Source organism: Crocodylus siamensis, chromosome 6 (genome assembly GCF_052110815.1).
Source record: "Crocodylus siamensis isolate JL-2025a chromosome 6, ASM5211081v1, whole genome shotgun sequence".
Classification (NCBI taxonomy): domain Eukaryota; kingdom Metazoa; phylum Chordata; order Crocodylia; family Crocodylidae; genus Crocodylus; species Crocodylus siamensis.
The window spans coordinates 48503119-48574960 of NC_143400.1; the positions used below are offsets into that span (position 1 = coordinate 48503119).

At 43.6% G+C, this 71842-nt stretch overlaps 3 protein-coding genes and 2 pseudogenes across 3 annotated transcripts; 4 read left to right on the forward strand and 1 right to left on the reverse strand.

Annotated features, from left to right (window-relative positions):
- Positions 1–14205: 14205 nt before the first annotated feature.
- Positions 14206–14912, forward strand: LOC149862744 (olfactory receptor 10C1-like; annotated as a pseudogene).
- Positions 14913–25528: 10616 nt separating this feature from the next.
- Positions 25529–31476, forward strand: LOC149862745 (olfactory receptor 10C1-like). Its single transcript, XM_090054084.1, has 3 exons — positions 25529–26451; positions 27932–27976; positions 31347–31476. The coding sequence occupies exons 1-3, from the start codon at positions 25529–25531 to the stop codon at positions 31474–31476; spliced, it is 1098 nt and encodes a 365-aa protein (XP_089910210.1).
- Positions 31477–36515: 5039 nt separating this feature from the next.
- On the forward strand, positions 36516–42964 carry LOC149862746 (olfactory receptor 6M1-like). The gene is made up of 3 exons (XM_090054085.1): positions 36516–37463; positions 40886–40911; positions 42901–42964. Exons 1-3 carry the CDS (start codon positions 36537–36539, stop codon positions 42962–42964), a joined length of 1017 nt encoding a protein of 338 aa, XP_089910211.1. The 5' UTR covers positions 36516–36536.
- A 1871-nt stretch (positions 42965–44835) lies between these two features.
- Positions 44836–45780, reverse strand: LOC149862747 (olfactory receptor 10A7-like). The gene has a single exon (XM_090054086.1). It carries the CDS (start codon positions 45778–45780, stop codon positions 44836–44838), a length of 945 nt encoding a protein of 314 aa, XP_089910212.1.
- Positions 45781–61117: 15337 nt separating this feature from the next.
- On the forward strand, positions 61118–62092 carry LOC149862748 (olfactory receptor 2A1/2A42-like; annotated as a pseudogene).
- The last annotated feature ends 9750 nt before the right edge of the window (positions 62093–71842 follow it).

The window sequence follows — 71842 nt, forward strand, 5'->3', positions numbered from 1 at the left end:
TTTCCATTGCTTGTCTGCGCATGTCAATACTTAGCTCTGTGTTATCCAGCATTACATTCCAATTCAGTTCTGACATGATCCAGCAGAGAAAGGTTGGGGCAAGGAAGAAGCAAGGACTTACTGAAACTTAGTGCTGGCTGGGACTATGGATTACAAATCCCAGAGGCACCTGGAAGTAGGAAGAGGAAGTGATGAGCAACCCTTCAGGGTCCTGCTTCTGTTATTCTGGACTACAAATCCCAGAGACCTCAGGGGCAGCAGGAAGGGGAAGCAAACGCACAGTCCATGCTGGCTACATACCAGAGAGTTGTTCTCTAGCACCTCCTGGCTTCTGGACTGTGTCACTGCAGGCATGTGGCTGCATTTCCTGAATCAAAAGTAAAGGTGTGCCCACTTTTAACATCAGCATTTTATAAGATATCACTACAATGGCATTCAACAGGGGATGCCCATACCCACAGTCCTTCGTATGTGAATGGCTAATCAGTCTTGAGAAGAACCCATGCATTCTTGTCTGCTAGCATAAAAAAGTAGAGTGAAGGCAAGTGGACTATATGAGTTTTGGTCTCTGATTCAAGTCAATTACTGAGTAGGTACAGTTCCTAGCATTGGACCTGTATTTTTAGTGATCCCTTTTACTAAAGAAAGGCTTCCAGTAGTAATACTACTAGTAACACAAGTAAATAAACCCATCATTATTATAATCATCATCAATATGTTACTGCAGTTGGGGTGCTGTGATGGCACTCTTACACAATTTTTTTAAGCATTTATCTTTTTTTTTTAAGTGTGAAGAAGTTCTAATTCCTGTGAGTATACAATGTGTATTTCTTATGCAATTTGGGTATTTGTGTTATGCCAAATTTTGTCCAGTGCCAGTCTGGGGAAAGATTTTGTTCTGTGATCTGAGCTGTGATATGACTCAATTCTTAAGGCAAAGTTGTCTCGCGGAAAATAAACTTTGAGTTTTCTTCAAGGCTTATGGAAAAGAGATACTACATTGCAGGCTTTTTATGGTTCTCTCTCATTGAGGACTGCAATATATATCATAATTAAAGAAATAATATTATTAAAGCACCCAGGGCAGAATCTTATTTTACTTCATATAAGCAAACAGAACTTACCCAGGTATTAACTGCCCTTTTCTTCACTTACACACAGTTTATGATATGTAAGTGTTCACTTAGCTACTAAGCATTCTGAGTAGCCTGCAGTATGTACCTGAGAAAGCCTAAATCTTAAATTTGTAGCTGGGCAAATCCCCATTATTAGTGGGTGCTAATAGGAGGCTGTGATCTTGATTCCAGGTCCTTGGCCTGGAAAACATAGCTGCTCATTTCACCCTGCCACCCAGAGCTGGTCACTCAAGATTATCAAGCCTGTTCTGAAGTTTTCAGCCAGGCCCAGCCCTTGGCCCACTCCCTGGCACCACAGTGACTGTTCGGGGTCATCTATCCTCAACTTCCTCCATACAAAGTTCTGACACAGAAGAGGCCTATTTGTTGCACTTGGTGAACATGTCTTAGGCCTACCATGAACAATTATAAGCCCCCTAAAAAAGGGAAGCCACTGAGAACACAACAACTGACTACTTGGGACAAATGAAAAAGAAAACATAAATGGGAGTGAGGGTTATGGGTTCCAGACAAGGGATCCAGAAGGGGACACCAAGCAGAGTATGCTAGCCAGTACCCACTGCCCTCTAAATGAGTTAAGAGAGCCTGTGGAAGCTGACCAGGGAAACTCTGCCCAGAGATGTGAGCAGACAAGTCACAGGAAGATAGTCCCACATTTGCCCAGATTGCTCCTGGCTAGAGCTTCCTTCCTGGTCTCATAGATGGTCAGCTTGGCCAGAGCATAGAGGAGCTTGACCAGGAGGTCCCAGGGATTGGGACATGGATAGGGAGTGCATAACAAAAAGGTGGGGGGAGAAGTACAAGCAGAACCTCCGCAGGAGTTTCTGGAGGAGATGGAAGAGGAGCTTCAACCTGGCACATTCAAAGTTGGCATATACTAGGGCCTCCCTCTGGTGACAAAAGTGGTAATAGTCAGGGGTGCTCATAAAATGCATCAGATACATACCTATGGTGATGGTTCCATGAAGGAGCCACCAGTTGAGGTCCCTGGTGGCTTGTCAGGCTGGAATTCAGACTTGCCCACTGGGGACCCTTGCTCCTGCCCTTGTCTAGGGTGTCCCACCACTTCAGACATAAGGACAGGAAGATGAGCATGTGCATATAGAGCTGGCAGTGGTGGGCTGTTTGGAGGTGGGCTGGCTTGGTATCCCCCAGCCTGCTAATATGGTGAGATGGGGAATGCCATGGGGCCTGCCAAGGCAGCAGCCCCACTAATAGCTCCAGAGCGCTGGGGGATATGAGTTAGTGGGATTGCCCTTGCCCAGGATCTAGTCAGTATAGATTTCATAGACATTAGGGCTGGAAGTAGGCAGCCTTTACCTCCTGGAGTAAGCCTGGCTTAGAACAGGAACTTTCTGAGTAACATGTCTTAATCTGATCTCAGATCGTTTTGTTGTTTCTTCTGGCTCATGCTCTAACCATTCTCCCTGCTTCATCTCCTGTATTCTTGAACTAGCATGCTCTCTGACTCCCCTCTCTGCTTCCTGAATTTGCGTTGTTCTAGTCTCCGCTCTTGGGCTGACCTGTCTTCCTGACCTGGTTTGCCCCTGCATTCTGCTCACTCCTCCTGACCCTGGTTAGCACCTTGCTTACAGAGTGGCCTCAGACCTGGTTGCCCATGATACAGCATTATAGTTAGGTGCTCAGGAGGAAGGCACTCCTAGATGATAATAATAGACTACTACTTTGGTTATTTGCCCAGGAAACTGAACATTTAGATTGTTAGTTCTTCCTCACACAGAGGAGTTTTTAATTTGGTTTTCTCTGACTTTCTAGTACAGTGCCTTAACCAACAGGATGCAAGTTGGGAACTGTTAAGTGCCCCCCCACTCCCCTCAGCTTTCCTTTTGAAGCTGAGGCACAGTAGTTTGAATTTAATTCATTAGATAAAATTAGTTGAGAGCAATAGGGAAATTTCCATCACATTGGGAAAAGTATGCAGCTAGAACTCAGGACTGCTTCCTTTCTAGACCAGCAGCTAGCTCACCAAATCACACACACTCTAGGTCCTGATGGCCCTTATGGAGCTACATTTTTTTCTCTAGGTTGCCCAGAGAGTCAGCTTGAAGAGGAGGGCTGAACATGCTACCAAACACCCCCCAGCTTGTGACCTGATGTTTAGAAGACAATGCTTCTAACAATGCTTTAATTCATTGTCCACCACCACTAGCATCAGCATCAACATCAGCATCAAAAGTACCCAAACAGAGCTGTCACAAAGCCTTCTTTTTATAAAGGAACTGACAGCAAATAGGAAACATGCAGTGTTGTGTTGTGTTGGACGTATGATGTTATTCATGGTGTGGTGGCTTATCTTGTGTTTTTATGTCTATACATGTATTACAAAAAAAAGGAATACTTAAAAAAAATGTATCTTTGGAAGCTTTAGGATTGAAATCCCCTTTGTCAGACTGAGGAAGTACCTGTGGTTGGTCCTGGATGGAAGAAATAGTAAAGAAGCCAGAGGCTGTCCTGGCATACAATGCATGCATGAAAGCCAGTCAGTGAAAATGGATATAGAGGCATTTAGCAAGGCACTAAGGTGCCTGCTACTTTTGGAGCAGTAATAAAGGAGCCCAGGTGCAGGTTGCTAGGGCAACAATAGGGAGCCAATGACCTACACCTGTTAGCAGTCAGCTGACCAGAAGGGGAAAGGCCTGGTTTCTATATAAATCCCAGGCAGCCAAGGGGGAAGGAGCTCTGTCTGAGTGAGAAAAGAAAAGAGGCCTGAATGCATAAGCAGCTTGATACGGGTGAGGGATAGATGACCCTTGGGGTGGCTCGAGTGATGTTTTAGCCCAGCGGCATGAAATTATGTTATTGCCCAGGGGCTGGTGTTTTGTTTGCAGTTGTAACTGGTGGCTTGGGTGAGGCTATAAGGGGATGGAAGAGGCCTCATAGGGGGTCCATGGCAGCGTTGGGACCCAGGCACAGGAGAGTGCACGGTATTGGATGTGTGCTGACCCTGAACACAAGGGAAGTTGGTGCACTGGGGGTGTGCCAACCCGAGCGTCAGAGAAGGCGCTGCACTGGGGGTGCGCCCACCTGAGTGCCAGGGAGGATGCAGTATTGAGGTGTGCTGACCCTGAGCCCCAGAGAGGGGGCAGTGAGAAGCCCCAGAGAGAACATGAGACTGAAGAACGTTTGTTACACCAGCGAAACTTGGAGCATAGTAAAGAGGTGGCTGGAGCCACCATAGCCCATAAGGCTGGGGTGCAAAGAAACACTCATTACAGAAACAGGGCTAGTGTACAGGAGGAAAACTGGGTCCAGGGAGATGAAGAGGCAGCCTCCCTATTATGTATACTTGACATCAAAGATGTGGCGGGTGAGAATTGAGGGTGCTTTGTAGATTGACTGAACATGGTAAGGGGCATCAAGGGAGATCACAGCGACCCCTAGCATGCCCTCCTGTTACAAGGCATCAGGGGGTGAGGGACAGGCTGGGGTGGGGGTAGGGGGCAAAGGGGGATGTAGCAGCACAAATAAAAATGCAGAGGTGCCTGGGGTGTCAGATGTCTGGCAGGTCACAGCATGCCATAATTCCATTGTGTATATTGAATCCATGAGTTTCTGTACCTACTACCTAAGAGGCTGATGAAGTTCAGTTCATAGGCTCAGCTCTGAAAAGTGGTTTGTACACTCAAACACCTAACCTCACACCAGAACTGAAGACAACTTCCTACAGTTCAAAACACAAAACCTGTCACTTATCTCCAGTACCCCCACAAACTGCACACCAGAATCTATCGAAGATGGCAAAACCCAACTACCTGTGGGGCACATTCCTCATGAAAAAAACATTCTACCTCCAGTCTCTCAGGCCTGATCCTGAGAGGGAACAAATTACAGTGCAAACTACTCTTCAGCTATCCGGCTTCAGATAGCTTCCCTGAGCCCATGCTTCAGTTCAGGCATACGGATCCAAAGTGGATTCCAAAGACTCACAAAGCCCTACCTGGCAGCTATAACTGTAAGGTAATGTCTCCTGATGTCCAGCCTGAATCTTCTGTCTAAAAATTTGTGGATGCTATTCCTAGTAACCCTCAGTGGTGCCTGGGGGAACAGACCCTGACCAATTTCCACTGGTCCCCCCAGTGAGTTTGTTAATGGCCATCAGATCCCCTCTCAGCCTTCTCTTGTGGAGGCTGAATAAATTCAGGCCCTTTAGCCTCTCTTCATAGGGCCTGCCCCACTGCCCCTTGACCATGCGAGTGGCCCTCCTCTGGACCCTTTCAATGCTAGCCACATTCCTCTTGAAGTGCAGTACCCAGAACTGGATGCACTACTCCAACTGTGGCCTGACTAAAGCTGCATAGAGGAGATGGATCACCTCCCTGGACCAGTTTGTGATGCACCTGTAGATGCACAACGAGGTGCTGTTAGCCTTACTGACTGCTTCCTCATATTGATGGCTCATGTTCATCCTGGAGTCAACAATGAATCCAAGATCCCTTTCTGCGACCATGTTGACAAGAAGTGTTCCCCAGCCTATAGGTGTGTTGCTAGTTCCTTCTCCCTAGATGTAGCAGCTTGCATTTGCTTGCTTTGAATTCTATCCTATTCTCATTTGCCTACCTCTGTAACTTGTCTAGATCTAGCTGGATTCTGTCCCTCCACACCAGCATGTCCACCTCGCCCCACATTTTGGTGTCATCAGTGAATTTGGACAGTGTACTTTCCACACCCACATCCAGATCACGGATAAAGATGTTGAACAGTACAGGCCTCAGGACCAAGCCCTGGGGGACTCCACTGCCCACATCCCTCCAGGTTGAAAATGACCTGTCCACCACCACTAGCCAGTGGCCATCTAGTCAGTTTGCTACCCGTCTGACTGTGTAGGCATCAATGCCTCAGTCACCAAGTTTTTTTAAGAGAATGAGGTTGTAGCAAAACCCCCAGTTTTTTTAAATTATTATTTATCTTAAAATACATTCCCTCCCCTTCCCCAACCATTTCTGACTTTTCTCTCCCTCTCTGTTCCCTATAGATACGTACAAGTGAGCTCAAAATTAGGATAAGCTTTAAGCATTTTTATTTTTGTTGGCAAGTTTTTGGTTTTGGATGTCCATTGTTTTATGATCATTAGGTTTGTATTACTTTTTACTCTTGTTTTTTACTGTTGTATATAGTATTGTCATTTTTTTTACTGATTTTTGTTGTTGTTGTTTCATATGGATATTGTATGGTTTAGGCCTGTGTTTGTAAGTGAACCAAAGTAATCTCAAGTTTCCATTGTATATGTCAAGCCTCCAGCTTCTGTCCTCTGCCTGGGCATCCCATGTTGCAACAATATGATTCATTGTACCCCTCCCATGAGAAACAATGGTAGCAGGCCTCTACTGAATGGCCTGTAATGACTGGGCCATCACCTCACATTGATTCATCCAGGAACTAGGGACCTCACCCAGGAACAGAGACAAGACCAGCATTTGAAAAACAAAAGACCCTGCAAAACCAGAAACTCTACCCTTACAGACACCTGAAACTGCACATCCCTGCATGGAGCACACATGCTTGGTACGCCAGGGGCTGACCCTTGCCTGGGCATGCCTCCTGCCACTAGGGTCACACAAGGTCTGCCCCTATAAAGAGGGGCAGTGAAGACAGACCCAGTGGGAACACCATTTCCATTCAGACCAGACCAGCTTCATGTCACCTATCCACCCAAGAGGCCCTGCCGGTGACCCCCTCTGGACAACATCTACTGGACAAAGACCCCTTTTCAGCCTGGATAGGTAGACATTACCTGCATACCTCCCCCTACAATTTGGACTCTCTCTTTCCTCCTGGACTTCACTGGACTTCAGCCCCTGCACCAAGCCTCTTTAACCCCTGCTGCTATTGTGTGTGGGTGGGTGGGTGCAAGGGAACCAATCTGGCATCGTGTCACCATCTCCCCTGCTCAATAAAACCACTGTCATTTGCAACCCCGAGTTGGGTCATGTTTTACTGAATCCCAGTCCCTTCCCTATCTTAAATTCCAGCCTCATTCTCTCTTTCTTTCTCAGCTCCAGTTCCCACCCTCTCTGCTAGTTTCCCCATCTCCTCTCAATTTTGTCTCCCCCTTTCTGCCACCTCTCAGCCTCTCCTTGCTTTTGTGCTCTCCCTGCTGCTTTTCCTGTGACTTTCTGCTGCCTCTCTGTTTTCCGGCTTCCCCCTTTCCCCCACCCCCGCAGCTTCCCAGCTCCTATTAGCTATCCTGCAGTTCTCTCCAGCTTCCAGCACCTACAGCCACTCTCTGCAACTTCTTTAGCTGCCCCAGAGCCATCCTCTGGCTCCCCACAATTAGAGCTCCTCTTTAACCCCCACACTTTCTCTTAATCCCATTTTTCCCCTTCCCCATCTACCACTTCAGCTTCCCCATAGCTCTGGCTCCAGTCCCACACTCTGTGCCAGCATACTTCCCTGTTCTGCAGGTTTTGGATGTTGTCTTTTAATCAATTAAGATCAGTTAACCTAAAGTTACCCCCGAGCCTCAGTTCTTCAGCCCAGGCCCCTGTAGTCTGCCAGTTCTAATCCCAGTCCTGGTAACTTTAACTCCCTACACTTCTATTTTCTTACCTTAACCTTTCTACAGGTATCCCAAGTACACCAAGCACATAAATATATACATATCACAATACCCAACTTAGGAACTCACTTGTGTGTATGTGTAGGTGGGTGGTATGTAAATTAGTGAACACACACACACACATGCACGCACATGTGCGCATGACTGGAAGAGGGCCAACATGGTTCCCATCTTCAAAAAGGGGAGGAAGAAGGACCCAGGAAACTATAGGCCAGTTAGTCTTACCTCGATCCTAGGCAAGCTGTTTGAGAAAATTATGCTGGCACACATCCATGAGGGGACTGCATGTTTAGGGGCAACCAACAAGGGTTCATCAGTGGCAGGTCCTGTCAGACCAACCTGGTGGCCTTCTACAATCAGATTACCAGATCATTAGATGCAGGGGTAGCAGTGGACATAGTCATCCTGGACTTCTGGAAGGCATTCGACACTATCTCTCACCCCATTTTCATTAAGAAATTGGGGGACTGTGGTGTTGATGCCCACACAGTCAATTGGGCCGCCAACTGGCTGGTGGGCTGCACCTAGAGGGTGGTAGTGGATGGGTCCTTCTCAGCTTGGAAGGATGTGGGAAGTGGGGTTCCGCAAGGCTTGGTTCTCAGGCCCACACTGTTCAACATCTTCATCAGTGATTTGGATGTGGGGGTAAAAAGCACCCTGTTCAAATTTGCTGATGACACTAAGATGTGGGGGGACGTGGGCACACTAGAAGGTAGCATCAGGCTACAATCAGACTTAGGTTATAAGGGTGGGCGGATGTGAATAGGATGGGATTCAACACAGACAAATGCAAGGTGATGCACCTGGGGAGGAACAACCGGCACCATACCTACAGGTTGGGGAACTCCCCTCTTGTCAGCACTGAGGTGGAAAAGGATCTTGGAGTCATAATTGACTCCAAGATAAACATGGGCTGGCAGTGTGGGGAGGCAGTCAGGAAGGCCAACCGTACCTTGTCATGCATCCACAGATGCATCTCGAGCAGGTCCAAGGAGGTGATCCTCCCCCTCTATGCAACACTGGTCAGGCTGCAGTTGGAGTACTGTGTCCAGTTCTGGGCACCACACTTCAAGAGGGATGTGGACAGCATGGAGAGGGTCCAGAGGAGGCCCACTCGCATGATCAGGGGACAGCAGGGCAGGCCCTATGAGGAGAGGCTACAGGACCTGAACCTGTTCAGCTTCCAAAAGAGAAGGCTGAGGGGGGATCTAGTGGCCTGTTATAAACTAGTCAGGGGGGATCAGCAGGCATTGGGGGAGTCACTATTCCCCAGTGCACTGCCAGGAGTGACCAGGAATAATGGTCACAAGCTGGCAGAGGGTAGGTTTAGGTTAGATATCAGGAAGCACTACTTCATAGTCAGGGCGGCTAGGGTCTGTAACCAACTTCCAAGAGAAGTGGTGCAGGCTCCTACCCTGGGGGTTTTTAAGAGGAGGTTGGATGAACATCTTGCTGGGGTTGTTTGACCCCAGTATTATTTCCTGCCATGGCAGGGGGTCGGACTAGATGATCTACTCAGGTCCCTTCTGACCCTAGAAACTATGAAACACACACACACACACACACACACACACACACACACACACGATCTATAGATATATAGATACTCTGTGTGTGTGTGGTATATGAATTAGTAATCCGCATATGTGTATTGAATGTGCAGGTGTTGGTAACTGATTCTGTCTAAATTTGGTGTGTATAGTGTGTGCGAACCTAGACTAATTATTTTTAACGTATGTGCCTGAGCTGGTAGTGTGAATGTGTATGCCTAATAGGGGTGTATGCACCTAGTGAGTGTGTGCTTGATTGATTTTTATGTGTGCATGTGCAGTTGTACATCATGCCCTCCTGTCTAACAGCGCAATATTGAGATGCTGAGCGTTGGCCTGACCCTTCAGGGCAACATGGTGAGGAAATGGTCTCAAAGTCCAGGAAGATGACATGCACCCCAACACTCTTTGTCCAGGGACTTTGTGACCTGATCATAAAAAGAAACCAGGTTAGTCAGGCAGGACCTGCCCTCAATGAACCCATGTTGGTTGCCCCTGAGCATTACCTCTCCTGCTGGGCCCTTGCAGATGTGCTCCTTGATAATTTTCTCAAAGGTCTTCCCAAGGAGTGAGGTAAGACTGACTGACTTATAACTGCCGAGGTCCTCCTTTCTACCCTTCTTGTAAATGAGGATCATGGTGGCCCTTTTCCAGTCCTCTGGTACCTGTTCAGAGCCCCACAAGTGCTCATATAGCCATGCCAGGGGCTCCGCTATGACCCCTGCCAATTCCCTGAGCACCCTTGGGTGAAGAGCATCTGGACCTACTGATTTAAACATGTCCAGACCCTCCAAAAGTTCCCTAACTAGGTTATCCCTGACCCTAGGCATGGCAGTGCCTCCCCTGGGTCCATCTGTAGTCCTAGTGAAGGAAATGTCCTGGTCCCTGTTCAGGAATATGGAGGCAAAGAATTCATTAAAGAGGTCATCTTTTTCATTTGCTGCAATCACCAGATTGCCAAGCCTGTCCTGTAGGGGCCCCATGATACCCAGTGCCTTCTTCTTACTCTCTATGTATTTGAAAAAGGACTTTTTGCTATCCCTAATTCTGGTCACCAGCCCTAGCTCCATCTCTGCCTTGGCCTTCCTAACAGCCTCCCTGCAATCATGAGCAACGGAGGTGTAATCCTGCTTGGTGATAGCTCTTTGCTTCCACTGTTTGTATGACTCCTTTTTTGCCCCAGGAATTCCTGAATGCCTTTGCCAAGCCATGTGGTTTTTTTAGCACTCCTGCCCGCCCTGGTGCACATTGGGACTGACTCCCTTTGAGCTCGGAGGGTCGTCTCCTTGAGGAACAACCACCCGTCTTGGACTCCCATCTTATTGAAGCTCCATGAAAGTAGTAGATGCAAGATTAGGCCTCTGGGTTGCTCTGGCTGTAGTGTTAAATAAAAGCTAGACTGTGGATCCTTTACTCATATTATAGAATGAATACTTCCATGGTTAGACCTATTGACTTCAATATAATTATTTTCCTGAGTAATTATTCAGTTGCATGAGCAAGGGGTTCACCAACTGACTCACAGGGAGCAATGACAACTGGGTATCAGCAATGTGTAAATGTAGCTTTCAAAATAACTTGCTTCTGTTCACTGAGCTTTGCAGCCCACAGCCACTCTGATGATGTAATACTACTGCCTGTACTGAAGTTACTTCAGATATTAATTTGGCTTCCAATGTTTACATAAAACTAACTGGATTTTCCCCAATGTCCTCTGAAGTAGTGATGAGCAATAGTTAATTACTATTTTTCTATCTTATGGAAGAATTACTGGCTCCCTAAAACATTTCCACCATTTGCTACTCTGGAGGTTAGTTTAAAAGTGTGCCAGGAATGAAGTCATCAACCAATTTTGCTATAAATAATGAGGCCAGATCCTCAGCATGTGAAAATCAAGAACTCCATTGGCTTCAATGGGCACCGACAGTTTTTACCTGCTGAGAATCTGTCCCAAAAAGTTTTGTTTCTTATGCTCAGTTGGTCTGCAAGGCCTCATTTACTTACTAAAATTTAGCACCGATTTTCCATTTTTTTTTAGCAACCCTTGAAGTCAATTCGTGTTCCCTGTTGCTAGACATTTAATAAAGGGGCCAGATTCATCCTGGGCACAAATTTCCTTGGTTTCAGTGCTGCTACACCAGTTGATACCACTGAATTTTAACAAACCCCTGTGCAACTTGTTAGAGGTTGAAATTCTGCTTTATGGTCATTGCAGAGACTTTTTAATAATGCTCAGTGGGGCCTATTAAAATTAGCAATACACCACTGAGAGTTGATCAGTGGAGCTGAATTCTGAAGGAATAAATCAATTCATATTATAGATTGATATTATTGTAAGTACAAGTGTGTGTGGACAGGAGGTCTGATGATTCCTAATGTGCCTAAATACCAAGAGGTGATGGTCACCTTAAATGTCCCTAGGGTAAACAAATCTGCATCTTTTTTCCAATATATTTGCTGCAGTTAGGAAGCAGATTAAAAAAGCTAAAGTAATTATTGCTGAGGGTGTGTGGCTGAGGTGAATGGCATTTTTGTTGTTTGAAAAGAGTAGGAGAGAGAGATGCAATATTAAGTCTGCACCACAGCTCAGGTGAAATTAATTGCATGGTCTCAGAGTAATTCTAGAGAAAGGAAGTTAGCAGAGAAAAAAAATCTAAGGATTTTGTAGGGATTATGCAACCTGTTCAGAGTTACTCTTAATGAAGTTAGGGGCCTTCTTCCCATAGCAGGCTTAAAAACATCCTCTAAATACAAGATTTCATACTTAACAGTGACTGATGGGATTTAGCTAAGAGGTGAGAAGCTTGATGGACCAGAAATTCTGCCAGCATCCCTCTCAGAAGTTCAAGCCAAGGCCATTTCACCGTAGCCAGTTATACTTGTGATATAATTCACTGTATGTCCATGCATTTTCCATTAAACCTGTGCTTTCATAGACAATCCCAGCCTGCTGTGTTAAAAGATGGGTGGATGTATGGTGCTTTCAATGTAATATCCAGAGATAGGAATAGAATACCATGGGAAAATGCATACAGATATAAATAAGGGACAAACCACTATGAGGCCCTTGTAACATGTTACACTTCAGATATGTTTTATTCGGATCATAGTAAGCATTACAAGAAATTATAAAGTTTCTTGAACAGCCTCACTGTAATGCTAATTACAATCTAAAATGCATCCTAAGCACTAGAGCCACTGAAGACTCCAGTGTCCTAGGGCGGTAGGGGGGACCAACAAGCAGCCATTTGTCATCCAGTTGACATTGCGCTGGAATCTCCCACTTGTATTACCTCTGTGGAGAAGTCCAACATTAGTTTAACATGTGTTAGGCAATATCATCTGGAAATACTCCTTGCCAGAAAGTTCTAACTTTGCTATACTGCAATGTCACTTAGCACATATTTTACTTCTTGAATACTGGGACACTAGGGGCATCTATATATGTGTAGGGAGCTGGCTGCCACACGCTGGAAATCCAGTGCATCAGATCAGACCTGATTAATCAAGTCTACTGGAGAACAGTAATAAACGTGTTCCAGCAGACTCTGGTGTCACACACGTCAGTGTCCCCACACCAAAAAATGATGGTGGGGTTCTTTGAACTAAAGCTTGTCCAATGAGCTTTAGTTCAGAGTGCCCCACCATCATTTTTTCAGCATGGGGGATGCTGATACATGTGATGCTTGGGCACTTTAAATTAGTGAGACTTTCTAATTAAAGTGCCTCTCTGCACCTCCCGGAGCATGTGTAAAAATGCCCTATCATTTTAAGTGTAGTTATCATGCTAAGTGGAATGTGTGACAAGGTGCTGAGGTCTCCTAGTACATAGAAAGCCAGGAGGGTGATGGGGTCAACTCAGGCTATAATTTACAAAGGCCTGGTTATTATGGAGTTTTGTCTATGCTGCAAATAAATTGTATGATATTCCAGTTACTATAATAAAATCCCTGGACCAATTTAGGCCTCTGCTAGGAGTGGCACAATGTTATATATGGTTTGCCTTGTTTTCATAAGTTACTAGTGATTTGGGATGTCGCATTTTTCAGTGGCTCAACTTAACACTCCTAGAAAAGACATGATGCTCATCACTTCTTCTTATGACCTTAAACTCAGGGTGGCATTCCTTTAACCCAGGGCTATCCAATTTCTATGTGGCTGGGGACTGAATACCCTGCACTCTTCACCACCAGAAGCCATAAACCTGGGGCCTGGACCAGGGTGAGCCACAGGCACTCTGAGCTGCATACTAGACAAACACCCCCATGATGCATCATGTGCCATCCCCTCTATCCCACACAGCCTAGAAAAAAGGAGAAACAAAGGACACTTCTACACATGACCTGGGGGTGAGAAGGGGCAGCACTTTGATTAGAGCAGCTTCAAGAGCCACCTCATCTCCTGTATCAGCATCCATGCATTTGAAAATGGTAGTGGGGTCTCTTGAACTAAAGTTTGTTTAACTAGCTTTAGTTCAAGCACCCTGGCCAGAACAGGCAAAAACTGTCACTTCTGTCTGCACCCTAAGTCCTCCCTTTTCCCATGGGAGTGTCTTCCTTTCAGAATTATGGAGGAATACTCCCTCTTGATTTCTCTCCTGTCTGCTTCTCTGCCTATACATGGATTGGTCTCTACCTCTTCTACAGTTGGTATTTTTCCACCACATTACATCTTCTTTAAATTTTTAAATGAAAAAGTAGATCTTCAAATAAGTTATGTTTTTAATATTTATTGTCCTCTAGACAAATCAAAATAATTAAGATATGTTCACCCTCCCCCCATCCCACCTTCTAAAATTCAAGAAATGTTCAATCATATATTTATATACTAGCGGAAATACACATTCTTCACCCAGGTTGTTATTTTTGTCATTGCAGTGTTTGTTTATTTTCAAAGAACATAATACAACATATTTAACATTTGATATTTAATGTGAAGTGACATGTCAAATGACATCCAAATGCATTTGTCCTGTTTGGAGGTTTGCTACACCTTAACCAGCATTCCAAAGATGCTGGAGAACCTGTTGAGGGAGAAAATGGGTGTTTTCATTATGGAATGTGCAATGCAGATGTTTTTCTTCCTTTTCTTCAGTCACAGAGTGCTGCCTCCTGGCTTCAATGGCATTTCACCAATACATGGCAATATGCAACCCTTTGCGTTACACAGGCATTATGACATGAACACTCTGTGCACAATTGCTACTTGGGTCATGGGCTTGTAGATTAGCAATGGGACTAGGACACACAACTTTATATTAAGATTGCCTTTCTGTGGAAGCCACATTGACCACTTTCTTTAATGAGATTCAGGTCATTACAATGGCTGTGTTTCCCATCACAGCCCTTTTCCTGATGATCATTTTTCCCTACGTTTGCATCCTTGCCACTATCCTTAAGATATCCTCAGCTGAAGGCAGGTCTTTTCCACTTGTTCCTCACATCTGATGGTGGTGTTTCTCTTCTATGGCAAAGCTGGCTTCATGTATTTACAACCAAAATCCAGCTACTACTCCACATGTTGACAAACTACTTATTTTATGCCATTGTGACTCCACTGTTAAATCCTATGATCTACAGTTTTTAAAATAGAGAGGTAAAAGGAGCCCTTAAGAAACAATATAAGAAAGTATTTTCCTTATGGCCATAAAGAGAGAGATGGAAGATAAGTATATCCTTAAAATTCTTGTGTGAGGACTGCTGCAAAATGATGATTTTTTTACATTATTCTGGCACCATTCATTTTAGAAGGAATTAACTTGGTTTTACATTAGAGGCAACATAGGCTGAACCAGACCCCCAGTATATATTCTAATCTTAATCACTGAGTCTCTTTGAGCAGATACCTAGGTGTTTTACATTACTGTGGCTTAATTTTAATCAGTGGTGTCCAGTCACCAACTGGAATTGCTGTAGCCCACCTTTCACAACACTGAAGTCAGTGAGCCAGCCTATAACTGGTGTAGAGTTGAAATTACTGAATATGAGTTAGTTACACTTATTTAGTTTAGGCAGTTGGCAAGGAAAACTTAATGCATTTGTATTACCATAGAGATATATTCTACTGAAATCAATATTGTTATGGCATATTTCTCATGATCTCGTCTCATAAAAATCATAACCTTTTGCTATATTTAATGGTTTAATAAAAAATGCATGGGTTCTATGTTTTCCATTGTCTATTATTTTTTGTTAAAGAAAATGGGAACCGTGATGTTTGAAACTTAGCTAATACATTAGGGGTCCTGGGTTATATTATTCAGTTTACTACTGAAGCAAAAAAACCCAAACTTTATTGGAATGTGTATTAATTTGCTATACATTAGGTATAAAAATGCAATTAACTAGTCAAAAATAATTTAAAAATACTGTTTATTTAGTCCTGTAGTCATTAGAATTACATGTGCATCTCTTTTCTAGATTAATAAAACAAAATCTAGCCTTCTTGTGTACCTTGTATATTTGATACTTCACTGAAAGTTATTTCCACACCTGAGTTATTGTTTCTAGCTAAAACTAAAAAAAAATGCCTGTAGGGCTGTGAAATAGGAGCTAGGTTACCAGGAGCAGCTAACAAGCAGCAGAACTCTAAAACAAAGAATAGCTTGATTAGTGGAACCAGTAAAGACCATTAAAAAGGAAATCGTATAATTAACACTTGTGGGGTGAAGAATTTAGAAGGAATCAGGTAGCTTATAATGAGCCATGAAGTCACTTGATTTCATTACTGCTGTCTGAATGTAAATGCTTCTGCCAATGCTAGGCAGTGTCAGGGACTGTAATCATCAGGCAGGGCAGCCTGAGCCAAGTACCTCAATAGCTACACCTGCAGTAAACCTCAACTAGTGAATTCTAGCCCAGTTTAGGAACAGCGAGCATCTTGACTGGGTCATGGGAGTGCTGTCTAACCATTTAGCATCAGCCAGGCCAGCCAACCATTCTACTGTAGCAAGACTCCTAGTGCCTTCACTCTGGTCTTCTCTGGGTTTTACACATGCTCCAGGGGTGCGGGTAGGGAGGGAAAGGCATTTTAATTAGAGCAGTTCCAAGAGTCACTATAGTTAAAATGTCTCTAGCATCTTGTGTATCAGCATGCAACACTTCAAAATGGTGGTAGGAGCTTTAGATAAAGTGTCCCCACTGCCATTTTGAAGTACAGAGATGCTGATACGTGATACATATCATTACCATGCTCCAGCAACCTTGATTAATAGAGTCTGCTCTGATGCATGTAATTACACTGCATAGGAGCAGCCTCTGCACTTGTGTACAGGCCCCCTTGGTTTTGGCTTATTTCTGGAACTGCCTTTGGATTTCCTGTGGGTCTGTTTTCTATCTCCTGACCTGGTTTGGTTCTGCTCTTAAACTTCACCCCCTAGATTATCCCTTGGATTGGTACTTGGCATCTGATCCCTGGATCCTGAACCTGAACTGTGTTATGGATACTTCCCCTGGATTTCCCTCTGGATTTGGTAATATGGCTCCTGTCCTCAGACCCAGCCCTATGCCACTGCTTTCCCTCAGTGGTCTAACCATAACCTCTTCTTATGCATGGATCAAAACAATTTTATCTACAGCAGACATACTTAGCAAAACATAATATCTCTACCAAATTACCCCAGTCCTCAGACTTCCTGACATTATTATAGGTGTTCAGGATTTTCTAACACCAAACTTAACAATGAACCTTATAAAGCAGCTTTGTTAGGAGTCTGTAAAGCCTAACTACACAGGCACCCTTCAGGCTAAGGATCTGGTGGGTACAAAGTCAACTTTTGAAGATGCCTGCTTGGAGAAATGGTTTAGCACAGCCTGCATATTAGTTGTATATGTACTGATAAATACTGGGCACATCTACATGTGTGCTTTAATGTATATGGGCATTTGTATGCACCACAGCATTTGATCCTTATTAATTTACCTTGCCTTAAACATTTTAACCCAGGTTATTATGGTGTGTTGCGTTTGTGTTAACACACCACAGCCTTTCAAATGAATGAAGTCCCATGTGTAATTCCCTGCAATTCCAGCAGGGAAAGCCAAATACCAATCTAGCTTAGATTGCCCTGTCCCTGCTCCCACCAGCCAAGTAAAGCAAAATCCCTAACATTTGGTTAGGGCAGAGGCTGGGGCAGCTACAGGGCAGGAGGGGTGGGGGTTGCCTCTGAGGGCAGCAGGGAACTCCATGGCCAGTGTCTGGGCAGGTTTTTTTTAATTTCCTCCCCTGGTTCTCTTTCAACATGGCTGCAGCTAGGTAGAACTACAGTTCCCAGAATACCAACCAGAGGTCATGTTGCAAATGGACCCCAAATACCATTACGTAGAACTACAGTTCCCAGAACACAAGAGGTATGCTTTGCTCCACTGGTGGGACCAGGAGGAGGGCAATTAGAGGCTGCAGGGGACACAGCAGGTTGGAAGTGAGGTGCACTGGCAGGGTTGGTGGGGGCTGTGGCTTGGGATTAATGGGCAACAGAATGCGCAAAAGCAGTGAACCAGCATGTCTCTGCCCTCCCCACCATCATCCCGCCTCTGGGGAGGGGAAGAAAATCTCTCAGCCTCTCTTGCTCTGAGGAGAACAAAACAGATAGAGCCGGACCTGAGAAAGGTGATAATTGCCCTCTTTGAAATATAAAAACTGCCCTTCCTGCTTTTCTGGTCAGACCTGAAATCCTGTTGCTGCCTTTGTCTAAGGCATTACCACGGCCTCACAGGAGACCTGAGGCTCCTCACCAGCTAAGAACTGCCCAGAGGAGTTGTTCATGTATTGACTCCTCTGTGAAATCTTATGAAATATGGACTTTCATTTCTACCCGGGAGAACGTTTACAATCTTTTCTCTGATGCCTGATGAATGGTGTTTGTGCAATTAAAGTTTTGGGGTTTTTTTGCAGAAATCTTGTTGGTCTAATAAAACATATCACCTCTGTCTATGAGCCCTGATTGCTTTCTACCATACCACAGAGCATTAGACTCAAAACAATGTAACCTGTCAACTAAAGAGCTAATACTTCACAACAGTTGTAAAGTGTTTGAGCAGATTTTGGTTCCATATGTAGAATTCAATCCTTTCACAAGGTGGATTCCATGTACAGTCACAAATATCTGTTAGGTGTGTTATACAACAGATTTCCTCTCTGCATTGAGCTACAAGGTAGGGCCACTACTGTATGATTCAGTCAGCATTAAAGTCTGGAGAATTATTTCTCCAAGACAGGCAGGGACTGTCTGGGCATCAAATCTAGTCTGTTCCTAAAGTAAGTAACAATATCAGATGATCTCCATTATAAATGGATCAAACTGTACCCTAAAAGAAGTTGCATTTTTTACCCTTTCTATTGAAGGGTGAAAACCTCCAGAACCTCACTATTTTGATAGAAACTTTCTTCCAATCCCCAGCTTAACTTTATCTATAGCCAGGTAATACCCACTTCTCATTGCGCCAATATTGGAATGTTGAATACATAGTTGCCTTTTGTACATATGAAGCAAAGCTTTATCTGGTAATATCCTTTACTGGATTAGTCTTATAGTTGTGAGAAATGTTAGGCACTTTCAGGTACAAAATGCTTATCCTGAAGCTTGGGAAAGAGGCAGATAAAATGAATGTAAATACTAGGTAAAACAGTTACTTTAGTTTAGTTGCACTGTGTAAATGAGAATGTGCCCCTGAAAAAGACTGTGCATTAGAATTAACAAATACCTGGCTTATGTCACAATCTATTCATGATAAGAGGAATTTTTAAAAAATGAAATCTTCTAAGTATGCGCCTTACAGATGTTGACACAATGCAACAGGAAGGTATTTTAAATTCACACATGCTATCAGAAACCCTCTAGCAAATGGCCAGGAGTTCTCTCTGTTTATTTTAGTTTAGTTACATGCAGTGTTCTTTTGCCTCATTTCAAATCACTTGAGTTCCCATATAAGAGAGAGAAACTGGCCTTGACAATTCAGCACGAGAGATATCTGTACCCATAGTGACCAGATAAAAATTAAACTAATTTAATGAAGTTGTAAAATTAAATATGCTATGCACGCCATCCTGTGACCAAACAGAACCAGTACCACCCAAGTAAAAATAACCCCCCTTTTTTATGAAACCTGAGCAAACAAAGAAAGCACAAGTGCCAACTCATTAATTATTTATGATTAGTGTATAGTAATTGGTCACCTGCGAAAAGTATAACTTTGAAAGAACTTCTGCCCAAAGCAGAGAGCTGTGTATACACTCAAGAAGAACAGATTATGCACAACGAATGTTATCTCTCCCGCCTACATATCTTTCTGGCGTATCCTTGTTTATCTCTCTATCTCTGTCATAATCTTTCTTATCAAGAGCTCTCGGTAATCTGCAGACTGCAACGGCTTATGTGAATCGCTCGGACTCTGTAACAAGCAACTCTCTTACCCACCCTGTCAATGCTGGGTAACATGGTATCTGCATGCTGTAACTGAATAAATCAACTCCTTTGCCTACGCTGCAGCACATCAGTAGCGTAAGTAAAATAAACTTTCTGTGTAACCAATATGCTGTGTTTAAAACCTCCTGACTCCTGCTCACCGTTATCACCCACCTGCCCGGTCATAAATCCCCCTCCTCGCGCCAAGCCGGTCGTGCCGACCCAGGCTCGCAGGTCGAGGGTGCACCGGCGTTAGGGGCACAACAATTGACATAATTTAATTTTAATGTAAACGGTTATTATTTTCATTGTGAATATTAGTAGTAAAATATCTAGTAGTAGGAATGCTAAAGTATGTAATCTTTTAATTGAAGGTCATAATAATTAAAAATAATATTCTTAATTTAGATATTACCAATGGATTTATGTTGCTTTAGAGAGGATTATAAGCGGGGTTGACATCTCAGAAAGACAGAAAGAAGCCCAATAATTAGCTACACTTTTTGATTCCATACCAGTGATACTTTTTCTATTAAATTACAAATTTCAGTCCAAAGAAAGGAATTTTTTTAATGATTCATGAATTTCACCAACCCTTAATACTTCAACACGAGTATAGTATAACAGGCATACTTTGGTTGTAAAAAAAATCACATTTCTTTTGGGGAAAAGCATTTTGTCCTGCACCTAAGTGCAAGTTTCATAGTTTCATAGTTTCTATGGTTGGAAGGGACCTAAGCAGATCATCTAGTCTGACGCCCTGCCATGGCAGGAAAGAATACTGGGGTCAAATGACCCCAGCAAGATGTTCATCTAACCTCCTCTTAAACACCCCCAGGGTAGGAGCCTGCACCACTTCTCTTGGAAGCTGGTTCCAGACCCTAGCCGCCCTGACTGTGAAGTAGCGCCTCCTGAGATCTAACCTAAACCTACCCTCTGCCAGCTTGTGACCGTTATTCCTGGTCACTCCTGGCGGTGCTCGGGGGAACAGTGACTCCCCCAAAGTTTACACACGTACAAGTTCTGGGTCAGCTTCTGCCAAAATATGAGTGATAAAGTATGCCATCACTTTCTCCCTGGACATCATGTAGTCTCTCTGTGTGGTTATCACAGGCCACTGTGCAGAGACAAAGTGGCCAGGCAGTCCTCCATCCCGTAATGCACCACTTACACCCAAATCCCAGCCACTTTTGAACACAAAGCATTCACTCTAGTATGGTTTATAGAACTCTATTATCTATATTTGAAAGGTCACAAGAGAGCCTTGCTCACCTTTTTATTTCCCTCTATGTGACTTGCCAGTCATTCTGTTTCTATCAGCTATGTGGTCATAGGCAGCATCAGAACCTGGTATTGAACACTATCCATCTAGAAGACTTCCTGACTGGACATCCCAAGCTCAAGCCATGGCTCCACCAACTCTTCTCATAGTTGTCTGAAAGCATACCACTGACCAGAACAAGGACAAAGAAGTGGACCTTATAACCATCTGTTGAGAGGTGGAGAACAAGTGGGTCCTCCATTGCAGTCACCACTACCAGGTGGTCTTTGAACAGATTTCCATGGAAATGGCAGTCCACGGGCATGAGCATGATTGGATGAGCTGTCCTCCACCCTTGTGAGGAAAGGCATGGTGAAATGCCAGTCTATAGTGGGCATAGCTCTCATCTCCCTTGATATGGATGCATACTTGGATGACACTGTCAGTATGGGTCTCACATACTCATAGGCCTCCATGGTGCCCCATGAGACAACCTTGAACAGAGACAGGTCAAGGACTCCTTGCCTCTCCAAGATAATGGGAGAGACATGGAGATGAATTCAAAGTTGTACACTAACTGTTCCCAGGCCTCCAGCCACCTCCCCACCCACAATATCCCAGCTTCTCCTTTTGACAATGTGTACAGGAATGGCCTCCCCATTCCTGTACATTCATCTCAAAACAGCCCATGTCACTCCCAGTAAGACTATCCTCCTTCCAGCCTCATGAACCCAGACAACATAAGGGAAAACATACAAGCTTTTCCCTGCCTCCACTCAGTAAGGTGCTTGCATTCAAACATTTTCCTCTGTTAACCTCTGTGCCACTAGTAGTGAGCAAGAGGATAGAGGGTTGTCAAGGATCTGGAAACACTCCCAGTGCTCATTTCTAAAAAGTGTGGGGTAACCCTTGGCCAAGCCTTATGGAAAGCCATCATCCCTCCCTCCCCCAATTCCATTCTGCTCAGTGAGGATGTGGGTATGTACAGACCATCTCACTTCAGCTAAGAGGTATTAATTCTAATCTCTGAATAGTAAAGGTGCATGAATGCAAGTGCTCATATATGCATGGCTGTTGTAGAAGAAAGTAGTACTACATTAGCTGATAGAAACAATGATTGTTATCCAGTATGTGGACTAATCAGTAAAGAGATATAGATAGATCTATGTAGATCTGAATAGCTATATATATACATCTATATACAGGTTTCTATTGCTTTATACTGTACATAAACACAAGCACAGGTTGGTGGTGAATGTTACCGTAATGGGGATGGCAAAAACAGAAATGCATGTCACAGACAATAAGCGAGGAGCACAGATCTACACAGGAGACTATATTTTGGTGTGTATCACTCCCACAATCTACTGCACAAAGCAGCTAACTATGGGCTTCCACCATATCAGTCACATAAGAGTGAATTTACCTCACATATGATAAATTTTTTGGTATAAAAAGGTTCATCATATAAGAGTGAATTCACACATACATAACCCACATAAAGTGAGGGAAACCTATAGATTGATAAGTCACTTGATCTATCTCTCCATCTAAATAGAGAGATAGATAATGCGTGTGTATATTAGGGCTGTGTGAAGCTTTGGTCCCTGATTCGATTTGGTGGAGATTTGGCCCAATTCAGTGGCTGAATCTCCGAATCCAAATTGAATCAGGGGACCCTTTAATCTCTCAAATTAAATCGGAACCCTCTGAATCAAATCGGAAAGATTTGGACATAGACACAGTTTTAAATGTTTTTTCTACATACCTCAAGGTACCAGGTGGCTCATGAATGCTGCAATGCTAGGACAGATGGAGCATCCCACAGGTGCATGGGGGGCTCCCCAGCATGCTCAGCAGAAGACCTGGAAGTGGACCAGAAGCACTCCTAGTCCACTTTTGGGTCTACCAGGGAGCACGCGGGGGGGGGCCCCAGCCCCTCCCCCAGCTCAGCGACTGGTGCCTCCTGGGCTGGGGGGGCACCCAGGGCCCCCCTGCAGCTGATTGCTGAGCTGGGGGGGAACATGGGGGGTGATGGCTCAACACGCTCCCTGACAGACCCAGAAGTGGAAGTACTTCCAGTCCACTTCCAGGTTCACTGCCAAGCATGCAGAGGCCCTCCCTCCACGCTCCTGTGGAACACCCTATCTGCCCTACCATCACAGCATTCACAAGCTGCACCTGGTACCTCAATGAATGTAGAAAAACATTTAAAGCTATGTCTATGTCCCAATCACTGATTTTCTGAATCAGCATTGAATCTTCAGATTCGGCTGAATTGAATCAAGGTCAGTGATCTGGATCAATTAATCAAATCACTGCCCTTGATTCAGCTGAATCCGAATTGAACACAGCCCCGTTTTGCACACCCCTAGTATGTAGATAGATAGATAGATCGATCTATTGATCTCAGGGCACCACTGAAATTCACCAGCCCATTTACAAAGGGCTAGCCCATAAGTACTCAAACTCCTAAAGCACCTACTAGCCAGATATAAAAAAGGATTAAGGTGCCTGAATTGCACCGTATGCGGTATCTAGGCACTAGATCCAAGTTGGCAATTGCACAGATGTGTGAGTGTGTGTATGTGTGTGTGTATGTGTAGATAGAGATAAAAACATTGCAATTATAGTACATCTGTGAATTATTTATTTTTAGAGAAGCCTAATGGGATTAACGGCATGCAAACATCTAACTTTCAAAAGCACCTTTGAATATCCTAGTCATAAATAGAAATGGAGTGGTTAGGTAAGGTTTTTAGGTACTTAATTTCTATATATGTGGCTAAAAACCCCTAATTTTGCCTAAGTAGGGATATGATGAGTTTAGACCCAAGTACTTTTTTTGGATTGGACCCTTCATTCCCATACTTAAAAGGTCATTATTAACAGATCTAACCTTCTGAATGCAGCATATTTGCACTAATTTACATCTTGTGCAAGTTCAATAGACTGAAGCAGTGAAGTATCTCTGGCTCACAACATAGAAAGATCAGGCAGGCTGACTTCCAAGGGAGCTACAATGATATATGCTGCCTGAGAATCTGGTGGTGAGACTTAGACACAATTTCAAGTTTTATTCCCATAAGAATGAGGCAATATTCTGCTATTGATTTCAGTGCAGGAAAGAAAAGATGCCTTTTGGCTATGATTATTTTTCTGTTATTTGAAAACCTTCTTGTATCAGATCCCTACTGTGACTGCTAGGTAAATAAGTAAAACCATCAACACTATGCTTCCACATATACTTTAATGAACACAGAGGAGAAATTAATGTGGGCTGCTACAGAGCCAGGTGTAAAATGTAAGTAGAATTATCTGTAGTTCTTTGCTTTATTCTAAAGTGACTGTGTCTAATGCCATTTCTTGCTAAATTCACCTCACATCATGAACAAAAATAGGTAATTTTAATGATTTCAGTTGCTTCATGATTTGAGATGGAGGCAGGCATTAACAAAGAAAGTTACTACTATGAAAAAAGTTTATTAATTTTTTTTATGATCAGACTGTGATTAATTTATAGTCATTTAGGTGAGAGAATGATACGGTCTTCCAATCATAGGAAACCCTTTGAAATTCCTTTTACTTTTTTAAGGTCTGCAGAAAAAAAGAGTCCCTTGCTTTTCCCTTTTTTCATATGAAGGACTGGGGGGAAAAAAGGGGAAAAACATGAAAAAAAGACAGGGATCTCTACTCTTCTTAACAAACAACTAGTTGGGGTTGAAGGCACTTATTGGGAAATTGATTTAAATCCCTTGCCTAACTAAATATGGTCTGTGACTTAAAACTGTTTGACAGCTCTCACCTGAATGTCTGAATCATCAAAATATTAACTACCCTGGAAAATATATATTATTCTTTTTTGATCAAATCATCGTTGTGGAGCTGAGCACTTTTTCTAAACAAAAGTTAAAAAGAAAGTATTTCAGCTCTATAAAAAATGATCTTTTCTTCTATAAATTGGAGTTTCTGACAAAGAAAAAAAATGAAAGGACAGGACAGAACAACAAAGGAAAGAAAAGGAGCTCAAAAGATCATGACCAGCTTTTCAGTGATGGGACTTCAGTGAAATGACCAGTATGGTAATGCAGCCGATATTCTCAATGGATGTCAAATGGTAAAATTTCCCTACCCATGCCATAGAGAACCTGAGAAACAGGTGATCAAACAAATTCTGACCATTTTATTCTTAATTTTATTATACATAGATTGAGTTGAAAATGGGTTTTGACTTTTGCTGTAGTATTGTAAATATGTTGACCTACATTTTGATCTTTCAACAGTTTTGCACACTTACGAGCTCACTAGGCCAAATGCTTTTCTAACTGAAATGGGTTTAAAAAACGGTCATGCTTTAATGAAGTCCTGGAAGTACTCCAGTTTAAAGCTGGTGTAATTGGGAGGAACATTAAAATCTTTAACTTAAATTATATTGTTTTAGATTTACGTTGTTGTGAGAGCAGTCCCTAGACAAAATAGTTACAGTCCTGATTTATTTTCATACCAAAAAGTGTATACGCTATGAATAGACAGTTAATAGTTTTGCTTGACTTAATATATATATATAGAACTAATGCATATATTTTCTCTTTAATTTCCAAGATGAAGCATGGTGCAGAAGAGATGCCAGGGAATGATTCTCTTGTGACCATGTTTGTCATAATGGGCTTTTCTACCCGCCCTGACATGAAGCTTTTTATTTTCTTGTTGTTTCTATGCATTTACATCATCACAGTGCTAGGCAACCTCCTCATTCTCTTCATCATAAATGCTGACCCCACCCTTCACACTCCCATGTATTTCTTCCTCAGGAACTTATCATTCCTAGAGATCTGTTACACTTCAGTCACCCTGCCCAAGTTGTTGACCAGCCTCCACTCAAATGATAAGTCCATTTCCTTTGCTGGCTGTGCTGCCCAAATGTATTTCTTTTTGTTTTTTGGTGCAACCGAGTGCTGTCTCTTAGCTGCTATGGCATATGACCGCTACAGTGCCATATGTAACCCACTGCGATACACAGCCATTATGAACAGGAAGGTGTGTATCCAACTGGCTGCTGCATCATGGGTCTGTGGCAACTTGGTAGCTCTTGGACATACCACATTCATGTTCTCACTGACTTTCTGTGGCCCTAATGTGATTAACCACTTCTTTTGTGAGATCCAGCCACTGCTGATGCTGGTGTGTGGAGACACTTATTGGAATGAGATCCAGATCATTGTGGCTGCTGCCTTTGTCATCATGATGCCTTTTATGCTAATTCTGGTGTCCTACATTCGAATCATTTCAACTATCCTTAACATTAGGTCTGCTGAAGGAAGGCATAGAGCTTTCTCCACATGTTCCTCACACCTCACTGTAGTGATGATATTCTATGGAACAGCCATTTTCATCTATATTCGTCCTAAATCTACCTATTCCCTGGATGTGGACAAACTGCTCTCTTTATTCTACTCTGTGATCACACCAATATTAAACCCAATTATATACAGTCTTAGAAACAAGGATGTGAAAAGAGCCCTTAAGAAAATAAAGCTAAAGATGTTTTATTAAAAAATACAGAGAGATTTGCTTTTTTGGATAGTCCTCTGAGGAATAGTTCAGTGTTGTTTTTTTTTAAACGGGGAAAAAATAAAAATGTTATACTCCTTATTGGGTATATCTTAAGATGTATAGGAACATAGGATCAGATGACACAATACAAGAGGGGGCCTCCTGGGCTAGTTAATCCAGTGACTCCTGTCTCTTGGCATTGTGAAAATTAATGTAATAAAATACTAGGGCTGTGCAAAGCTTTGACTTAATATTTGATTTGACAAATATTCGACATATTCAACCTTGAAAAGTGAAAGTTGAGTTGAATAGCAGCTGGTCGAATAGCTGTCGAACTGAATACTGGAAGTCAAATATTAACAGTGCAAGTTGAATAGTAACAGAGGAGGTCGAATATTCGACAAGGGTTGAATATTTGACTTGCTTATACTGGATTCCCTGTGGGGGTGGAAAAAAAAGGAAAGTAAGGGGAGGGAGGGGGAGAGGGGGAAGGAGTGCTTTCATGACTGACATGTGTGGCTGGCCAGTGACCTGTCAGCATTCTCTGAGGTCCCTTCCAATCCCAGTGCTCTGGGGGAGGGCCAGAGAAAATGCATAAAAGGCAGCAGTTTTTCAGCTCCCTGCTTTCTGCCTTGGGGTCAGTTTCTGAGCTGTTGGTGTTCTCCAGCACCTCTGCATCAGACCATGACGGCTGGAAGCCCTGATCTTCAACAAATTCCCTGCTTGCAATGCTAGCAACAGGGATTTCTGAGAACTTGGTGCTTTTATTTTATAGCTACTTTTCATATTAGTTTACGCTTATATTGGATAGGGTTAGTAGTAGCCTAGGATCTACTCTATATATAGGAATTTAGTTTATATATATATATTTTATACATCATTCATTCTTTCCATGACACCAGTGCTTCTCAGTATATTATCTACATGCACAAACACATTTACATAACATCTAGAAATCTAATCTGCGGCGCACAGCACACTTAGAGGTTCCAGTTTACATATGAAGGAACACATTATGAAGTGGGGTGTAAAGGCAGGTGGCCACACTGGCCAGTCTGCACGAAAGGGAGCAAGGGGGGTTGCAAGCAGGAGAGCTGCAGTTTCTCCCCCCACCAAACTCAGACGCAGCCTCTTTTCTCCCACTACAAGGGATGAGGCTGCTACAAGCAGTAAAGAGAGGGGAGCAGCAGAGAGTGCCAACAGAGCCACTGCCGGTATCTAAAATTCTCTCATGTCCAGACACAATAACCACAACCTTTCCCACCATAACTGCAGCTAGCACAGCAGCGCGCTTCACCGCTGTGTCACTGCCTATGCTGAGCCTCCCAGCGCCAGAAGAAGAGCTGGCTCTGGCTCTGGATCTCAGTGCCCTGGCAAGAGAAGTTCTGGGGAAGGAGGGGGAATCCGTTGAGTTTGTGCTCGACACCCCTCAGGTTTTTTTCCTTTCGAGCCACGAGGTCTTTCCCAGAAGGCACTTCAGAAGGTGCCTGTGTACAGGTGAAGGCAAGCGGGTCAGCCGAGTCTGCTCTTTCTCTTGCTGTGCCTCTGACTGCTGAAGAGGGGGAGAGTTCAGCAGCATTCACAGATGCACCCGCACGCCAGAGGGAAAGGCCTAGTACTAGCATGGTCTGGGATCATTATGAGCTGGCAGATGATCCCGCCTTTGCTATCTGCGTGCACTGCCGAGCCAAAATCAGCTGGGGCAAGGGAACAAAGCGCATGACCACCTCGGGAATGCTGAATCATCTCCTCGGGTACCACCCCTTTGTCACAGGAATGTCCTCGCTCGCTCCACAGCCCACATCCCCCACAGCAGAGGCAGGGCACCCTGGAACATCGGGGGCAAAAGGGACCAGTTGCAAATGTAAGCAAGGTCACCCAGACCATTGGGGACATGCTTGCTCTCGATGGCCAGCCCTTCCCCTGTGTTGAGCGGCGAGGGTTCAGGTGGCTCCTGGCACTGCTGGATCCATCCTACCAGGTACCTGCACACACCACCTTCAGCAGGATGGTGGTGCCCTCCCTATACAAAGCATGCAGGGAGCACTTGAGGGAGGAGCTGCACAAGGCAGATCTGCAGGTGATCGTACACTTCACCTCGGACATCTGTGTAACTGTTCTATATTATTAAGCATGTAACTGTTTTATATTATTTCAATTTTATATTATATTTCTTTTCTTTTCTGTGTAACTGCCATGCGGCACTCTCACATTTATGTAACCTTGAGGCCCTTGCTGTTAACCAAAGCAAGCGCCTGGTACCGCTTTTTGCTGCCTTGCAATTTATACTGTTAGTCTAAACAAGTGCCTGGTACTATGCTCTGCTGGCAGTAGGCCACACACCTGTACTGTGTAAATTTTACTTCTTATCTAAAAAGTGTCAGTATTGAAGGAACGAAACTTGTGCAGAAAATCTACCTAGTAACTATTATGTAAAAGGAATTATCCTATCTCTGTATGCTTAGCTTATATCGTAGTTAGTGTCATAGAGGCAGTCCAACGAACATCTATAAAAGAGGTAAAAAAGCAGGAAGCAGCAGAGACGACGACTGGAAAACTCTGTAGGCCTGATCATCCTACAGACCAGTTCCTAGCCTCCCCGCCTGGGCGTACCCCAGCGAAGACAAAGGCCTCGAAAATCCAACAACTGACAACGATTCACCGTGTTACAGTATTGCATTGTATATCCCATTCATGAGCCGTTGACCAGTTCTGGGACTACGGGGCCGGCAGCCGCGCCTAGCATTGGATTAGTTCTGGTGTTGGAGCGCGGAGGCTGGCTCTGGAACCTCGTGAACCAACAGACCCCCTTAGTATCCAGCATACTGTAACTGAAGAAACATTGGAGACTCCACTTCTCAATTGCCTCTCATCGTAGCTTAGACAGCATACCTACGCTCGCTATACTTGTATTTACTGCAGCTTCGTTCCAACCGGCCTCCCCTCTTACTCGTAAGAGGGTGAGGCCAGGTCAGTGAATAAAATCTTTTTGTTTTACCTTATTACTCTGTAATAACTTCTACTACTAACATCCCATTTCAATGAGCCGTTGACCAGTTCTGGGACTTAAGGAGCTGGCAGCCGCACCTAGCTTTGGACTAGTTGCACTGTTGGAATGCAAGGGCTGGCTCTGGAACCTCGTGAACCAACAGACACCCTATAGATTAAGAAACACTAACAACTTACTCTAAGTCGTCTACTTGTGCCAACTCGGCAAACCTCGAGGGCGGCTATAAAGCTACCTCAATCCCGCCCCACAAGCCGTGCGCTCGCACAGCTCCACAAAGCCCGCGGCTCCCCTAAGCGGTGCCAGAACCACTAGCCCGGCATTCCACCACAATCTGGAGCAGCCAGGGTGGAGATCATGCGTACCTCTCCCTCACAGGGCACTGGTGTGGCCAGTCAGGCCGTTGGTGGGCTCTCCTTCACACCAAGGTGATGGATGAGTCCCACACAGCAGCAGAGATAAGGGGGGCCATGAACCGCAAGGTGCAGGGGTGGCTGGCCGTTGGGCAGGCTGAGCTCATCCACGGCTTCATGGTCACTGACAATGGGGCCAATATGGTCAAGGCAGTCTGCGATGCCAGCTTTACTGGTATTTGCTATGTGGCACACAATTTACATCTGATTGTGAGGGATGCCTTGGAGGGGGACAGGGCTGCTGGTGATGGCACCAGCAACACCAGCAGGCTTGTTTCCAGATGCAGGAAGGTGGCAGGCTACTTCCACTGGAGCATCAAGGGGGGCAAAATGCTGTGGGACAAACAAGCAGAGATAAATGTCCCGCAACACAGAATCATCCAGGATGTGGAGGCTCGGTGGGACTCCACATACCTGATGCTCAAGAGGCTGGTGGAGCAACAGAAGGCCATCCATGAGCTGGCTTTGCTTTGGGAGGTTGGGTTCAGCTGCCCCCTGACCAAAGCTGAGTGGGATGCCATGTCCCAGATCTTGCTGGTCCTCAAGCCCTTCCTCAAGGCCACTGAGACCCTCAGTGCTGCTGATGCCCTCTCAGCCAGGTGGTCCCCATAGTGAAGGAGCTCCACAGTCAAATGGAGAGCTTCTTGGGGGCCAATGTTCCTGGCTGGGGCAGGCAGCTTTCACCAGATGTGCAGGCACTGGTGAGGAGGCTGAAGGAGGGCCTTAGGAAAAGGCTTGAGCCCTTGGGGTCCAACACAGTGCATATGCTGGCCGCCATCTGTGACCCAAGGGTGAAGGGCACCATATGTGGCAGCGAGACACTGAGTTAGTGGAGGGAGGTACTTATTAAGAAAGTGACGGAGGCAGAGCAGCGGAGGTGGGGGGCAGTGGAACAGGGGGATCCACTGCCTGAAGCCAGCCTGCCATCCATGAGCCAGTCTTCCCCTCCAACACAGGTGCTGCCACGAGTTTTGTCTGGATCACGAGTTTTGTCTGTCAGCATCCTAAGGTGCAGTTTCCCCCAAAACCCTGCACCTATCACTGTGAAAGTTGGTAGGCTTTGTGGGCTCCTCAGGGGCTACCAAGCCTGCAGTTTTGAGTTCCCTGTGGCTTTCCACACAGAAGTCAAAGAAGGTTTTCTCTCAAGAATTTGGGGTGCCGTTTTTCCAAACCCCCAAACCTATCTTGTTGAAAGTTGGCAGGCTTTGTGGGTTCCTAAGGAGCAACCATTCCTGCAAGTGTGAGCTCCCTGTGATGTTGTACATAGAAGTTACAGATGGTTTGCTCTCAAGAATTTGGGGTGAAGTTTCTCTGCACCCCCTAAATCAATCTTGTTAAAACTTGGCACTCTTTGTGGGCTCCACAGGAGCTACCATCCCTGCAATTTTCATCAAGGTTAGACAAGGAATGCCAAAGTTAAAGCTTGCTTCGACCTTCCCCATTATAGCCTATGGGGAAGTCGAAGCAGCTCCAACATTCGACTGAGCTTCAAGCTGGAGTCCAAGCAGACCCTCTTCGACTCGAAGCACACGGCAAATCGAAGCGGGACCCGGTTTAATATTCGACGTGGCTGTTGAATTGAATATTACCTGCTCTGCACAGCCCTATAAAATACCTTCTGCAAAATTATGAAGCTCTATCTTTAAACTGTTTTCCCTCTTCTCCCACTGCCCCCAAACATACCTGCTCTTATTGGAAGAATGTTTCAGGACCTCATTCTTCTTGTGGTCATAAATCTTTTAGTTTCCAGCCTAAATTTATTCATAGTCAGCTTATATTGATTGGCTGTTGGATCCTGTGGTCACATTCTCATTTTGCACAAACAGAACAAACTAGTGGGTCTTAGTCATCCTTTGATCCATTAATAACCATAGATCTGTCATTCACTGGGGCTCCAGATTACATCAGAAATTATTTTTATTACTCCTGAAGTTCATTAACTTGCATTCTTTATTGTTAAATTCCATTCTGTTCCTATTACCCTAGTATACAAAATTATTCATTTCTTCCAATATGATTTTCCAGTCCTCCCAGGTTTGTGTCATTACTAATACATGCCTCTTTTTCATGACAACACCTTTAATGAAAATAATAAATAAAATTGTTTCCATGACCAATCCCTGAAAAATTTGAGTTGTAAATTCCCTTAGGCTCATAGTTCACCTATCAAGCCAACCTGTTGTGAAAAGGGTACCACTAGTTCAGAGAGAAGTGTCTGCTATTGGACAATACTTGAAAAATATTCTCTTTATTTAATACTAGTTAGTTAAACTAGTCTTCATTTTCTTTTTATCCTATTCAACCATGATTAAGACCCTGAAAAAACTTTACTGCAAAAGGTACATGCAATTTTGCATGTCCAAGTGGAATTTGTTAGTACTGTGGTGCCTTAGGGTGCCTATGTATTTGCATCAAGGCTGCTCCAACACACTGTAACTGGCTCTGGCCCAACCTTTCAGCCTCAGCATCTCAACAGCCTCAGGCCACCTTGGTTGTCCCCAATCCTGGGGTCAGGCTCAGGCTCCAGCCCTTTCGGCCTCAGGAAACCTACTCACCCCCTTTCCCTCCCAGGGCTCAGACTCTGGCCTTTTTGGCCTCAGCCCCCACCCTCCAAGCTCTGGCTCAGGCTACAGCCCTCTTGGCCTCAGGTGCTCTCACTTCCTCCTCGTCCCCGCACTGGGGCTCAGGCTCTAGCCCTCTTGACTGACTCAGTCACTGCCTCTGGGCTCAAAATTCGGCAAGCCGCTTAGGCAGTCCTGTGGCTTCCTATTCACCCCTACAGCCACCCCCAGTCCTCTAGTTTTAAAACTAAATAAAAATGCAAGCTGCTACTTTAAACTCAAACTCTCAAAGTCACTAGGCCACTGCCAAGTCACCTTCCCATTCTGTGTCTCTGTAAGCCCTGGGAGCACCTGCCATGGCCTGCAGTCCCCACTCCCTACATGCCTAACCTGGCAGGAGCTCCTCTCCTTGCAAAGTTCAGAACTTCCCTGCCCCTCTGTCCTAGAGACCCAAGCTTACATACCCTGGGCTCCTCCTCTTCCAGTTACATGCTCTCTTTACCGGCCACAGGTGTGCCCCCTCAGCCTCCTAACTTACTGCTGTTTCTCTAGCTAAACTGTAGTTGTGCTCTTGCTGCCTAGCCATGGCGGTGCCCCATTGTCCTACTGCTAGGAAGCTAGCTCAGAAATAGACACTTGCAGCCTATGGGTTCCTGACTGCCTACTCCCCTGCAGCTAGTCCAGAATCTGGTGTCGCTTCCTTTCCCCCACGCACACCTGGAGACATCCCTGTTGTGGCCTCTCAAAGTAACAGGAGTCCTTGGATCTCTGTTATAATATATATTTTTAATCATTAAGCTATCTTTCATTCATTGCACTCAGGCCAAGCTTTCTTAGGATATGGCCATAACCATGAGAAGTATAGTCATGCCCTCTATCTCTTCATGTGGGAGGTCCCTTAATGGTTCCCTCTTTGCATTTCTCTTAAGTTCTGGGACTTTTGATGGTCAAAAGTGGGAGTTGGGTGTGCATCAATGTAGCGTTACCACATCATCTGGCTGCTGTATATGTTGCTAGGGGCAGGAGCAGGTGCACCATCTTGTTTCACAACCTCTTCAGGTCATTATTGTCACTTTTTGACATCAACAAGAATGGCCTTCACTAAGGTAAGGCAGAACCATTTCAAATGGTAGCAGGACTCAAGATGTTACTTTCTATTTGTCCTCTTTTTGTGCTTCAGCTACAATTTTATGCAGGCTTTTTAGCCTGACATCAGTTCGTAGCATAGCAACTGTTACAGCATGGTGCACTTGCTAGCCCAGAAGGGACTATCTCAAGTAGTAGCCCATTTTCTTTGTAGGGGAGTAGGCAGAGGCTCAGTTATGGTATAGTCCTGAAGTTAATTTTTCTAACAAGGCCACGGAATGCCGTCTGGCAGAGCCTGGAATCCTCAGGTCCCAAATTACAAGTCCGATAAACCAATTTGATATTATGGCAAAATATACTTGACCATGAAGCTGACTCAAATCTAAGCATTTCAAGTCATTATACATACTCCTACTGTACTAATTGGACTCCAGGGACATAAACCAGAGTTAAAATATGCTCCTAAATATTATGGCACACTAGTTTCAGACTCCTGTTGATCAAGATGGTGAGTTTTGGAGGATGGTGATACAAAGCAAAACAGAACAAAATAGCACCAACAGATGAGTCAATATTTCCAGTTTCTGTATTTTAACTTATTTTCTTCTGAATATTCAATGTAAAAAAGGCATACATGTTTTCTTGGAAGGGAGAGCCACATAGAGTGATTCTTCTGTTGCATTGCTACAGAACCCATCCCTGCAAGCTCTAAAGGTAAAAAAAAAAAACCTGAGAATTCCCAAAGTTTAGAAAACGTTGTTGTAATATGAAAAACATTCTATTATTTTAGAAGTCATTAATAGGGATAAAAGGCCAGGAAACACAAATTATATTTGGTTGCCAGTTCCTGTCCATCCTCTACTTTTGATGTTCTTAGATATTTTTTGTTGCTTTGGATTGGCAGTTTTGAAAGAAGAAGAAAGAATGACCAGCATGTCTACTGAGTTCTAATGGACTGGTTTCAGAGTACTTTTGGAGGCCAATACATCAGGATTCACAGAGAAGTATAGAAGTTACATTTTTCTAGTGAAAAAGGAACATTTCTCCCTCATTCCTTTCAATTATGTTTGATCTGTATCCTAGCTCAGGAAAATTATTTTCCTTTATAACTTTTAATTTTCACAAATGAAACTGGTAAAATTTCTCACAGTTAATTAGCACATTTTTTTCCAAAGGAACTGCAGAAGTTTGGATGCCTATTTTTTCCTTAATTTTCAAGAAAAATTATTAATAATCAAAATTTATGTAGTGACGTTAAAAACATTTATCTTACAATTGTACTGAAAAACTAATAAGAGACTGTGTTTAAGATTGTAGATTCATGTGTATATTTGCATAAATATGTATGTGTGATTTTTAAATGTTCATGTGGTGTTTATGTGTTTTTAAGGTTCATGTGTGCCTCTGCCTGTGTGCATCTTTTTATTATAAATTTATATACATAATTTTTAGGACACTGAGTAACTCTGAATTCATATAGCTATTCGTTCCATAGTTTTTTCATGGGAATTTGCCATCAGGAGGGGTGTATGTACATTTGTTGAGTTCCACTGTGCTCCACTTCTTGTATATTTGGACATGTGTTGAGTAACATGTATTCAAACATATGTTGTGTAGTTAACATTGTATTGATATCTATATATGTATATGTGTCTAGGTGTGTGTTAATTTGCTTGAGCTTTTGTATGTTTGTGCAGGTACTGTATAGGTGTTTGTGTCTAATCATTGCAAGTAAGTTAGTATAAACTTTGTGTGTACGGGTTTTGTTTGTGCTTTTTGTCTATGGGTGGGGGAAGTGGTATCTAAGCAATGTTAATCATACCAGGAGACAAAATGATAGTCACTTACTGTATTTTAGTTTAAATAGTAAATAGTCTAATGTATCTTTTTTTCTGCCCTATTTTAGCAATGTTGAAGTTGATAAAATAAATAGGGGTAAAATAGAAATATTTGATTTCATATTAAGGACTTGAATTAGAGGTTAGAATTAGAATTCAGAGAAAGAAGTTTAGATTCTATTGTTGCTGCTCAATCTATCTAAGTTTTACATCGTTCCTAGCCCAAATAGCAGGCATCTCAATCAAAAAAAATCTAATCATGTTCATTCCAGGGATAGGCATAGTTTGCCCTTTCTTGCAGTTATGGCATGGGAGGATTCAGTTCAATTCAACTTGAAGCTCATTTAGATGGTAGTTGGCTATCTGAAGCAGTGTATCTTATTGAGAGACAAGAGCTTTGTCTTTAGTGTAAGTTAAACACCAGTGCGTGGGAATGCATAATGCATCAAATTGTCATTGGATAAAAAAGTGTATACCATTTTAGGAGCAGAAACCAAATATTCAAATATTTGTATACCCAGAAGAAGGAAGCGGTGCTGGTGGTAGTGGTGGGCAGTTATAGTTTTCTTTAAAAAATTAAACCCAGGTCTAAAAGACATTGCAGAAGTGGGCTAGAGATTACAGCACTGTTGCTATGCTGGTGATCTGGGGTTAATTCCTTCCTTTGCTTGGAGGAATTCAAAGCAAAAACTAACACCTCCCAGAAGCATACTCTATCCTAGAAGCATGCCCTATTCCCATTTTTCTTGTTGAAGTTGTGCCAGTATTCAGGGGGAAAGGGGGAAATCAAGGTTCATTGGGTCAACTGGGTCATTGGGAGAGGGGAGGGGAAGAAGCAGCATGACATTGCAGACCAGGGTTTAGCTGAGTCAACTAATAAGGGGACTCCCAAGTTCCAGCCCCTGCATCCAGGATTATTTATTAGTTCTATCTAACAATTATTTTGTAGAAGAGGACTCTTAGCAGGAGCTGAGCTGCAGGATGCCTCCTGTTAGCTCAGTGCACTAATCACTAGGCTACAGCATAATGATAATTTGTTCTCAGTTTCTGTCTTCCTTTTGCCCAAGAAGCAAATGCAACTGTTATACACTCAGAAGTATTTTTTTAAAAATATTATGTTTCTGCTTATTGTTGGTCTCTTTTTTTCTATAGATGATAGAAGGCTCATCTGGAGATCTGAGAAATGATAACTCAGTAACAGAATTCGTTATTGTGGGGTTTCCCAGCACACGAGATGTAGAGGTCTCACTCTTCATCCTTTTCTTATCCATGTACCTCCTCTCCATCACAGGAAATATCATTATAATTATGACTCTTAAAATGGACACACAGCTACATACCCCAATGTACTTCTTTCTGGGAAACCTCTCTTTCCTGGATGTGGGATATACCACAGTCACTGTCCCTAAGCTACTGTCTATCCTCCTTACAGGAGTCAGAACGATACCCTTTGCTGGCTGTTTGTTGCAATCTTATTTCTTTTTCTTCCTTGGTACTGCTGAGTGTTTCCTCCTTGCAGTGATGGCCTATGACCGATACATAGCCATATGTTACCCCCTCAGGTACTCAGTCATCATGAACCAAAAGGTCTGTGTGCTACTGATTATTGGGTCTGGGATAGGTGGTTGCATGGCTCCTTTGGTGGCTGCCGTTCTGGTGATTAGTTTGCCATTTTGTGGCCCCAATATAGTTAACCATTTCTTTTGTGATATCCCACCATTGCTCAAGCTGGCATGTGTGGACACTTCTATAACACAGAAGGTGATATTCCTGCTTTCTGCCCTGGTTATTCTAGGCACGTTCTTGTCTACTGTAGTCTCCTACCTGTATATTGTCATCACCATTTTAAGAATTCCTTCTGCTGAAGGCCGGCATAAAGCCTTCTCCACTTGTGCCTCCCACCTAACTGTGGTTTCACTCTATTATGGGACAGTGATTTTCATGTATGTCAGTCCAACAACACGGTCTTCCTTCAACATGAACAAAATTGTAGCTATTGTGTATAGTGTGGTCACTCCAACATTAAATCCAATGATTTACAGTTTAAGGAATCAGGATATGAAAAAGGCCTTAACAAAAATTCTCCTTAAGAGATGGACTCATGGGAAAGAATTTGAATGGCCCAAGTAATTTCTGAGTTTAGACATGGGGACTCTACATATAAGAGAAAGCATTTAAAATCAGATTGGAAAGTTATCTGGAAAAGTGGGAGTCCTTCAGGGAAACCTTGCATGAAAGTCACATTAGAAGCTAAGGATCTCAAAACAGGAAGTAAAGCTACCTGAGCTAGGAAAGCCAGTTTTGTAAATTCAGCAATGTATCTAACTCATCAGCTTCTGTGTGTAGGCTCACCACAATAAGCTTAGGATGAAAATTTAGAGACAACCAAATTATATTTGCAGACGTAAGATGACAAGATACAGTAATAGCCTTGTTTGTGCAATTCTCTGCTAAGTGATGGTTTTCTTCCCAATGATTATCCCTGGAATTAGCCTGCTGAAAATTCTGTCAAGACACATAACCTGGATTATGTTTCCCTTGACTGAGGAAGTTTCTTAGATATCAGTGAGCCAGGGATGGGTTTGTCCCCCTGTCTGCTTACAATCCCACCATCACACATCAAACTCAGTCAAAAGCCTATCTGAGTTTCTGGGACCTTTGGGCTAGCTGGTTAAGGCATGCTCACAAAGGAGTGATGTGACTAAACTCACATACAATCACTTTTGACTCCACATCTGGAATATTCAGGTATCCATTTGCAGCTTGGTCATTTGGGATCAAACATTATTAGTTCAGAGCAAGGCTGAAATTTGTATCTGCAGAACCCAATCAAGATGCTTTCACCAGTTTGCCACTGCATCCTGGCACACATCAGCTTATTTAAATCCAAAATATTTGAAAATGGCTCTCCCATTCAAATCCCATATAATATCATCCTTCAGATGATGGACCATAATCCTGTATGCAGTTTGGGTATTTTTCTTTTTTATTGTTTTTTATTGGTGCACAAAAAATCAAAATACACATATATAAGTTACATATACATCAATCTGAAACACATAAATGTCTATCACAAATAATAAGTTATAAAGGGGGAAAAAGAAGGAAGGGAAGAATGAGAGATACAGGAGGAAAAGATAAATGTGCATTTAATAAAAAAAAAAGAATTTAGTTACTAAAATATCCTAAAACAAAACCTTTCCAACTTGCTTGAAAGCTTTCAAAGCAGTTACAGCTGTAAAATATGATTTTTACCATGGATTTTTACTCTCTCCACAGAAACCTGATAATCTTTTGGTTGATTTTATCAAAATAGGATTGGGTTGATTATAACCAGTAGATTATGCAATCGCTAATTTAGAAAAGGCAATTCATTCATTTTTCAAATATTAACATACCCCCATAAAGATATTGTTAATGTTTTCCATTTGTTCAGGTCCTATAAAATAATACTGAGAATCTTCTGAAAGTTTTTGGTAGACTATATCATTAATATTCTTGTATATTTCAGTGCCTGAATCAGTTATGTGTTCTGGTTATCAATTAACTGCAATTGCTAAACAGAGCTTTTGTGGTAACTAGTTTCTATATCTACAGTGGGGAGAAAAAACACCATTGCTCCTCTTGCACAGCATGCATTCTAGTAGATATTTAGTTTGTAAAGTCTGAATCCAAACTAGGTTAGGCTCATATCTGATATACACCTAGTGAAAAGATTGCTGCCACAGTACATGAGGAGACAGATGGAAAGACTAGTTGCTATCAACAACCTTACCTAAGAAAGGCAATATGATTTTAAAATACAAAGGGATAAGGGAAAAAACTTCCATATATTTTTGTGAGGATTCAGTGATGCAGCTTCAAGTCAGTTATGATCATTACAGACTGTTATGTTAATTCACAGCTGAGCAAGTACACCCAAGAGTTACATGTTTCATGAACCTTTTTAATAGAGGTAGGAGTAGTGCTAGATTGAAAAGTGTCAGTCAATGAAGTTCAAAAGGAAATGCGAATTTGTTCAGTCATTTTCATAGTTTCATAGTTAGTAGGGTCAGAAGGGACCTGAGCAAATCATCAAGTCCGACCCTCTGCCATGGCAGGAAACAGTACTGAGGTCAAACGACCCCAGCAAGGTGATTGTCAAGCCTTGTCTTAAAGTCCTCCAGGGTAGGAGGCAGCACTACTTCACTTGGAAGTTGGTTCCAGATCCTAGCCAACCTGACAGTGAAGTAGCGCTTCCTGATGTCTAATCTGAATTTACCCTTTGCCAGCTTGTGACCATTATTCCTGGTCACTCCTGGCAGTGCTCGGGGGAACAGGGACTCACCCAATGCCTGCTGATCCCCCCTGACTAGTTTGTAACAGGCCACTAGATCCCCCCTCAGCCTTCTCTTTTGGAGGCTGAACAGGTTCAGGTCCCGTAGCCTCTCCTTGTAGGGCCTGCCCTGCTGCCCCCTGATCATTCGAGTGGCCCGCCTCAGGACCCTCTCCATGCTGTCGACATCCCTCTTGAAGCACGGTGCCCAGAACTGGACGCAGTACTCCAGCTGCGGCCTGATCAGTGCTGCATAGAGGGGGAGTATTACCTCCCTGGACCTGCTTGAGATGCATCTGTGGATGCATGACAAGGTGCAGTTGGCCTTCCTGACCACGTCCCCACACTGCCGGCCCATGTTCACCTTGGCACCAATGATGACTCCAAGATCCTTTTCTGCCTCTGCACTGACACAAAGGGAGTTCCCCAGCCTGTAGGTATGGTGCTAGTTCTTCCTCCCCAGGTGCAGCACCTTGCACATGTCAGTGTTGAAACCCATCCTGTTCTCATCCGCCCAACCTTGTAACCTATCTAGGTCTGATTGTAGCATGTTCCTCCCTTCTAGTGTGCCCACTTCTCCTGACTTCTTAGTGTCATCAGCAAATTTGAACAGGGTGCTTTTTACCCCCTCATCCGAGTCACTGATGAAGATGTTGAACAGTGCGGGCCTGAGGACCGAGCCCTGGGGAACCCCACTGCCCACATCCCTCCAGGTCAAAAATGACCCATCCATTACCACCCTCTGGGTGTGGCCCTCCAGCCAGTTGGCAACCCATTTTAGTTTTGATCACTTTAGTTAAAAGCCAGGAAGGGACCCTGTGGTCCCCACATCTCTGACCTTATGACAGCCTGTGTTGAGGGCCCATCACTGAAGAGGGAATCCAGGAATCCAAGGGCATGTCCACATATGCAGGCATGTGTGCTTGCAGCAGCTCAAATAGAAGTGATGCAAATTTGAGTCGGAGCGTTTGGCCTCAGCACATGGGCCCAGACATGCACTTTGGTGTGCGGCAAATTGTGGCACTTGAGGCAAAATAACTCTGCCTGGCTCCTCCCAGATCTGCAGCCAGAGGGCACTAGAGCTCTGGGCCAGCACCTGTGCTGTCCCCAGCAGTATAAAAAGCTGCCCTGTCCTAGCCCCATCAATACAAAAAGCTGCCCTGGAAAGTAGCTCAGAGCTACTCACTCTCAGGAACTTCTTGGGCCCAGCAAGTTGGTACCTGGGGACACTACCCCTTGTGCCAGCTGGACTGCTGAAGCAGCCCTGAGGGTTACCTGCACCCTTTACCCACTGCAGCAGTCTGGCAGTGGGGGCTGCTGCTTGGCTGTGACCTGCTGTGCACCTGCCAGACCCAGATGGGAACTGCACAGCCAGCCGGGCATCTGCCCCTCTGGGCCACCTGCCATTGGACTGTGGCTGCAGGGTTGGCCTCTGTGTGGCACTACTGCCATGTGTGTCCCTGCCCAACCATCTGGGCAACTATCTCCCCGAAGATGTTCCAGGTATGGTGGCCTCCTTTTTCTCTGAACTGTCAAAGTATTTCCCCCTGGCCCCAAATGGCCAGGAGGTCAGCCACCTCCAGCTGGGTTCAAGGTGCCAGCTCTGAGCAGGCAGGGTTCTGTCACTGGCCTCCCTAACAGGAATTCTGGCGTTCCCTATTTGAAAACTGAAAAATCCCTGATAAAAAAAAATCCCAAAGTCACACTGTTAAGTACCCCAATATCCATGTTCCTCCACAATTAAAAAAAAAGACCACTATGTATAGAGAGAGTGAGAGACAGTCATCACTTGGGCAATATTTTATTGCTTTATCTACAGTGTTAAACTGATTCAGAAGCCTATCAGTGTCTCTATCATCATAATAAAGTGAATTCTAAATATCTATATGTTTTGCTGGCCCCCATAGGGGCTACAACCCCCACAGGGGTTACAGTCCCTTCTCAGGGTCTACAGTCCCTAACAGAGGAAACAGCAGCCCCCCACAGGGGCTACAGCCCCCCCACAGGGGATACATATCCTTCTCAGGTTTGCAGCACCCCCCCAACAAGGGCTATACCCCCCCACAGGGGCCAAATGGCCCCCAGAGGGGCTATGGCTGCTGCAGGGCCTGCCTGCCCTACCCCCATTTGCTTCCCCAGTCCCAGCACCTGCCAGCTCCTGCAGCCTCCCCTGATGGCTGCGCCACCCTGCCCAACCCTGCCACTCCCCCAAACACCGCAATGACTGCCCCACCTAGCCCTAGCCCCTGCTTCCACCCCCACCCCCCAATGGCTGCCCCCCCCCCACACCAGCCTCTGGAAATTTAAAATAAAATAAAACCTCTACTTACCTCAGGAGCAGAGGCTTTGGGGGCTCCAGGGCCTGGAAAAGCCCCCCGAGGCAACACGGGGCACTGGGGGGTACTGGAGTGCAGCAGAGCCCAGGCTGGGGCCACCAGGGCTGTCACCCAGCCCTGCACTGTGTGGGGGGATACTCAGTGACCCCCAAGAGCAGCTGGTATTGCTGGTGAGTGCCGGGGGGAGTTGTTTTTCTTTTCTTGCTGGGGTGGGAGGGCAGTGATGGGGGGGCTCAGCTGGCAGGTGGGGCATGGGGCCAGGTGGGGCAGCCATTGGGGAGCTCTGGGGGCTGACAGGGACTGGGTGGGGCAGGGATTGGGGGGGGCTCAGGGGGATGAGGCCAGGCAAGGCAAGGATTAGGGGGCCTCAGGTGGGAGGCTTGAGGGCAGGGCAGGGGGTGGGAATGGATGGGGGAGGGATTGGGGGTGGCTTGGGGCATGGGGCAGGGATCTGGGGGGCTGGGTCCCCCATGGCCCCCTTCCCCCTCCTCCAGCCCCCCCCCAACTCCTTACTTACTGGCACTGGAGCCTGGGTGAGGGCCACCTGGCTTCAGCACCAGGGCGAGGGCCAACTATAGATACACTCTGGCAGGCAGAACATCTCTGTGGAGGACCCAGCCTCCGGTTGTCTCAGGGCACCTTTGGGGACCATGCCCTGGCCCACATTTTTTTGTCTGCTGTTTTTTTTTGACCCCTAGATATCCAGAAGTCTAATTTTGTCCCAGCACTGCAAATTTGCAGTGCAGGGAACATTTTCTCATTCCTACACATGCCTCTTGCAGAGTCCCAAACAAGTTTGTGATGCTACAAGAGGCACATGTGGATGTGCCCCAAGTGTACAAGACCTGTGCTATCTTCTTCACAGGATTGCCTTAGATTTTGGGAACCTGGAAATAGCCATGTGTGCACTCATTGCGATGTACCCCTAGAAACTATGTGGTTCAGAAAGATATAAACTTTAAGGCAACAGCCTATGTTATCATGTATTATGAATGGACACACACAGCTAACCACTTCAATACTGTCGTAAATAGTGTTAACTAATTTTAGGCTATAGTGTGGCAAACTGTACATCAAAATTCAACTGTCATGTCTGTAGATTTCTACTATGGATTTATATGTCAGGCCTTCCAGTGAAAGACCTTAAACTTTATGGAAAGCTCAGAATCACTCTAGCATAGGAGCATTGAATAAATACATATGTTTGTTTCTGGTGTACAGCACATTCACAAAGAATAGAATTTAGGCACCACCAAATATATTTGCAAAATTGGTCTGAATTTGGGAAATTTTAACTGACAATGAATAAGTTAAGAAATATGAACACTGTAATAACATTTAATTTCAATATGGGAAACCTAAAAATAATTTATTTCAGATATGTGGGATGACTTTGGATGTTCTAAAAATTAAACTCTTTAGATTTTCATGTTGACATAGCATTTGTTTCTTTGTTTATTTGTCTTTCATTATTTGCCCTAGTCTACAGTTCAGTAAAAAGCCCAGTCTATTTGCAGTCACTGGTGGTCTTTTCCTTGTTCACTGAAGCATATTAACATACCGTGAAAATTTCTTCCATCGTGCACAGGACGAAGATGGGTCGTTAACTACACTATGGAAGGCCTCTTCCATAACCCCAGTGTATACCTTCTCTTCACCTCACTTCAGGAAGACATCCTCCTCAAGGCCTCTGAAACAGTCAGAGACTATAATGTTTTCAGACTATTAATATATATTGTGTTCACTATATATTGAAATGAGGCTGCATAGGTAAGAAGGATCTTTGTCTCCAGTCCCTCCTGTCATCTTGATAGATCTTATAAAAATTGGTGATAGCTAAAGAATAATGCTTCCAACTATCAGATGATATGTAAACATTAATTATTTTACCATGAGTCCATCTTTCCTGCTCTGTAAACCTTTGCCAGAAATTAAGCAGAAAAAAATGAAACTATTTCCTCAAAAATTATATCAGCAAGAGGAAGAAAACAGGGAAAAAAATTGCTCAAATTGTATTGAATTAGGGCTCCAGTACTGGGAAGCACCACCAAACCAATAACCCAATAATGCAAACTACAAAACTCTTATTTACTGGTCCCTTAGTCCTCTCTAAATGACATGAGAAAAAACACAAGTCATAGATCAAACATCTGACCTAAGGAAAATCAGTGTGTGAATATATATGATAACAATAGCTAGGACCACCCTATGAAAAAACCCTTAATAAACATTAAATAATGAATTATCACAACAGATCTGTGAGATATGGAATTAAGTATCTTTACTCAAAGGTTGGAGGCCAATAACAGTAAACCAGCTATATCTCCCTCACAATCAATATGTACAATTTTTAGCTGGTTTATATTGGTCATAGCTGTACTGAACCCAGTGGGTTCTAATCCAACCTGAATTATTGATTTTTCCCATCTGTAGATTCAGCTTTCACCTGATTTTCTAATTCTACCTTTTGAATCAGAATCTTATCTGAGCTTAGCTTTGAGTTGCTATAGGATCCTGGAAGCCTGCTTACTTCTAACACCCACAGACTTTAATTCGTGCTTTAAAATACATAGTTGTGGTAACTCCACCTCATAGAAAACTCAAACTGATACCCTATTTAAAATTCATTATAGTGTGTTTGTATAAAGGGCCTGAACCCAACCTTGTGTAAAATAATATTAACTCTGGTGAAGCCAACAGGACCTGTTTTCTTCTCACTTATCCTGGAGTATGGTGTAAACTAGCAAGTGATGATGTAATGGAGTCATACTCATAGCAGCAGTGATTCAAGACCTAATCCTTAGCCCTTCTGGAATGACCTTCCTCTGCAAAATGTTCTTTTCAGGGCCCCTTTCACCTCATTGTTCCTCAGACTGTATATTATGGGATTTAACATAGGGGTGATAACTGTGTAAGACAGTGACACCAGTTTCTTGCTCTCTGGTGAATTGCTGGACTTGGGCCGGAAGTAGTTCAAACTGGCTGTGCCATAGAACAATGTTACCACAGTGAGGTGAGAGGAGCATGTGGAGAAGGCTTTTCTCCTGCCCTCTGCTGATGTCATCCTGAGGATGGTGTTGATGATGTGGATGTAGGACACCAGGATCAGGCAGAAGGGAAACATGATGAAAAAGAGGGTGGACATAAGTGCCTGCATCTCATACATAGAGGTGTCCCCAGTCACTAGTTTCAGCACTGGAGGACCATCACAGAAGAAATGGTTGATTTCATTGGGGCCACAGAAAGGCAAAGTGAACATCCAGGCTGTCTGAAGCATAGAAACAGGTATGCCAGCAATCCAGGACCCAGCAGCCATCCAAAAACAGACCTTCCTGTTCATGATTATACTGTAGCGCAGTGGGTTGCAGATGGCCACAAAGCGGTCATAGGCCATCAAGGAGAGCAAGAAACACTCAGTGCTGCCAAAAAAGAAGAAGAAATACATCTGGCTGCTGCAGCCCACAAAGGAGATGTTTTTGTTTCTAGATAGGAGATTAACAAGCATCTTGGGCACCATAACCAAGGTGAAGCCTGTCTCAATAACTGACAGATTACGGATGAAGAAGTACATGGGGGTGTCAAGGGCAACCTCAACTGTGATAAGAATGACAATAATGATGTTCCCCAACAGAGTTATGGTGTAGATGCTGAGGAATACCAAAAAAAGGGCAACTTGCATCTTTGGGAGGGTGGAGAAGCCAACAAGGATGAAGTCAGTCACTTGGGTACCATTCTCACAAGTCATTGTCTCAGAACAGTTCACCTGAAGTCATAGCACAAGCCCGTATCTATGCATCTATCTGTCTGCCTGTCTATCTAATATGGTTCTGTATTAGGCACCTACCACAAGCTACATGGTTTCAAAACATGAAAGGTCCTGGACTATTTTTAGATCAGAAATCCATTAAGCGAGTAGATGCTGGAAAAATCTATTTACAGCTGTATGGGAAACATTCCCACTGTTGAACCCAGGTTCTCAAATTTTACTTCCTCTGAAACAAAATATTTTAAGGCTTATTATGCTGTGCCAGAAGTAATCAGTCTATCATGAATTCTACTGTGCAATAAAGCAGATGTAATAATCTATAAAACAGATTAGTATGTCTGAGTGTTGTAAGATGTGAGAGTTATAATACACTTAGATGTATGTAATAAGGCACAAAACTTATGTCACAAGTTACAAAATATAATGTAAACTGTATGTGCTAAGAATGCATATCAATAAGCTGGGTTTTCTGTATTAATTTTGATTGAGGTAATTATTAAGGAAAAGTTCCATAGAAGCCATAGGTAGGTAATACCTGCCAATCTTTTTCTCTCTATTCCTGTGCGATACCCAACTCCTTATTTAGTTGCCTCCACGTCTTTTAATAGGATGGCAATCACAACAGTGTATAGATGTACCACTGCAAAACTAAATATACAATATAATTATAGATAAGTATTTAATAAACACATATTATTCCCATTTTGATTATCGATTAATTAAGTTCAAGGGACTGGTTTCTAGTGTCTTAATTATTTCCCTTTGGAAGAGAGACATTCAGGATCTCTTTTGTCCAGTTGTAGAAAAAAGAATGGATGAAATGTTAGCAGAGAGGATTAATTCTTTCCCTTAGTTTAGCAGTGTAGTTGTCATGAAGATACCATCCAAAATCCTGAAGTTTAAAAAACAAAGACAAAAACATATTGCTGATATTAATAGAAGCATAGTTTTATGTAAAATGTAATCTTATCTCCTTTATGCTATTTATATGATTCTTGGTTTGCTTACAACATTACACATATTTATTTGAAAATTTGGCTTTTTTATTTTTTGTTTACATCATTGTAGTTTTTAGAACCCATAATCTACATCAAAGCTCGACAGTTTAAATGTGATACTAGTCTTTCCTCAAAGGGAGAAAAGCCCTGTCTTAAGCATGAAATTTGAAATCTTGACTATCCCTGTAACACTTTCAAGCAAGCTGTTCATATTCTGGATTTTTAGTCTTCTCTGGAGGGCTCTGTTTCTACCGCCTACAAATTATCCATTTGTATTTTAAAGGATGGTCAGTTTCAGAGGCTGTGTATCAGATGCAATGGAGTGGAAATGGGAGTGGGGGAAAAGGTAACAGTAGGGTCCAGGTGAGGAGAAAAAAAGGCAGAAGACATGGCAATAAGCTTATTTGGGTTTAAATTCTCTGTATTCTATGTTTATATTTTATATTTTTCCCTTTGTTATAATTCTTTTGGATAACGGAAGCAAAATTAGGGTGCATCAGTATAAATTAAGTATAGCTTTACTGGAGATAGTGGAGACATACATTAATATAAATTTGTGCCGGAACCCTTGATATGCTTGGTAGTGTAAGATTAAGGTTACCTTCATTGAAGTCATGAGCCTTTATGACACTTCTTCAATTCAACCTCTGTTATAAATACTGGAGATATCAGAAGTATCAGACCACTGAATGAATTTAGTGACACTGCTTGGGAATATTCTCTCTCATTAGTTTACTGAAATCAATAGCGAGACCCCGTGGGATCAAAATCAGACTTCTCCTAACACTGAAATATCTACCCATTGAAGCTGCAGTCCTGTTTCTCCAAAAATGTTTTTGCACTAAAATTTTTTTGGGTAACTTTAAATTAATAAGTGAACTGCTTGTCAACAAATTTAAATAAACATTTTCTAAAGAAGCCTTAGAAATTTCAGTTTCTGACTCAAAGACAGTTGGATATCTGAATCTTTTAGGCTTTCTTGGAAATTTTAGTCTTAGTACCTGCAAACTGTTCAAGCTAGATACATTTGAGTTAAACAAGCAAAATTTCTCCTAGCCATTGTGAATGGGGACACATTAGGATGTTTCCATTACAGATATGTGGCTACATTCTACCCTTATTGGCACTGCAGGTCAATGGTTACAAACATTTTAAACTAATGGCCCACTATCAACTGTGAAAATCTCTCAACATTTACACAAACAAAGTTCAGATCAACTGTATACCACTCACCATAGTCTTGTGGACCAACTGCAACCCATAGTTTGAAAACCCCTTCTGGAATGTAGTTGGATGTACTGAAGTTTCCATGAATTAGTAGCTAAATGTGAGAGAAAGTAGAATTTCACCTAATAAGAGTCGTCATGGGAGACAGTCAAAATAAAGTCCGTGTATAATATTGGTCCTGACTTTTTTCTAATTTATTTTGGCATAGGCCCACTTGATTTCAATATTGACAGTCCAGATTCCTTATTATACAGGGGGAAAAGATCAGCTCATTTGAAGCTAGATCCAAAGTTCACAGTAGTTCATTGAAAAGCTCACTTCAACTACTTTCATCTTTGAAGCTGTACATTTCATACAGTACACAAACTAGGACATTTTATGTTCACTTTCAATAACAGTTCAACAAATATTCTAACAAACAAAAGTGGCACATTTATGTGAATTTTACAGAGTACTGCCAAAATTTAAACAACTTAAATGGCATCTAAACTGGAATAGTCAGAAGAAGGCTAAGAGAGTTAGGCACCGAAACCTTTGTGAATTTCAATTTCATTTAGACACTTCATGCAAATACATAGATGAATGTATGAATAGACAGGGAGACAGAAAGTCACAAGTGTGACCTAATTTTAACACTGATGTTCATCTAAAAAAAAGGTAAACACATTCCTGAGAATGTTATGTGTCTGTCCAAAAACAGTTCCAGTCCTGAAATCTGTCTGTCTGACTTCCTGTATAGTGACCAGAAAGGGCATATTATCTCCATTACTCAAGTACATATCAGGGTGTCAATATACACTAAACTAGTAAAAGAATTCCAAATTTAGATTAAAAAACAGGCAAAGGAATCACCTACATTACTTGATATCTCCAGTTTCCAGCCAATTATAATTAAGAACTTAGTTTTTTATCCTCCCCCCAACTCATACAGAATACATATTTTGTTTTGTGTTTTTTATCCTGATCATTTAAAAGATGCCTCACTTTACCTCTTTGAGGTTTCCCAGTTTAGATACTTGCTATTGGCTACCAAGGCTTCCCTTCCCTTCAAAGTGGCAGATTAGTTCCTAAAAGGACATATTGTGAATCAAGGAGTGAGAGCTGGTTAGACATTCATAAGACTTCATGATATCCATTTGCACTTACCTCTCTAAAAAAGTGTGTCTAACTCCAGAATGACTCCAAAGGAGTTGTCTGCATTTTTAGTTGAAGCCATTGAATAAATTGTGAAGTCCCACCTTGGGACATGGTCCCTGGGCCATACTTCCACTGAGATTATGAGAAGTCTCATTATTTCATTGGTTACTTCAGCAGCAGAATCAACATATAGAGCTGGGCCCCCAATCAATGAAGCATGTAAGTCATTAACTTTCAGTATATTGAGGCCAAATGAATTTCCTAGCTGTTAAACTATTGGGACTGGTATATATTTGTACCATTCTGCCAAGTTAAAAGATCCTGAAAATGATTATAAATATAATTTATCTGCTCCCACTTTGGAGCCCCTTTGCAAAGTCTTATTAGAATAAATGACCTTTAGTGCAACAAAGTAGACTATTTCAGGCATGGATAAACTAAGGTATTAGAGTTCTCCTTGATTCCACAAAGCTGGGGTGATGAAAAAGAAGGCTGGGAATTATGAAAGGCCTAGATGAATAAAACATTTAGGACATAGTACATAGCTATTTTAACAGTACTGAAATGCATTTAGCTGTATTTCCATAAACTTCAGTAAGGCAACATGTTTCTAAAGAGCTGAAATCCTCGGACAGGTAGTGGGTCAGGTTGCAGCCCCTGTCTGTTAGATTTTAAAAAGCTGAAATACTTTTTAGGTTGCTTCTGAAAGGAGAACTGAACAGTAGAGTGGTGTCCCCTGGTTATGTTGAATGACAGCAGTGGCAAAGCAAGTACTTCCAGTCCATTTCTGGGTTTGCTGCCGAACACACGGGCCCTCCTGCACTTCTGTGAGATGCTCCATCGCAGTGTTCATGAGACATGCCTAGTACCTTGAGGTATGTAGAAAAAATATTTAAAGCTGTGTCTGTGGCTAAATCACTGATTCTCCAAATCAACATCGAATATTCAGATCAGGATTTGGCTGAATCGAATCAGAGGCAGTAATCCCAATCAACAAATCAAATCACTGTCCCCAATTCAGGCCAAATCCAAATCAAATATGGCCCATTTTGCACACCTCTAATGCTTACATGCTGTCTTAGGGGTTGATTTCCCCATATCTTCTGATTGGGACCAGCTGAGTCCATGGTTGTGACCTGGCCTTATTACACTAAGCAAGAATAATTGCTTTAAGTTCAAGGTAAGTTTGGGTGTATAAAGAACAATGGGAAAGTGTATGTAATTGGGAGCAGGGGTCCAACAGCAAGGGAGATATTTGGTAAAAAAAAGTTGGCAAAAAAGGAAGAACATTTATGACTCAGCAAGACAGATACTTCCATAGATTTTGGGGTTGAGGCTGGGGCTTGGGTTCCAGCATAGGCTCTTGTTTCCAAGGGGTCAGAAATGTCACCACTACAATAGTAAATAAATATTAATGCCAAGTGCACTCTCTTGTGAACCAGTAGATGCAGGGCTCTTGTGCTCTTGTAGCAAGAGCACCCCTGTAGCTTACCTATTCTGGGAACTTTTAAACAGTCTCTGACTGAGCTGCTGTTGTCACACACATCCTCATGGTCCACTAACCCCAGCTGTTGCACTTAAAGCAACAGCAACTGTGGACTATTTAGAAATTCCTGCATGAAAGGGGATGAACTTGCTACTAGTGCAGGGACTCCACAATGGTGGTGAGAAATTCCAGTGCTGCTTCTTACTTTGCACACAGAGCAGATGTGCCTCCTGTCCACTCTTAGTTACTCTACTGGATCCAGGTATGTTGGTCAATCATAAATCTTCACTGACTTCACCAAAATTTTGTGAAAATGTAGATCTTTGAAAATCAGGTGATAGCATCTTTCAATGCCATCAAAAGTAAGTTTTATACAACCCAGAGATTATCATTCCTACAGAAAATAGCTAGTCCCAAAGGGCATCGAGGCTTAGTTAGGCCTTTGAATTTGGTCTTGAAAGCCTAAGCATCCCTAGCTTAGGCTAGCCTAAGCTAGGGATGCTCACTAGCAGTAAGCATCCCCTAATATGCAATATCTATCTCTTGCTGCTTCCTTTTCAGTTTCACTGAAATCCAAATGCCTGCCAGAAATAGTGGGTCTGAGGAACCAAATTCTGTTTTTCTCCACACCTACTTCAAAGTTGTTGGGGATGGGAGGGGAGTATAGGTAGCCTGTGAAAATGGAGAATGCCCTGCAGAAGGTTGTCTCATAATTATGGTAGGCTGGCCATAGATGCAACCACTCTGAACAAGTCTTTTTAATCAGAATACATGGCAAGAGAAATCCTCTGTAGGATGGGTTGAAAACATTATTTTAACTTTTAACATTTTTGGTGGGAAAACTTGTTTTTTACTTAATTCCAAAGCAAGCCTGTTTCTCAAAAGTATTTTCAGTTTTCCATGAAGAAACAGGTAACCAGAATGATAAAAACACTTGCATAATTAGGAGTTATTGCGCCTCACTAGTTCTTGTGGAAATCTATATTTCACCCACCTTAATTTATTTTAATACAAAAGTTGTATTTTTCCTTTTTTGTTTATTTTTGTATTTTTCTCCCTTATGTAAGAAGTCTTATGAGCTGTATCTTCTCTGGAATCACAGATGTAGGAAAACCACACAATATATTTAGGTAAAGAGTTTCTATGGGTGCTGAAGGGTGGTAGGAATTGTAGTTCCATTTAATTTTGTTGAATAAGAGGTTCTCAAAATATTTCAGACCACGTGTTTTACATCAGCTCCCAAAATCTCAGCTCAGGTGACTTATTCAAGGTAGTATCATATATGGAAACTGGATTTCTTAGCTCCCAATGCTGTTAATTATTTTGTTAGCTGGCTATATTGGTTGCTATGACTTTTACTCTATTCCATGCTACTTTTTTTTTCCTTCTTAGAAAAAGAATCATGGATGGGAATGGAAATGAACAAACAGACTCTTGTGACAGAATTCATCCTCAGGCGCCTCTTGAATGGTCTAGAAATGCAGTTGTTTCTCCTTGGTGTCTTCTCCATCATATATGTTATAACCCTGCTGGGAAACCTGATCATATTTTCCCTTATCTGCCTGGATCCTCTGCCTGGATGTAATTCTTCCTCAACCATCTCTCTCTCTTCGATATATGTTATTCTTTGATCACCATATTCCAGTTGCTGTCCAATTTCCAATCTAACAAAAGGACTACTTCACTGGCTGGATGCACAGTCCAGATGTTCCTGCTTGTGTTCCTAGCAGCCACAGAATACCTCTTCCTGGTAGTCATGGCCTATGACCAATATGTGGCTATCTGTCTCCCACTGAATTACAGAGTGTTTATGAGCCAAAGGACATGTGTCATACTAGCAGTGGTCTCATGGGGTAGTGCCAGTACCATTTAATGTCCTGACATGGAGACTGCCATACTTTGGCTTCAGTGTGATAAACCACTTCTGTGAGATGCCTGCTGTGTTGAGGCTGGCTTGTTCTGATAGACAACTGATTGAACTACTCACGCAAGTGGGGTGTCTCTTTATTCTTTTGGCTTCTATTGCTTTCATTTTTGTTTCCTACATGTACATCCTGGCTACCATTTTTAAGATCAGCTCTTCTGGGGCAGACAGGAAGTCTTCTCCACTGGCTTTTCGCACCTACTAATTGTGGCTTTGTTCTATGGTAGTGCTCTTTTCATGTACATGCAGCCTGGCTCCTTCTGCTCCCCTGAACAGAACAAGGTGATCTCCCTTTTCTACATTATCTTTACCCCCATGTTAAACCTTATCATTTATAGTCTGAGAAACAGAGATGTCAAGATGGCAATAATGGTGCTTACAAATATCAAGTTCCCCCAAATAACTAAGTGTGGGGCTTCCAAAGGCACCTAAGAGACATTACACAAAGTAATATGTGTAAGGATGGAAAAAGTTAATACATTTCTACTTTGGTTATTTTAAAATGTGCAAATCTACCCTGCCTTCTTCTTCATCTTTCTTTTCTCCAATTTTAAGCTTTATGGACTATTCCCTTCTCCTTCCTACTAAGAAAAATTAAACAGAAAATAAATATGAATGAAGGAAAGAGAGAAGACCAAATTTCCAATTTTCTTATGTAAACGTATTTACATTAATAGTTTAATTTAAAAATATTCATATAGGTTTCTCTCACCAACCACTGTTTTGCCAACCATTGTTTTGAGTATCCACACTTAATTTTCTATATACCATTTTGGCTACCACAGTATACAGTTTTGAGTAAACACAGTTTTCCATGGCCATGCATCAGCCTGCCACCTGCCATTTTTCCCATATGCCTTTTATCTTGCCAATCATGGTTTTGACAACCACAAGTACTTTCAGGAACCTAACCCCAGTGGTTGGCGAGGGAAACCTGTATTTGATATTTTGTCAAAAAAAAGAGTGACTTTGAATTGAACAAAATATGACTCTTTTGAAAATATTTATTCAGGGGGAAAATTACCTGGAGAAGAATCAGGTAAAGGGTTATTATTTTGGTCCTACTGGTTGGCTGCAGAGCTTTCCTGATCCGTATTCAGACCACTTGGTAGACGGAGCCTGTTCATGGTGGCCATCCGTAATCTTTGGCAGACAACTGTCTCCTCTTGCTTATGAAGCACACTACCTGGCAAGAAGATGGGCTATCCATTTCCCAGGGCCTGGGGATGGAATTGGTTGGCCAATTCCTGAACTAACTTGTTCTTTAGTTCATTGGACTCTACAGCTATCTGAATGGCTACATCCACAGTTAGGTTCCCTGGTTCCGCACTTTGTGGCAAACCTGCTCTATCCCTGAATGCTTGGCCCACTTATTCAATGTGCTTCTAGGTGCACTGAATCATTTAACAGGTCAGATGTTTGGTCTGTCTCTTTCCTCACATGGCCAGCTCCCCGTCCAGCTCTCCAGTAAGCAAATTTCCCAGTCAACTGATTTCTTATTTGCCCAGGGTGCCACCTCTAGAACAAATAGGTTCTCCAGTTTCCAAGTTCTCTTCTCTTAAAATTTGTATCTGCCCAAATATTGATCTGGTGAATAAGTGAGACTTAAGAAGTGCTATCTTTTCTCTGTTTCTGAACTTTATAAAACTTTCATGCCTCTTTTCTAATTAAAAAATAGAAATAAAAGGGAAAGTAGAAATAAATGAACTAGTGGAAGGAACTCCCACATTTCTATTTTTAAATTAAATAAAGCTTTTAATTTCATTTTGGGGGAAACAAAAATCATACCAAAATTTTATTCAAACATGTAAACTGAAAAGGGGCTTTCTGAATTGAAAAAGTCCTGCTTTTTCTTTCTTTTTCTCAAAAACATTTTGAGAAACAATTGAAACTTGCTTTATTGACCTTTATCATATGAAAAGCAGCATGTTGAGGAATTTTTCCAACAGAGAAAGTATAAGATTAGCCAGTAAAAAATAAAAATATAGACACCTGCTATTTTGGAGAGTACATGCAATATGAAAAATGAGTAAAAAACACTGTAACAGTATACTCTTTCAAGGAGACCTTTCTAACACTCTGTCTTTGTTACTGAGTACCAGATCATCAATTCATTGTATAACAACATATCTGCACTGATCCTATTATCTGCCAAGTGAAGATCCAGCTCCATTGATTTGGTAGCAGTGACAATTGTTGCAATAGGTTATCTTGTTTGCTTACTCAAATAAAGCAGCATCAGTATACACCAGCTGTGCACACCATAAACTTGGGACCTTGTTGATGGATTTGAATGTAGAAGGAACAATTTTTATCACTTGTGGATCTATTTGCTGTTTCACTTCTAAATTTACTTTGATTAGATAGTGTATTTTTCCTTTCAACTTTGTTACAAAAGGTGCTTATGTTTTAGTTTTCTAATGCGTCTTAGTGTTTCCTTATTGTGTTGCATCCTGACACTTGGCAACTGAAATCTCTAAGGAAAATTAGGCGCATATTAAATACTGTTGCCTAATTTATGATGTTTCCTTCAGAGACGGAAAAGGGAACATCCTCATATGGGAGGTTAGTAAGCAGTATTATGTGGGGGCATGCTAGTTGTTTAGGATGAACAGAAAACAGGAAGAAATTAGAGAGTGAATGAAGTAGGAATAGATCAGCTACTCTGGATCATTCCAGTGTGACTTCAGAAAGAAAAGCTTGTAGCTTACCCTGGAATAGCAACACTGATAATGGACAGCCTGGGTACAGGCACTGGGCAGTAGTAAGTTGAAGTAATTAATGATTTGTTTTATTTTGTGTTTGTTCTTTTTCAGTATTATGAACTTTTTTTGTAACCTATTAGAATGAAAAAATCAAATAAAAAATGAATGTCAATCAACATGATGGTGTTTCTCAGCAATTTCAAGCCATCCACTTATATTTGCCAATTTTAAAATTTGTTTTCCTAGTGTGCTAAAATTGAAAATGCTTTTAGCTTCTGTCATTCCTTGGAGTCTTAGAACAGCAGACTTCCTATGCCTGAAGAAGAGCAACTGCACTCAAAAGCTTGCTTAGAACTTTTCCCCAACTACTCAGTTAGTCTAATAAACGATATCACATCTACTCAAAGAACCTTGCCTGCAAAATGGAAAAAGGCATTTTGAATCATAAATTACACTTTTTACCTTTTTGATTTTGTAAATTAAATTCATAACTTTTCTCTATTTTAAATAAAAATAGTTATCAAATAACACCTTTCAGCACATAGTTTGAGTGTTGGAAAATCAATTTCTAAAAAAGAAAATTTATCGTATTTAGTTGTATAGGAAAAATTTTAAAGTTTGTATCTCTGCTGCCTCTTTTCCCTCTATTTTCTCTTTTGATCCTCTTTCTGTGTTCCATACTTGATACTGCTCTTCATTTTCACGTGGCCCTAAAGCAAACAGTTCAGGCCAAGCACTTCTTTGTCCATCTCTTTATGCGTATAATATAAGGGCAATAGTGACTTCACTAAAGCAGTCTGTGAAAAAAGGGCATACCAACTTGTGAGGGATAAAAGTATCAACTGGTTATACTACAAGTTTGGAAAAGCATTGATGATTTCATCATTTTGGGTAGAGATGAAGTTCAGTTAATAGAAAATATTGGGGCGGGGGGAGAAGGGTGGAGGATGCCATGGTTTAGGAATTTTTCCCCAGGTTAGGTTGGAAAGGAAATTCTGTTTCCCCTTTAAAACACTTTTTTTGGCATCATAATTGCATATTTTACACAAAATGTATTTTCCTCTGACATTTAAAAGACTCTTGGGATTAGCGGTGCCTGTTCCTCTCCTCTGGTACACTGAATTAAATCTTCTTTCTGATGTTGATGGTATATGTGATGTTGGTTTAGGAGCAGGTGTATGAACCCCAGATGTTATAGTCTATGTGGCTTCGTCCACTGATGATGTCTTCTGTATTCATGAGGGGGCACAGGAGGGAACTTATCCCATATCCAGTCCTGATTACTATGACTTCGTGTGAATCAGAGTTAAATAGTCTGTTGCTACCAAATTGCAGAACAAGAAACACACAGACTGGATTATGTTAAATATAGTCTCAGCAGAAATTATGGATCTTTTCCCATTACCTGGACTAGCTTTTTACTTCTGTCTCCCTCAATGTGTTCATTTGCTTGATTTATCCCTATTGGCGTTCTCAACCCCCATTTTGCCTGTCTCAGCAGTGTCCCACTTCTGCCCATTTCCTTTTTACTTAAATTTGTCTCTGTTTAAAATCTTTTCTTCAAAGAAATCCTTTCCAAGTATCTGTCAAAGTAGGCTCATTCCTACAAAATCACATTCTTCTATGAACCAATTGGCTTTTTGAGATGCTACTCTTGTCCTGCCATCTGCCTAACTTCAAACTAGCACTTTAAACCTATCTCTATAGAGACTGAAATTATTTCAAAACTACATATAGTGAAATTTGAATGACTGGTAAAATTAAATGGGTCTTAATTTTAAATATTATATAAAGATAGCTTTCAAAACTGTAGCTTTATTTATTGTCATTATTTAAAACACCCTTGAAGTCCATAATAATTTAGAAGTGCTGGTTCTCTAAAAGGGTGTCACAAGGTTCTCTTGAGGATGTCACAGGATGGTGCTCCATGTTTGCACACCTACCCATGGTTTACACAATAAAGCTAAAGATTTTCAATGGGAATCCATAGTGTCAAAAATATTCTGGAATCTAAGTCCTCCTGAGTTGTCTGCAGCAGCAGAATTGCTCTACTCATTTCTATGCTGAAAAAAAATGAGTGAAAGCTGAGAGCATGCAGTTTCTAAGGGATATCTTGAGGGTGTCTTGAGTAGGCCTGTGTGAGTCGGCAGCGATCTGATCCAGCTTCGGATCCAGCCGCTTCGAATGTCAGTGATCTGATCCAGAGCTCCAGACCGGGTTTTTGCTTTGATCCAACTGAAGCAGCTCCGAAGCTTTGGAGCCACCTCGGAGATCCATCCATAGGGTGTAATGGGGAAACAATGAAATATCTATAACTTTGTTTTTTTTGTCTGATTTGGATTAAACTTGCAGAATTGGTAGCCCCTGCTGAGAGCATAAAGTCTGCCAAGTTTCAAGAAGATCAGTGCAGGGGTTTGGGAGGAACTGTACCCCAAATTCTTGAAAGCAAAACTTATGTCACATCTATGTGTTACAACACAGAGGGGTCAAAACTTCAGGGGTGGTAACTCCTGGTGACACCAAAAATCCTGCCAAGTTTCAAGAAGATCAGTGTAGGGGTTTGGGGGAAACAGCACCTCCAGCTGCGGACATGTCCCAGAGACAGTCAGTCAGTTGCACCAGCACACATGGCATGAGTTTTGCCCTCCAGCAGCTAGAGGTGCAGGGCCTCAGAACCCAGAAGCCCTGCACCAATCTCCATGACAGCTGGCAGGCTTCATGGCTGCAGCAAGGGCCACCATCCCTTCAGCTTTCACCTTGCTGCGCTTTAATACACACAGTGTCACCCACGGCACGAGTTTTGCATGTCTGCAGCTTGAGGTGCAGTTCCCCACAAATCTTCTTGAAACTTGGCAGGCTTTGTGGCCTCACCGGGTGCTACTATGCCTGCACTTTTCTCCCCCCTGTGGTGTAACACATAGATGTAACATGAGTTTTGCTTTCATGAATTTAGGGTGCAGTTCCCCCCAATCCCCTGCACTGCTCTTCTTGAAGCTTGGCAGGATTTGTGGCATCATCCAGGGCCACAACTCCTGCAGTTTTTACCTCCCTGTGATGTAACACGTACACGTGACATCAGTTTTGCTTTCAAGAATTTGGGGTTCAATTCCCCCCAAGCCTCTGCATCAATCTTCTTGAAACTTGGCAAGCTTCATGCTCTTACTGGGGACTACAACCCCTGCAAATTTTATCCAGCTCAGACAAAAAACAACAAACTTATATATATTTAATTTTCTCCCCATTATAACCTATGGCCACATCCCCAAAGTGGCTCCAAAGCGCTTCAGAAGCTCTGAAACACTATGGAAAGCCTAACAAAACTAGTTCTTCAATCCAGACATGCTGCTTCATGTGCCATAGCGTCCGAAGATACTCTGGATCCAAAGCTCTGTCTGAAGCCTCGCAGAGCCCTAGTCTAGAGTATTAAGAATCACTTATTTAAAGTATCATAAAGTAAATTAAATATGAGAGTCTGATATCCAAGGATACTGAGCATCCACAAACATGAACGACTCATGCCCCCAGCAGCTGGTGCGGCACGGTGGTGGAAGCATGGTGGTGCTAAGTGGGGGAGCTCCCGCAGACACTGCTGGCACTGTCAGTGGTGGGGGGGCGGGGTAGCGAGCACCGACCAAGGGTCAGTGACCACCCGCAGCCACCGCCAGCAGCATTGGTGGTGGCCAGGGATTGTGGACCACCCACAGCCACTACCAGTGGTGGGGTGGAAAGCAGCAACTGCCCGGAGGTGCCACCAACAGTGTCGGTGATGCTTTTTAGTAGGAGGTGCACTGCCATGCTCAGGGGGTGTATGTGCACCTCCATGCACCCGTTATACATCGCCTCTGTCCACAAGCCTTTAACTCACTTCTCCAAGAAGTTGTAAAGGCACAGTTCTTTGAAATTTAAGCCTTAAAAACTTTCAACGTCCTCAGTAGATTGCTTTTAATAATAAGAAACATATACTGCAGAAACAAACATGAGTACAAAAATAGATTAGCTCTAAATCCCAAGCTAGCTCTTTGTCCTTGACAGACACATTTGTCCTTAACAGAGAGAAATAAGGGTCTTGTTACATGGTAATTTTTGGTGGTTCCTAAAGCTTTTAACCCCTTCATTGTCCACACATTAACATGTGAAACTAATTTTAAGAACACTTTAGGTGGCATAAAGTTATGCCACCAAGGCGGGTTTATCTTTGATCCATGTTACTCAGCTCATGGTCCATTAATGTGCGGTCAGTCCTCAGAAATCAGTCTCCCATATTTCAGTCTTCCAGCATCCCAGAAGGAAGTGTTCCTTCCCTGCCCTCCTGTTCTTTGTGGACAAACTTTCCACCCCCTGAAATAGGTTTCTCAGGAGGGTTTGGTCACCAAGACAACTTCCCCTCCAGCCCCCATAGGTGTGACCTTTCCCCCACCCAGGGGTGCGACCCCATGCAAACATCCTGCAGAGAACATACCAGATTGCAGAGGATGGATGGGTCCAGAAGAGGGGCTGGGGGAGTGGGCAGAATTAGGTAGGGAGCCAGGTTTGTTCCCATGAGCTGGGACTTTCTTCTTGGGACAGGGGCAGTAACTCCCCAAAAGTGCCATCCCTCACTACTTCCACCTCCCAGCCATCCAGAAGACATAAGCACACAACCAGCACCTTGTACACTACAGTGCCAAATCCCTTAATTTCTTTTTATTTATTTATTTTACTTCTTTTTATTTTAGCCTTCAGTCTTGATTTCCTTCATGTAAACACCCTTCCCCCACCTCCCATTTCATTACTCACCTCCATACTATTAACTCTCCACCTCCTTGTTTTTAATGTTCCTCCCCGCTCCAACTCACCCCTCAGACATCCCCACCTAGAGCAGGGATACAAGTCAACAAGTAACAACTCATAGCTGTTGCTCTGAGTCCAGCCCCTGCTCACCAGCCATTAGGAACAAGTCAGACCAGTGCAGGTGGTGGACAGTCACAGAAGTTTTTTAGCCATAAGGTATGGGTACCCCAAACTCAAACTAGTGCTAACACCAATTGACATTTGAGCAGCTTGTTGTTACGAGAACAACATGTAACAAGGCTCTAAGTCTATATACTGATACACTGCTATACAAGCACAATAGGTATTATTACCTGTTTCTTATTTAGCTTTATTCCTTTCAAACTGCAACATGCAAAGTGGAACTAGAACTACCCTGCTGACCTGTTCGCCACATCAAGGAGATGGGAAGTGAGATCCCATGGGTGGATCACGAGTAGAACCCCCACCCCATTTCCTGCTCCCCCCAATCATTTATTTGATCTCTTTTGCTCTGGTGTGAACTCATGGAAATTCTTATTGTCAGATAACATTTTCAATTTTCCACAAGAAAATGTAAATAATATTATATTCATATTTATGACATTCTGCCTCTCTCACCTCACCCAAAACCCAGAATTCGTGTTGAAAATTTTATTATTCTGGGACTTAAAAAAAAATGTTACTTTTTTCTGTGCAAAAATCATTCTGTTCAGCACTACCTACTCTGAGGTTTACCGATACAGGAAAACCAGGCCCAAGTCATTAATGCAATGCATAAAAAAATATGCTATTTCCATTTGATTTAAATGCATAGATTAACAGGCATTTAAACCTTTCAGATGAAGTATTTTACATTAGCATCCAAAAATGTGGATATGGATATCTGTTCAAGAAAATAATAAATATGAAAACAGGGTGTCTTGGTTTGCATTATTGGTTTCTCAGATGACCATGTGGGTTCCCTGAAACCATGCCTTTAACTCCGTTCCATGCTGCTTACTGATATATTTAATTATGTATCTATTTATTCCTAGAGCAAGAAATATGGATGGGAACAGAAATGAAAAATCAGACTCTGGTGACAGAATTCATCCTTGGGGGCCTCTCCAGTAACCCAAAGTTGCAGTCCTTCCTCCTTGGTCTTTTCTCCATCATTTATATCATAACCCTGCTAGGAAACCTGACCATTTTCTTCCTTATCTGCCTGGATCCTCACCTCCATACACCCATGTACTTCTTCCTCAGTAATCTCTCTCTCTTAGACATCTGCTACTCTTCCAGCACAATCTTTCACCTGCTGTCCAACTTCCTATTCCAGATAAGAACTATATCACTGGTTGGTTGTGTAGCCCAGATGTACCTGTTTCTGGCCTTAGCCACCACAGAGTGCATCCTCCTTGTAGTCATGGCATATGACCGATATGCAGCTATATATCTTCCACTGAATTACAGAGTGATTATGAGCCAGAGGACATGTATCACACTAGCTGTGGCTTCATGGGGTTGTGGCCTTATATTGCCAATACCCCATACTATCCTGACATGAAGGCTGCCATTCTGTGGCCCCAATGTGATCAACCACTTCTTCTGTGAGATGCCTGCTGTGTTGAAGCTGGCTTGTTCTGATACACAACTGATTGAACTAGTCACCCAGGTGGGGTGTCTCTTCACTCTCCTGGCTCCTATCACCTTCATTTTTGTTTCCTATGTGCACATCCTCACTGCCATTTTCAAGATCAATTCTTCCATGGACAGGCAAAAGGCCTTCTCTACCTGCTTCTCCCACCTGCTTGTGGTGGCTTTGTTTTATGGTACTGCTTTCTTCAGGTACATGCAGCCCACCTCCTTCCACTCCCCTGAGCTAAACAAGGTGCTCTCTCTTTTCTACACTGTTCTCACCCCTATGTTAAACCCCATCATCTATAGCCTGAGAAACAGAGATGTCAAGATGGCACTGATAAAAATGCTTAGAAATGTAGGTTTCTCCCAAGTAACTGAGTGTGGGGTTTTCAAAGACACCTAAGAGATATTACGTAGAGTAATATGTGTAGGAATGGAACCAGTTAGTAGTAAAACCCCCAGTTTTTCTTTTTTTAAAATTTTACAATGCATTCTCTCCCCTTACCCAACCATTTCTGACTTTCTCACTCCCTCTCGATTCTGTGTAGTGTAACTGTTTTATATTTTTCTTTTCTTTTCTGTATAACTGCCGTGCGGCACTCTCACATTTATGTAACCTTGAAGTCTTAACCGTTAATCAAAATAAGCGCTTGGTACTGTTCTCCGCCGGCACTGAGCCACACACCTGCACTCTGTAAATTTCACTTCTTATCTAAAAAGTGTCATTTCTGCAAAAACGAAACTTACGTAGAAAATCTGCCTAGTAACTACTATGTAAAAGAAACTATCCTATCCCTGTATGCTTAGCTTATATCATAGTTAGTGTCATAGAGGCAGTCCAACGAACATCTATAAAAGAGGTAAAAAAGCAGGAAGCAGCAGAGACGACGACTGGAAAACTCTGTAGGCCTGATCATCCTACAGACCAGTTCCTAGCCTCCCCGCCTGGGCTTACCCCAGCGAAGACAAAGGCCTCAAAAATCCGACAACTGACAACGATTCACTGTGTTACAGTATTGCATTGTATATCCCATTTATGAGCTGTTGACCAGTTCTGGGACTTAAGGAGCAGGCAGCCGCACCTAGCATTGGACTCGTTCCAGTGTTAGAACGCAAGGGCTTGCTCTGGAACCCCGTGAACCAACAGACCCCCTTTGTATCTGGCATACTGTAACTGAAGAAACATCGGAGACTCCACTTCTCGACTGCCTCTCATCGTAGCTTAGACAGCATATCTATGCTCTCCATACTTATATTTACTACAACTTCATTCCAACCAGCCTCCCCTCCTATTCGTAAGAGGGTGAGGCCAGGTGAGTGAATAAAACCTTTTGTTTTACCTTATATCTACTCTGTAATAACTTCTACTACTAACATCCCCTCTCAATGAGCTGTTGACCAGTTCTGAGACTTAAGGAGCCGGCGGCCGCACCTAGTATTGGACTGGTTCCAGTGTTGGAATGCAAGGGCTAGCTCCGGAACCTCATGAACCAACGGACATCCTATAGACTTATTACAAAAGAACTAACAACTTACTCTAAGCCATCTACTTGTGCCAGCTCGGCGAACCTCAAGGGCAGCTATAAAGCTACCTCCAATCCCGCCCCACAAGCCGCGCGCTCGCCTGCTCCGCAAAGCTTGCGGCTCCCCAAGCAGTGCTGGAATCGCAAGCCTGGCATTCCGCCACATGTAGATTGTCATGGAGGCACTAGGGTACTCCGTGCCTGAGAAGGAGAGTGTCACGGAGGCACTGGGGTGCTCCGTGCCTGAGAAGGAGAGCAGGTGAGCTGTCAGTCACCAGGGCAGCTCAAGTGCTGTTTGACAGAGCTGCCAATCAACAGGGCAGTGCAGCTGTGGGGTGCTAGGGCAACCAGCCGGTCAGGTGACCGGAAGGGGGTAGGGCCAGGCCCTTTATAACAGCTCAGGCCTGGGCCTAGTGGCAGTTCCCTTCTGGATGCCGCAGGAGCAGGAGTTCTGCGGCGGAGCTGAGCAGCCTGAGTTGGTGGTTGCAGCCTTGCTGTGCTGACTGGCTGCGATGATGCCAAGGAGGAGAACACCCTAAAGGGAGGTATGATTGCAAGCCCTAGAGGGGCTTGGTGTTTGCCTTAAGCAAGGAGGCTCTGTGTTTATGTTGTAGCCAGGTGGCTTGAGTTTCGGTTACCGTTTACACTGGAGGACCGGATAAGGCTGTAGGGGAGTGAGGAGGCCTCAGGGGGGCTCGCCAGCAGCTTGGGGGTTCCCGGTGCCCAGTAGGGGCACGGTGCCAGTGGGGCACTATTGTTTGCGCCGGAGAGGCACGGTGTTTGCGGCGGCGAGGCGCGGTGGTGTGCGGGATTTCAGACCCCAGCCCGTAAAGGCAAAGGACCCAGAGAAGGGTCAAGGGGCTACCAGAGCCCCAAGCGCGAGGAGCGCGGTATAGGCCCAGAAGGACGGCAACGGCCGCGGAGAGCATGGCAGAAACCCGAGAGGGGCGAGAGACGCTAGAGGCGCAGCAGAGGCCTGGAGAGGGGCGGAGAAGCCCAGAGGTGGGCGATAGGCCCCAGAGTGGGGCAACGGGCTGAGGTGTGGCACAGTTACAAGCCAGGCCCAAGGGGGCACCAGTAACAGGGCGGCAGTGCTGAGCCAGGCTTAGGGGCGCCGGTAACAGGGCTGCGGTGACGAGCCAGGCCCAGGGGCACCGGCAGTAGCTGGACAGCGGCGAGACAAGCCCGGGGGCGCCGGTAACAGGCCGGTGGGTAGGAGCCTGGCCCAGGGGCACCAGGCGGGTGACGAGCCCAGGGTGCCAGAGGGAGAGCACCAGAGGGGCAGGGGACCGTACAACGTCCCACGGAACAGCTGCGAGGCTTGTGGCATGCTAAAGGGGAGGTTTGGAGGCACGCATAGCCCCTTAAGGCAGGGGCGCATAGAGGTACCCCATTTTGGAGTAGGGGCAGGACCATATGCACCGTTCACCAGGAGGATAAAGGAAGCCTCCCATCAAAACTGATTTTAGATCAAAGTTGTGGCGGGCGAGAATCTGAGGGTGCTGAGTCCACCTTATGTGACGGTAGGGGGCGCTAGGGAGTACACGGCCGCTCCTAGGCCCCACTCCCTCACATAGATAAGTATAAGTGAGCTAAGACATAGAATAAGCTTCAGCATTTTATTTCGATAGCAAGTTGTATTTGTTTTGTTTTTTTCTCCTTCTTTATATTGTACAAATATTATGTTTATATTGATTTTAACTGTTCTATATTACTGTTTTACTGATATCATATGATTTAGGCTTTCATATGTAAGTCAGCAAAAGTTGTGTCAGGTTTCCATTTTGTTTGTCAAGTCTCTATCTTGTCCCCATGCCCTATTTCATAGACATTAGGGCTGGAAGGGACCTCGGGAGATCATCGAGTCCAGCCCCCTGCCCAAAGGGCAGGAAGTCAGCTGGGGTCATAGGATCCCAGCAAGATAAGCATCCAATTTACTCTTGAAGGTGTTCAATGTAGGTGCTTGAACCACCTCCGCTGGCAGACTGTTCCAGACCTTGGGGGCCCGGACAGTAAAGAAATTCTTCCTTATGTCCAGCCTGAAATGGTCTTGCAGGAGTTTGTGACCGTTCAACCTCGTCATCCCTTGGGGCGCTCTGGTGAACAGACGTTCCCCCAGATCCTGGTGGTCACCCCTGATAAACTTATAGGTGGCCATCAGATCACCCCTGAGCCTGCGCTTTTCCAAGCTAAAGAGTCCCATGGCTTTCAGCCTGTCATCGTAAGATCTGTTTTCCTGACCTCTGATCATGCGCATGGCTCTCTTCTGGACTCTCTCAAGCTTCTCCACATCCTTTTTGAATTGTGGAGCCCAAAACTGGACGCAGTACTCCAGCTGCGGCCTCACCAAGGCTAAGTACAAGGGGAGAATGACGTCCCGGGATTTGCTCGAGAAGCATCTATGGATGCACGCCAGCATTTTGGTTGCTTTACTAGCCGCAGCATCGCATTGGAGGCTCATGTTCATCTTGTGGTCAATGATGACCCCCAAGTCTCTTTCTTCTGTAGTGCTAACCAACGTAGCACTGCCGAGCCTATAAGGGTGCTGCAGGTTTTTCCTCCCAAGGTGGAGAACCTTGCATTTATCAGTGTTAAACACCATGAGGTTCTCATCTGCCCATTTGCTGAGCTTGTCCAGGTCAGCCTGGATCACCCACCTATCTTCTGGCGTGGATGCTTTGCCCCAAAGTTTGGTGTCATCGGCGAACTTGGCCAGTCCACTCCTGATTCCAATGTCCACATCGTTAATGAATATGTTGAACAGTATGGGTCCCAGGACAGAGCCTTGAGGGACCCCACTGGTCACAGGGCACCATAATGAGTGACTGCCATCAATCACAACCCTCTGGGTCCGACCACAAAGCCAATATCTCAGCCAGCGGATCGTGGTGGAGCCAAGGCCACAACTGGCCAGTTTGGCCAAGAGGTGATCGTGGCATACCAGATCAAAGGCTTTTTTGAAGTCAAGATATATGACATCAATCTCTTCTCCCTTGTCCAGGTGATAGGTCACCTGGTCATAGAAGGAAATGAGATTGGTCAAACAAGACCTACCCGCAACAAACCCGTGCTGGCTGTCCCTTATAATGTTAGCCTGGGCCAGTCCCTCAAGGATGGCCTCCTTAATAAACTTTTCTAAGATCTTCCCCAGGATAGAAGTCAGGCTAATGGGCCTGTAGTTAGCCGGATTCACTCTCCTCCCTTTCTTGAAGATCGGCACCACATTGGCCTTCTTCCAGTCTTCGGGCACTACACCAGAGCACCAGGAATTTTCAAAGATCCATGCCAGGGGCTGGGCTATTACGCTCGGCAGCTCCTTGAGTACCCTGGGGTGCAGATTGTCAGGGCTGGCTGACTTGAAGGTATCCAGCTTCTCAAGGTGTTCCTGCACGAGGTCAGCATTGATGGAGGGTAGGGGATCCTATTGTGTAACCTATAACTCATACCTACCCCTCCTATGTAACTTGGTTTCTGAATGAATGGGCATGAATGAGGGTGCTTGAGAGACAATGGCAGTAGGTCTAAAAATAGCTCCTTCTGAATGACCATGTTGCCCTGAGGGATCAGGCCAATGCTCAGGATCTGAATATTGCATTGTTAGACAGGAGGGAGTGATGTAAAATTGCACATGTATATGTAAAAAATCAATTAAACACATACACTCACTAGGTGCATACACCCCGACTAGGCATACACACTCACACTACCAGCTCAGGCACATACACATCCAAATTTATACAGAATCACTTACCAGTTACCAACAACTGCACATAGAATACACATACGTGGATTACTAATTCATATACCCGACACACACACAATGATATCTATATATGTGTGTGTATATATATATGTATTCACTAATTTACACACATACCACCCACCTACCCACACACACAAGTGAGTTCCTAAGTTGGGTATTGTGATATGTATGTGCTTGGTGTACTTGGGATTCCTGGAAAAAGGTAAGGTAAGAAAGTAGAAGCGTAGCGAGTTAAAGTTACCAAGATCAGGATTAGAACCAGTAGGCTACAGGGGCCTGGGCTGAAGAACTGAGGCTTGGAGGTAACTTCAAGTTAATTGATCTTAATTGATTAAAAGACAATGCCCAAAGCCTGCAGAACAGGGAAGCAATGCCAGTGCAGCTACGGGGGAACTGAAAAGGTGGGTAGGGAGAGGGGAAAATGGGACTAAGGGAAAGCGTGGGTGCTAAAGTGGGGCTCTGGGTGTGGGGAGCCAGAGGATAGCTCTGGGGCAGCTAGAGAAGTTGCAGAGAGTGGCAGTAGGTGCTGGAAGCTGGAGAGAACTGCAGGACAGCTAATAGGAGCTGGGAAGCTGCAGGAGTGGGGGTGAGATTACAGAAGGTGTGTGTGGGGGGAAGCCTGAAAACAGAGACGGGCAGCAGATAATCACAGGAAAAGTGACAGGCAGCAGGGACAGCAGGAAAGCAAGGAGAGGCTGAGAGGTGCCAGAAAAGGGTCGATGGAATTGGGAGGAGATCGGGAAAGTAGCAGAGAGAGTGGGAGCTGGAACTGAGAGAGAGAGAGAGGATAAGGCTGGAATTTAAGAGAGGAAAGGGGCTGGGATTCAGTAAAACATGACCCAACTCGGGGAGATGGTGACACAATGCCAAATTGGTTCCCTTGCACCCACCCACCCACCCACCTATACACACACACATGCATGCACACATAATGGCAGCGGGGGTTAAGGAGGCTTGGTGCAGGGGCTGAAGTCCACTGAAGTCCAGGTGGAGAGAGACAGAGACAGAGAGTCCAAATTGTAGGAGGCAGTGTGCAGGTAATATCTACCTATCCAGGCTGGTAAGGGGGCCTTGTCCAGTAGGTGTTGTCCAGAGGGGGGTCGCCAGCAGGGTGTCTGGGTGGATAGGTGGTGTGGCACGGTGCTGGTCCAGATGGAGAGGGCATCCCACTGAGTCTGTCTTCACTGCCCCTTTTTATAGGGGCAGACCTTATGTGACCCTAGTGACAGGAGGCATACCCAGGCAAGGGTCAGCCCCTGGCATACTGAGGATGGGATGCAGGGCTGTGCTGTTTTGGGTGTCTGTAATGGTGAGAGTTGCTGGTTCTGCAGGGTCTTTTGTCTTTCAAATGCTGGTCTTGTCTCTGTTCCTGGGTGAGGTTCATGGTTCCTGGATGAATCAATGTGAGGTGATGGCCCAGTCATTACAGGCCACTCAGTAGAGGTCTGCTACCATTGTATTTCAATCATTCCCAATCACTGTCATTCATCTGGGAACCAATTTACATGGGAGGGATACTTGACTCATACAATTGTGACACACAGGGGATGCCGGGGCAGAGGACACAAGATGGAGACTTGACATATAAAATGGAAACTTGACATGACTTTGGTTCACTCACAAACACAAGCCTAAACCACACAATATCCATATGAAACAATAAAAATCAATATGAAAATGATAATAATACAATAGTAAGAATCAATACAAACCTAATAATAATACAATATAAAACAGTGGATATCCAAAACCAAAAACTTCCTACCAAAATAAAAATGTTTAAAGCTTATTCGACATCTTAGCTTACTTATACTTTTCTATAGGGAATAGAGAGGGAGAGAAAAAGTCAGAAATGGTTGGGGAAGGGAAGGGAATGCAATAAAATTAAAAAAAAAGAAAAAGAAAAGGAAAAACTGGGGGTTTTGCTACAACCGAACCATCAAAACCAATACCTGAACCAATGACCCAGCCATTGGCACCACCCTCAGCATTCAAGAAACAAAAGATGAGACAAGCCACCATTGTGCCAACGCTGCACGTGCTCAATAAAAACATCTGGAACCCTCTGGAACAGGACTAACATTGCCTGGACATGCCCTCCCCATAGGAGATCATAGGTAGGCTGTCCCATAAAAAGGGTAGTGAAAACTGACACTTTGGGACACCCTCTCCATCTGGACCAGCACCATGCCACACCACCTATCCACCCAGAGGCCCTGTCAGCGACTCCCCTCTGGACAATACCTGCTGGACAAAGACCCCTTCCCAGCCTGGATAGGTAGCTATCACCCCAACTCTCTCTTCAACCAAGGACTTGGACTCTGTTTCTCTTCCCTACCTGGACTCCAACCCTTCCACTGAGTCTCTTTCTCCTGCTGCTATTGTGAGTGCTTGTGTGTGTGTCGGGAGGGCGGGCGGGAACCAGTAACTTCATGAGGCTGTGTAGTGTGTTGTCTGTTTAATAAACCTGTTAGTTTGAAACCCCGAGTTGGGTTTTTGTGTGTTTTCTTACTGTTTCCTCTTTGCCACCGCTTATCTGTCCCCCAAACTCCCAGCTGTCTGCATCAGTTTCCAGCCCTAAGGTCCCAGGTTTCTGCCTCAGTTTCTTTCCTGGCTGTCTCCCCTTTGCCACTGGGCTTTTTCCCTTGCAACAGTGACCTTGAGTAACCCTGGGGCCACTTGACCTTAAGTAACCCCAAGCCTCAGTTCCTCAGCCCAGCTTCTCTCTAGTCTACTGGTTCTAATCCCAGTTCCAGCAACTTTCACTCCTTACACTTTCTCCCTCACCTTAACCTTCCCTCAGGTATCCCAAGTACCCCAAACACACACATATATACCGTACCATCCAAGTTAGGAACTCAGCTGTGTATATATGTAGGTGGGTGGTATGTGTGTGAACTGGTGAATACACACACACAACACGTGTGTGTGTGTGTGATATGGATTAGTGAACCGTGTATGTGTGTGGATATTGACAATTGATTGTTGTCTAATTTTTGGTGTGTAGTGTATATGTGCTTGAATTGGTGATAGGTATGCATGTGCCTGAGTTGGTAGTGTGTGTATGTGTAAAAACCTAATTGATTTGTATGTTGTATATGTGCAATTGTGTCACACCCTTCTGTCTAACAGTGCAATATTGAGACCCTGAGAGTTGGCCTGACCCCACAGGGTAACAAGTTGTCAAGTAGACATGAAAGAATGGGTGGTAATCCATAATTTCAGATGGGTTAAAAGGATAGGATTTTGAAAAACAACAATGACTAGCATCATACATTGTATTTACTTGGCTTCTGTGACCTATTCACTGTTTATAGAATTGCTTCATAACTAAAAATAGGTCAAAACTCTGAATTATTAAAATGATAAAGATGAGAATGGAGCACTACTCAGTCATGCCTGTGATAGCAGATTGGAGATAATGGTTACATGCCTTGATTTTCAAAGCTCTATTCCTTCACATCTAAAAAAGGAAGTAGTAGAATTAGAAAAGGGACAGGGAATGGCAATCAAGATGATCAAGGATATGGAACATCTACCAGGGGTGTGTGAAGTGGGCCCTATTCAATTTAGATTTGGCCCAAATCAGGGACAGTGGTTTGATTTGTTGATTTGGATCACTGTCCCCGATTCAATTCAGCCAAATCTGATCCTGGGGACTTAACACTGGTTCAGAGAATCAGTGTTTCGGACACAGACACAACTTTAGAATTTTTTTCTACATACCTTGAGGTACCAGCATGGCTTGTGATCACTGTGATTCTTGAGTTCATGGAGCATCCCACAGGAGCATGGGGGTGGGGTCCCTCCATGTGCTCGGCAGCAAACCCAGAAATGGACCGGAAGTATTTCCAGTCCACTTCTGGGTCTGCTGGGGTGCATGCTGCCCTGCCTCCCCTGCCCCCACACCTCCCTTGCTTGGTGACCAGCCACAGGGGGACCCTGGATGGCTCCCCACCAGACCCAGGAGGCACCAGACCCTGATTGCCTCCCTGAGACCAATCACAGAGCCAAGGAGGCTCGGGGGGGGGGGGTGGCATTGTGCTCTCCAGCAGACCCAGAAGTGGATCAGAAGTGCTTTTGGTTCACTTATGGGTCTGCTGATGAACTTGCTGGGGAGCACCCTGTGCTTCTGTGGGACACTCCATCCACCGCAGAATCACAGCACACATGAGCCCATACTACCTACAGGTACATAGAAAAAACATTTAAAACTATCATTATGTCTGAATTGCTGAATCTTTCCAAATCTCTCTGAATTGATTTGGAGGGTTCTGATTCAATTCAGAGAGATAAAAGGCTCCTCTGAATTGATTCAGATTTGGAGATTGACCACTAATCAGGCAGAAAATCTGCCAAATCGAATCAGGGACCAAAGCTTCACACAGCCCTAGCAGCTACTATACCCAAAGAAACTGAAAAGGCTAGGACTCTTAAGACTGGAAGGGATGAAGGTTAGTGAGAGATATGATAGAGTTCTATCATGGAGAGTGTGAACAAAGTGAATAGGGGACTTTAATTCACCAAGTACAATAATACTAGAACTAGGGGTCACCTACATTCCTATCTGAGCTGCTGAAAGAGCACATACCTGCATGTGTGGATGTGCGCAAAGAGGGATTTGTAATGGTTTTCAGTTATTTGAAGGGTAGTTATGAAATGATGGTGATAAATGTTTCTCCATGGCTTTAGGGGAGACGGCAACATGGGAAATTTAGGTTGGCTTTTGGGGAAACAATTCAAGATATTCAAGATAGCCATTGCTCCCTGTGTGGGGTGGTTTATTACTATACCATTAACAGATTGTAGAATCTGCATCCTTGGAAGTTTTTAAGATAAATAGTCATAGGTCTGGAGATTTAGGCAA

Excerpts from the sequence above, each read along its gene's own strand:
- LOC149862745 (XM_090054084.1), top strand. The coding sequence starts at position 25,529 with ATGAAGCATGGTGCAGAAGAGATGCCAGGGAATGATTCTCTTGTGACC. Across the intron at positions 26,452-27,931 it reads GATGTGAAAAGAGCCCTTAA|ACGAGGTCTTTCCCAGAAGG; the intron begins GAAAATAAAGCT and ends TCCTTTCGAGCC. Across the intron at positions 27,977-31,346 it reads CAGAAGGTGCCTGTGTACAG|CCTATGGGGAAGTCGAAGCA; the intron begins GTGAAGGCAAGC and ends TCCCCATTATAG.
- LOC149862746 (XM_090054085.1), top strand. The coding sequence starts at position 36,537 with ATGATAGAAGGCTCATCTGGAGATCTGAGAAATGATAACTCAGTAACA. Across the intron at positions 37,464-40,885 it reads TGAAAAAGGCCTTAACAAAA|TCTCAGGAACTTCTTGGGCC; the intron begins ATTCTCCTTAAG and ends AGAGCTACTCAC. Across the intron at positions 40,912-42,900 it reads GAACTTCTTGGGCCCAGCAA|GATTGCCTTAGATTTTGGGA; the intron begins GTTGGTACCTGG and ends TCTTCTTCACAG.
- LOC149862747 (XM_090054086.1), bottom strand. The coding sequence starts at position 45,780 with ATGACTTGTGAGAATGGTACCCAAGTGACTGACTTCATCCTTGTTGGC.